Source organism: Ornithorhynchus anatinus, chromosome 3 (assembly GCF_004115215.2).
Source record: "Ornithorhynchus anatinus isolate Pmale09 chromosome 3, mOrnAna1.pri.v4, whole genome shotgun sequence".
Lineage (NCBI taxonomy): Eukaryota > Metazoa > Chordata > Mammalia > Monotremata > Ornithorhynchidae > Ornithorhynchus > Ornithorhynchus anatinus.
This window is the reverse complement of record NC_041730.1, coordinates 5,920,986-5,990,347: the sequence shown is the minus strand read 5'-3', so window position 1 is coordinate 5,990,347 and position 69,362 is coordinate 5,920,986. Positions and strand designations below refer to the sequence as shown.

Genomic DNA, 69,362 nt, shown 5'->3' with positions numbered 1-69,362 from the left:
TTCAAGTGGATCTAGGGCCCCCCACTCAACGTCCACGCTGCCGAAGGTCTCGGGAAAACGAAAAGCACGGGGGACTCGGGATCGACTGGAAGAAAAGTTTGGGGGGGGGGGGGGGGAGGCAGCCTAGAAGGGAAACCCAGAGCCGATTTCCAACGTCTGCTTTCAGCGTCCTGAAGGTTTCCGGGACACTTCTGGACCACGAGGCCGGGGGCCAAAAGGGGATGGGGCACTTACCCGCTTCTGCTGTTCCAAGAGCTCATGTTCCTTCATGGAGTGTTCTCCCTAAAAGAGAAAGGGAAGTGAGGCCCGGCGGAAAAAAGCACGGCCCGGGGAGTCAGGAAACCTGGGGGCGGGTCCCAGCTCTGCCACTGGCCTGCTGTGGGACTCTGGAAAGAACCTCTTAATCTCTCCGGGCTTCGGTTTCCTCATCGGTATAACGGGGACGAGACAGACGGTGGATCCCAGGAGGGGCGGGACATTTACCCCATCTGCCGGCCCCGTATCTACTTCCTACATCTCCTCCAAGAGGCCTTCCCTGATTAAGCCCTCCTTTCCTCTTCTCCCGCTCCCTTCTCCAGCCCCGACTCACTTCCTTCATTCATCCCCCTTCCAGCCCCACGCCACTTACGTCCGTATCTGCCACTTGTTTGTTTATTTCTACTAATGCCTGTCTCCCCCTCTAGACCGTAAGCACGTCGTGGGCAGAGAATACATCTGCCGGACTGTAAGCGCTCTTCCACGCGCTTAATTCGGTGCTTTGCTCCCAGTAAGTGCTCAGCGAGTACCAAATGAGTGCTGACTGTGAGCCCCAAGTGGGATCTGATGATCTTTATCTAACCCGGCGCTAAAAAGTGCTCGATACCCGGTAAGCACTTAGACACCATAATTACTATTATTGCCCTAGTGCTAAGTACCTATTAAATCCCATTATCGTTAACATTAGAGACTCGCCCCTTCACGGCTCTCTTTTGCCCCTCAACGTACACCGGTCATTCTGACCTGCTTCCGACCCTCTCGCACTTACGAACCCCCTCGGGGCTCAAATCTGAAGCCGCTGCTGAAGACACAACTCTCGGTCCAACAGACCAGCCCCCTCCGCCCGCCACGACCTTCTCCCGCTCCCTTCTGCGTCACCCTGAGTCGCTCCCTTTCTTCTTCCCCCGTCTCAGCCCCACGGCGCTCATGTCCGTCTCTGACATTTATTTATGTGTTCGGCTGTCCGTCTCCCACCTCTACACCGTAAACTCGTCGGGGGCAAGAAACGGATAGCGCCCGGGCTCTGGGAGCCAGACGTTCACGGGTTCTGTTCCCGGCTCTGCCATCTGTCTGATGTGTGACCTTGGGCAAGTCACTCAACCTCTCTACGCCTCAGTTAACTCAACTGTAAAACGAGCCCCATGTGGGACCGGGTCTGTGTTCAACCCAGTTTGCTCGTATCTACTCCAGTTCTTAGTACAGCACCCGGTACATAGTGAGTGTTTAGCAAACGCCATAATTACTACTATCATATTGTACTTTCCCAAGTGCTTAGTACAGTGCTCTCCACACAACAGGCACTCATGGCTCAGTGGAAAGAGCATGGGCTCGGGAGCCCGAGGTCACGGGTTCGAATCCCAGCTCCGCCACCTGTCAGCTGTGTGACTGTGGGCAAGTCGCTTCACTTCTCTGGGCCTCAGTTCCCTCATCTGTAAAACGGGAAGGAAGACCGGGAGCCTCACGTGGGACAACCTGATTATCCTGTATCTGCCCCAGTGCTTAGAACAGTGCTCTGCGCATAGTAAGCGCGTCACAAATACCAACGTTATTATTGAGAAGCAGCGTGGCTCCGTGGAAAGAGCAGGGGCTTGGGAGTTAGAGGTGGTGAGTTCGAATTCCGGCTCTGCCCCTTGTCAGCTGTGCGACCGTGGGCGAGTCGCTTCACTTCTCTGTGCCTCAGTTACCTCATCTGGAAAATGGGGATTGAGACTGAGCGCCCCACGGGGGGCAAACCCGATTCCCCTGTGTCTACCCCAGCGCTCAGAACAGTGCTCGGCACATAGTAAGCGCTTAACAGGTACCAACGTTGTTATTACTATTAATAACGACGGCCTACGTTAAGCGTTTACTACGTGCAAAGCGCCGTAATAAGCGCCGGAAAACAAATACCCCGTCACGGGCGGGGACCCCCTCCCCAGCCCCTCTACGACGGCAGCCCCTCGAGACCGGCCCCGACCCCGCAGTTCCTACCTGCTTGGCTCTCTCCTGCTTGGCTCGCTCCTCCTGCTGCATCAGCAACGCCGCCTGCTGCTGGGCCAGCTTCAGCCTGTCCTCCTCTGACAGGGCCACCGGATCCCCCACCCGAATGGGAGGCGGGGGCACCAGGCCGGGGGGCCGGGGCCCCACTCCCATGGGGAAACCGAGTCCGAGACCCGGAGGGGGCGGCGGGGGCGGCGGGGGCGGCTGCAGAGGGGGGAGCCCCATGGGGGGCGGGGGCAGAGGTATCCCAGAGAGCTGTAGGGAAGAGAGATCGGCAGAGAGAGACGGGAAGCAGCGGGGCCCAGTGGAACGAGCACGAGCCCGAGAGTCGGAGGACCCGGGTTCTGATCCCGGCTCTGCCATTTGGCTGCTGGCAGACCGGTCACTTCACTGAGCCTCAGTTCCCTCATCCGTAAAACGGGGATTAAAACCGAGGGCCCTACGCGGGACCGGGACGGCGTCCGTCCTGATTATCGCGCATCTACCCCAGCGCTTAGTACGGTGCCTGGCGCCTAGTGAGCGCTCAACAAATACCATCATCATCATCATCATCGCCATCAGAACACCGGGGCGACCGGCGCTTAGTCGGCCGGCAAGTCCCCCGGGGGAGAGAAGCAAACACCGAGCACCCGGGGTCGGGGATGATCCCGATCCTGAACTCAAGTCATCGCGCCACTACTCGTTCTGTGGTCTGTCTCCGCCTTCTAGACTGTGAGCCCGTCGTCGGGCAGGGATCGTCTCTGTTGCCGAACTGTCCATTCCAAGCGCTCAGTACAGCGCTCTGCACACGGTAAGCGCTCAATCGATACGACTGAATCATCATCATCGTCGTTACGATTATAAGCACCTCACGGCAGCCTCCAGGCCCACCCCGGGGCTCCCTCCCAGGGCGGTATTGGGGGGCGGGAGGGGGAAGCCCCCTAGCAGGAGCTTACCTGGGCAGCCATGGGGGGTGGTATGGCTTTGTCTCCATCCTCGCCCCTCAGGACCGGGCGGTTGAGCACGATGCCCGTCTGCGGTGGGGAGGGCCCCGGGTCAGGCCGCTGCGGCCGGACCCCGACCCCCCAACTCCCCCAGGCCCCCCCCGCCCGCCCGGAATCCGGCCGCCCTGCCGCCCGGCCCGTGGCTGACCTGTCGGGTGTAGCTCTGCAGCCTCTCCACCAGCTCCTCGCGGCTTCCTGGGGGGCACAGGGGAGGAGAGGTCAGAGTCCCGCGCCCCAGGTGCCCCCCACCCCCAAAGAAGGAGAAGCAGCATGGGGCAGTGGACAGATCGCAGGCCTGGGAGTCAGAAGGTCACGGGTCCTAATCCCGGGCTCCGCCCCTCCGTCTGCTGCGTGAACTCGGGTAAGTCATTTCCCTTCCTCTGGGCCTCAGTTCCCTCCTCTGGAAAACGGGGAGACCGTTGGGCCCCAGGTGGGACAGGGACCGTGTCCGAACTGATCTGCTTGGATCACGATAATAATAATGATGGTATCTGTTAAGTGCTATGTACCGAGCGCTGTTCTAAGTGCTGGGAAGGATACAAGGTGATCAGGTTGTCCCCCGTGGGGCTCCCAGTCTTCACCCCCATTTTCCAGGTGAGGGAACTGAGGCCCAGAAAAGAGACTCGCCCCAACAGGCACGGCTGACGAGGTGTGGGGGCGGAATTAGAACCCACGACCTCTGCCTCCCCAGCCCGGGCTCAGCGTGACTCAGTAGAAAGAGCCCGGGCTAGGGAGTCATTAGTCGTAGGTTCAAATCCCGCCTCCGCTGCTCGTCAGCTGGGTGGCTTTGGGCAAGCCACTTCACTGGGCCTCAATGACCTCACCTGTCAAATGGGGATGAGGACGGTGGGCCCCACACGGGACAACCTCATCACCTTGTATTTTCCCCCCCAGCGCTTAAAGAAGCAGCGTGGCTTAGTGGCAAGAGCCCGGGTTTGGGAGTTGGAGGTCATGAGTTCGAATCCCAATTCTGCCACTTGTCAGCTGCGCGACAGTGGGCAAGTCACTTCATTTCTCTGGGCCTCAGTGACCTCATCTGCAAAACGGGGACAATAATAATACTCCTTATGATCGCCGGGGCTTAGAACAGCGCTCTGCACATAGTAAGCGCTTAGCAAATACCAACATTAATGAGAACAGCGCTGTGCACAGAGTAAGCGCTTAGCAAATACCAACATTAATGAGAACAGCGCTTGGCAGAGTAAGCGCTGAACAGATACCGATATTAATGAGAACAGCGCTTGGCACAGAGTAAGCGCTTAACAGATACCAACATTAATGAGAACAGCACTGTGCACATAGTAAGCTCTTAACAAATACCAACATTAATGAGAACAGCACTGTGCACATAGTAAGCGCTTAACAAATACCAACATTAATGAGAACAGCGCTGTGCACAGAGTAAGCGCTTAGCAAATACCAACATTAATGAGAACAGCGCTTGGCACAGAGTAAGCGCTTAACAGATACCAATATTAATGAGAACAGCGCTTGGCACAGAGTAAGCGCTTAACAGATACCAACATTAATGAGAACAGCGCTCCGCACAGGGTAGGCGCTTAGCAAATAGCACCATTAACGAATGACAACGGCGCTGTGCACACGGTAAGCGCTTAACAACTACCAACATTAACGAGAACGGCGCTGGGCACAGGGTAAGCGCTTAGCAAATACGATCATTAATGAGAGCGGCGCTGTGCACAGGGGAAGCGCTTAGCAAACAGCCCCATTAATGAATGAGAGGCGGCGGGGGGGGGGGAGGGGGGAGGGGGGAGGGGAGGCGCGCACGCGGGCCCCGCGCCTCGGTCGCTTTACCCTGGACGGGCGCCCCGATGTCCGCGAGCTTGGCCTGCAGGTCGGGGACGGGCCAGGCGGCGTAGGGGGCGGGCGGGGGCGGCGGGGGCGGCGGCGGGGGCGGCGGCGGCGGCGGCAGCTGGAGCTCTCCCGCCTTGGGGGCCTCGGGGTGCTCGGTCGCCATCTTCGCGGCGGCTTCGGGAACCGCGGCCGCGCAGGCGCGCCGGACGCCCCGCCCACCTCCTTCCGGCCGGGCGGAGCCGGCCAATGACGGGCGGGCGCCGGCCGCGGGGCACGCCGGGAAATGTAGTTCCACGGCCCCCCCCCCCCCCGGGGCCCGACAGCGGCCTCTCGCGGCGGCGCCGGGGACCCGCCCCGACCCGTAGGCCCGCGCTTGGCCGAGAGTTCGTTCGTTCGTCCATCCGTCCGTCCGTCCATCCGTTCGTTCATCCATCCATCCATCCATCCATCCATCCATCCATCCATCCATCCATCCATCCATCCATTCATTCATTCATTCATTCAATAGTATTTATTGAGCGCTTGCCATGTGCAGAGCACTGTACTAAGCGCTTGGGATGAACAAGTCGGCAACAGATAGAGACTCCATCCATTCATCCATCCATCCATCCATCCGTCCATCCGTCCATCCGTCCATCCATCCGTCCATCCATCCATCCATCCCTCCCTCCGTCCGTCCGTCCATCCATCCATCCATCCATCCATTCATTGCTTAATATAACAATAATAATAATGTTAGTACTTGTTAAGCTGCGTGGCTCAGGGGAAGGAGCACGGGTTTGGGAGTCGGAGGTCATGGGTTCGAATCCCAGCTCTGCCACTTGTCAGCTGGGGGATTGGGTGCAAGTCACTTCTCTGGGCCTCAGTGATCTCATCTGTCAAATGGGGATGAAGACTGGGAGCCTCACGTGGGACAACCTGATTCCCTTCTATCTCCCCCAGTGCTTAACAAATACCAACATTATAATTATTATTATTATTATTAAGCGCTTACTATGTGCAGAGCACTGTTCTAAGCACTGAGGGAGATACAGGGTCATCGGGTTGTGCCACACAAGGCTCACAGACTTAATCCCCATTTTGCAGATGAGGTGACTGAAGCCCAGAGAAGTGAAGTGACTTGCCCACAGCCGCACAGCTGCCAAGTGGCAGAGCCGACATTCGAACCCATGACCTCTGACTCCCAAGCCCGGGCTCTTTCCACTGAGCCATGCTACTCTGTGCAGAGCACTGGACTAAGCGCTTGGAATGTACAATTCAGCAATGGATAGAGACAATAAGAAGTAGAATTTTGGTATTTGTTAAGCGCTTACTATGTGCCAAGCACTGTTCTAAGCACTGGGTGGATACAAGGCAATCAGGTTGTCCCTCATGGGACTCGCAATCTTAATCCCCGTTTTATTCATTCATTCATTCATTCATTCATTCATTCAATAATATTTATTGAGCGCGTACTATGTGCAGAGCACTGTACTAAGCGCTTGGAATATACAATTAGGCAACAGATAGAGACGACCATTGCCCAGTGATGGGCTCACAGTCTAATCGGGGGAGACAGATGGACAAAAACAAGACAGCATCATCACGATAATTTAACAAAAACCAAATAAACAAATATACAATATACAAATAAAATATACAAATAAAGATATATACAAATGAGCACAGTGTTGAGGGGAGGGGAAAGGAGAGGGGGAGGAGCAGAGGGAAAGGGGGTTCAGCTGAGGGGAGGTGAAGGGGGGGAGGGAGAGGGAGCGGAGGGGGAATAGATCTCTGTGCCTCAGTTACCTCATCTGTAAAATGGGGATTAAGACTGCGAGCCCCACGTGGGGCAACCTGATTCCCCTGTGTCTACCCCAGCGCTTAGAACAGTGCTCTGCACATAGTAAGCGCTTAACAAATACCAACATTATTATTATTATTGTTAATATTATTAAAAGGGGAAGCTCAGTCTGGAAGGCCTCTTGGAGGAGGTGAGGGAACTGAGGCACAGAGAAGTGAAGTGACTTGCCCAAAGTCACAGCTGATAAGTGGCTGAGCCGGGATTAGAACCCACGACCTCTGACTCCCAAGGACGTTGCTTCTCTGAAGCGCTTACTGCGTGCCAGGCACTGTTCTAAGCGCCGGGGTAGGTTACAAGCAAATCGGGTCGGACACAGTCCCCGTCCCATATAGGACTCACAGTTTTAATCCCCATTTTTACAGGTGAGGGAAGCGAGGCCCAGAGAAGTGAAATCACTTGCCCAAGGTCACACAGTGGTCAAGTGGGGGGCTGGGATTAGAACTCATGACCTTCTGACTCCCAGGCCCTAGCCGCAGCTCGTCGGCTGTCTGGCCTGAGGGCCCGGACCCGGAGTTTACGTACTCGAGCACTTAGTACAATGCTCTGCACACAGTAAGCGCTCGGTAAATATGATTGAATGAACAAGCCATCAAATTGAGACCGTGAGCCCCATGTGGGACAGGGACATGTGTCCAACCCCATATGCTTGTATCCACCCCAGCGCTTAGTACAGGGCCTGGCACATAGTAAGGACTTACAATACCATAATAATCATAATTATTATTTTTATTATTATTAAATAGGATTGGACACAGTCCCTGTCATTCATTCATTCAACCGTATTTATTGAGCACTTACTGTGTGCAGAATGGTACTCATGGTCTCCATCCCCATTTTACAGACGAGGTAGCTGAGGCCCAGAGAAAGAAAAAATGGTGGTGTTTGTTAAGCGCTTACCATGTGCAAAGCACTGTTCTAAGTGCTGGGGGATACAAGGTGATCAGGTTGTCCCACGCGGGGCTCACAGTTTTAATCCCCATTTTACAGATGAGGTAACTGAGGCACAGAGAAGTGAAGTGACTTGCCCAGAGTCACACAGCTGGCAAGCGGCGGAGCCGGGGTTCGAACCCATGAACTCTGACTCCCCAGCCCGGGCTCTTTCCACTGAAGCCACGCTGCCCAAGGTCACCCAGCAGACAAGTGGAGGAGCCAGGTTACCCTCCTAAGTGCTTTATACAGTGGTGCTCCATAAATAAATAAATAAATATAGGTGTCCGTTCATTGTTATAGTGTATTCATTCATTCATTCATTCATTCAATAGTATTTATTGAGCGCTTACTATGTGCAGAGCACTGTACTGAGCGCTTGGGATGAACAAGTCGGCAACAGATAGAGACAGTCCCTGCCGTGTGACGGGTTTACGGTCTAATCGGGGGAGACGGACAGACGAGAACGATGGCACTAAACAGCGTCAAGGGGAAGAACATCTCGTAAAAACCGATGGCGACTAAATAGAATCGAGGCGATGTACAATTCATTAACAAAATAAATAGGGTAACGAAAATATATACAGTTGAGCGGACAAGTACAGTGCTGTGGGGATGGGAAGGGAGAGGTGGAGGAGCAGAGGGAAAAGGGGAAAATGAGGCTTTAGCTGCGGAGAGGTAAAGGGGGGATGGCGGAGGGAGTAGAGGGGGAAGAGGAGCTCAGTCTGGAAACGCCTCTTGGAGGAGGTGATTTTTAAGTAAGGTTTTGAAGAGGGAAAGAGAATCGGTTTGGCGGAGGTGAGGAGGGAGGGCGTTCCGGGACCGTGGGAGGACGTGACCCGGGGGTCGACGGCGGGATGGGCGAGACCGAGGGACGGTGAGGAGGTGGGCGGCGGAGGAGCGGAGCGTGCGGGGTGGGCGGTAGAAAGAGAGAAGGGAGGAGAGGTAGGAAGGGGCGAGGTGATGGAGAGCCTCGAAGCCTAGAGTGAGGAGTTTTTGTTTGGAGCGGAGGTCGATGGGCAACCACTGGAGTTGTTTAAGAAGGGGAGTGACGTGCCCAGATCGTTTCTGCGGGAAGATGAGCCGGGCGGCGGAGTGAAGAATAGACCGGAGCGGGGCGAGAGAGGAGGAAGGGAGGTCAGAGAGAAGGCTGACACGGTAGTCTAGCTGGGATATAACGAGAGCCCGTAATAGTAAGGTAGCCGTTTGGGTGGAGAGGAAAGGGCGGATCTCGGCGATATTGTAGAGGTGAAACCGGCAGGTCTCGGTAACGGATAGGATGCGTGGGGTGAACGAGAGGGACGAGTCAAGGATGACACCGAGATTGCGGGCCTGCGGGACGGGAAGGACGGTCGTGCCATCCACAGTGATAGAGAAGTCTGGGAGCGGACCGGGTTTGGGAGGGAAGATGAGGAGCTCAGTCTTGCTCATGTTGAGTTTTAGGTGGCGGGCCGACATCCAGGTGGAGACGTCCCGGAGGCAGGAGGAGATGCGAGCCTGAAGGGAGGGGGAGAGGACGGGGCGGAGATGTAGATCTGCGTGTCATCTGCGTAGAGATGGTAGTCAAAGCCGTGAGAGCGGATGAGTTCACCGAGGGAGTGAGTGTAAATGGAGAACAGAAGAGGGCCAAGAACTGACCCTTGAGGAACTCCAACAGTTAAAGGATGGGAGGGGGAGGAGGCTCCAGAGTAGGAGACCGAGAATGATCGGCCAGAGAGGTAAGAGGAGAACCGGGAGAGGACAGAGTCCGTGAAGCCAAGGTGAGATAAGGTATGGCGGAGGAGGGGATGGTCGACAGTGTCAAAGGCAGCAGAGAGGTCAAGGAGGATCAGAATGGAGTAGGAGCCATTGGATTTGGCAAGAAGGAGGTCACGGGTGACCTTAGAGAGATCAGTCTCGGTAGAGCGGAGGGGACGGAAGCCAGATCGGAGGGGGTCTAGGAGAGAATGGGAGTTAAGAAATTCTAAGCATCGATTGTAGATGACTCGTTCTAGGATTTTGGAAAGGAAGGGTAGTAGGGAGATAGGACGATAACTGGAGGGGGAAGTGGGGTCGAGAGCGGGTTTTTTTAGGATGGGGGAGACGTGGGCGTGTTTGAAGGCAGAGGGGAAGGAGCCCTTGGAGATCGAGTGGTTAAAAATAGAAATTAAGGAAGGGAGGAGGGCAGGGGCGATGGTTTTAAGAAGGTGAGAGGGAATGGGGTCCGAGGCGCAGGCGGAGGGGGTGGCACTTGCGAGGAGGGAGGAGATCTCCTCTGAGGATACTGCAGGGAAGGATGGGAAAGTAGGGGAGGGGGTCGGTGGGGGGGAGGGGAGAGGCGGAAGGGTGACTTTGGGGAGCTCAGACCTGATCGTGTTGATTTTCGTGAGGAGATAGGTGGCCAGATCATTTGGGGTGAGAGATGGGGGAGGGGGAGGAACAGGGGGCCTAAGGAGAGAGTTAAAGGTCCGGAACAATCGGCGGGGGTGACGGGCGTGGGTGTCGATGAGGGAGGAGAAGAAGCTTTGCCTGGCGGAGGAGAGGGCAGAGTTAAGGCAGGAAAGGATAAATTTGAAGTGTGTGAGGTCGGCTCGGTGCTCGGACTTTCGCCAGCAGCGCTCGGCGGCTCGAGCATAGGAGCGTAGGAGGCGGACGGAGGAGGTGATCCGGGGCCGTGGGTTAGTGGAGCGAGAGCGGCGGAGGGAAAGGGGGGCGAGAGAGTCGAGATGAGTAGAGAGGGTGGAGTCGAGAGCGGAGACCCGCTCGTCGAGAGTGGGAAGAGAGGACAGGGCGGCGAGGTGAGGCGAGATGCTATTGGAAAGACGGATGGGATCGAGAGAGCGGAGGTCTCTGTGGGGCAGTAGCGAAGATTTGCAGGGGGAGGGAGTGTGAGAGATGAGGCAGGTGAGAAGGTTATGGTCAGAGAGAGGGATTTCAGAGTCGGTGAGGGAGGAGATAGTGCAGCGGTAGGAGATGACGAGATCGAGGGTGTGACCGAGTCGGTGAGCGGGCGCGGTATGGTGGAGGAGGAGGTCGGCAGAGTCGAGGAGGGATAGCAGGCGGGCGGCAGAGGAGTCGTCGGGTACATCCGTATGGATGTCGAAGTCTCCGAGGATCAGAGTGGGCAGAGAGAAGGAGAGAAGGAAGGTGAGAAAGGGGTCAAGGTGGTCGAAGAAGTCGGAGGTGGGACCGGGAGGGCGGTAGATGACGGCGACAAGTAACTGGAGTGGGTGGTAGAGGCGAATGATATGGGCTTCGATCTCTAGCGCTTAGTACAGTGCTCTGCACACAGTAAGCGCTCAGTGAGTTGAATGAATTGATGGAATGAACGAACGAATGCCTTTGGTAATGATGTTGGCCTCCTCCGTTCTGGGAATCTCCGTCCCCGTTCTTCCTTTTGCTCAATAAAATGAATGAATGGATTGATTAAATGAATGGATGAATGAATATATTGATATCTGTTCACTTGTATTGATGTCTGTCTCCCGCCTCCGTCCCCCCTCCCAAGACTGTGAGCTCACTGTGGGCAGGGATCGTCTCCCTTTATAATCGTATTGTTCTTTCCCAAGCGCTTACTACGGTGCTCTGCACACAGTAAGTGCCGCCCCTCAGTACTTACGTGCATAAATGTATTTATTTATAATTCTATTGATTTTATTAATGGTGTATAGCTCTCTAATTCTATTTATTTATATTGAGGCTATTGATTCCTGCTTATTTGTTTTGCTGTCTGTCTCCCCCCTTCTAGACCGTGAGCCCGTTGTGGGCAGGGACTGTCTCTCTTTGGTGCCAAACTGTATTTTCCAAGCGCTTAGTACAGTGGTCTGTACACAGTAAGCAGTGAGCCCGTTGTCTATCCCTGTTGATAGCAGGGATCGTCTATCTGCTGCTGAATTGTACTTTCCAAGCACGTAGTACAGTGCTCTGCGCACAGTAAGCGCTCAATAAATACGATTGATTGAATGAATGAATGAATGAATGTATAATGATGGTGTTTGTTAAGCCCTTACTATGTGCCAAGCCCCGTTCTGAGCACTGAGGTAGATAGAAGGTAATCAGGTGGTCCCACGTGGGGCTCAGAGTCTCCATCCCCATTTTACAGATGAAGTAACTGAGGCCCAGAGAAGTGAAGTGACTTGCCCAAAGTCACACAGCTGACAAGAGGTGAGGTTGGGATTAGAACCCACGACCTCTGACTCCCAAGCCCGAGTTCTCGCCACTGAGCCGAGCTACCCCCATGTAAATACGATTGGATAAATGAATTGAATGAATGAATGGATCAACAATATTAATAATGATGGCATTTGTTGACCATTTACTATGTGCCAAGCACGGTTCAAAACACTGGGGAGGTTACAAGGTGATCAGGTTGTCCCAGGTGGGGCTCACGGTCTTAATGCCCATTTTACAGAGAAGGTGAGGTGACTTGCCCGAAATCACCCAGCTGACAAGCGGCAGAGCCGGGGATTAGAACCCATGACCTCAGACTCCCCAGCCCGTGCTCTTTCCACTGAGCCACGCGACAAATACCGTTCGTGATGATGATGCCCCTCCTCCCCTCTGCGAATCTCCATCCCAGAGATTAAGCACTTAATAATTACGAATGAATGAATATGAATGAATGAGTCCTACTGAGAGCTCCCCTCCTCCAGGAGGCCTTCCCAGACTGAGCTCTCTCTTTCCCTCTGCCCCTCCTCCCCTCCCCATCCCCACTTCTCCCACCCTCTCCTCTTCCCCCTTCCCCTCCCCACAGCCTCGTGCATATTTGTGTATATTATTTATTACTCTATTTATTTTGTTAGTGATGTGTCTATATCTATGATTCTATTTATCTCCCCCGTTTAGACTGTGAGCCCGTCGTTGGGCAGGGATTGTCTCTCTCTGTTGCCGAATTGTCCATTCCAAGGGCTTAGTCCAGTGCTCTGCACATAGTAGGCGCTCAATAAATACGATCCAATGAGTGAAAGAATAGTTATCTATTTTGATGGTAGTGATGCCTGCCTTCTGGTTTTGGGTCGTTGTCTGTCTCCCCTCTTCTAGACTGTGAGACCGTCGTTGGACAGGGATTAGTCTCTCTCTCTTGCCGTATTGTACATTCCAAGGACTTAGTCCAGTGCTCTGCAGGCAGTAAGCGCTCAATAAATACGATTGATTGATTGAATGAACGAATAGTTATCTATTTTGATGGTAGCGATGCCTGTCTCCTTGTTTTTTGTTGTCTGTCTCCCCCCCCTTCTAGACTGTGAGCCCGTCGTTGGGCAGGGATTGTCTCTGTTGCTGAATTGTCCTCTCCCAAGGGCTCAGTCCAGTGCTCTGCACCCAGTAAGCGCTCAAGAAATACGAATGAATGATGGATGGATGGATGGATGGATGGATGGATGGATGGATGGATGGATGGATGGATGGATGGATGGATGGATGGATGGATGGATGGATGGATGGATGGACGGACGGACGGACGGATGGATGGAAGGATGGAAGGATGGACGGACTGATGGACTGATGGACGAACGAACGATTGAACGAACGAACGAACGAATGAATGAACGAATGAATGAATGAATGAATGAATGAATGAATGAATGAATGAAGCCGATGCGAGGCGACCCGCCGCTCCGTATTTATTTTGTTAATGAGGTGTCCATCCCCTCGATTCGATTTATGGTGATGATTAAGTTGTCTTGTTTCTGTCCGCCCGTCTCCCCCGATTAGACCGTGAGCCCGTCACCGGGCAGGGACGGTCTCTATCTGTTCCCGAATTGTCCATTCCAAGCGCTTAGTCCAGTGCTCTGCACACAGTAAGCGCTCAATAAATACTGTTGATTGAATGAATGAATGGAGCCGCGACTCTTTGACCCTAGCGCCCCCTAGCGAGACAGCGGAGGAAGCGCGCCCCGCTGCTCTCAACGGGACGAACGTCGCGGGCCCGGCCCGGAGGGGGCGGCCACTAATAAGAATAATAATAATTAATAATAATAATAATAATGGTATTTGTTAAGCGCTTACTACGTGTCGAGCGCTGTTCTAAGCGCTGGGGGAGACGCAGGGTAATCAAATTGTCCCCCTTGAGGCTCGCAGTCTTCATCCCCATTTTACAGATGAAGGAACTGAGGCCCATTCATTCAATAGTATTTATTGAGCACTTACTAGGTGCAGAGCACTGTACTAAGCGCTTGGAATGTACAAATAGGTAACAGATAGAGACAGTCCCTGCCTTTTGACGGGCTTACGGTCTAATCGGGGGAGACGGACAGACAAGAACAGTAGCAATAAATAGAATCAGGGGGATGAACATCTCAGTAAAACAATAGCAAATAAATAGAATCAAGGCCCAGAGAATAATCATTTTATAATCATTATTTTGGTATTTCTTAAGCGCTTACTATGTGCCAAGCACCGTTCTAAGCACTGGGTAAATACAAGGGAATCAGGTTGTCCCACGTGGGGCTCACAGTCTTAATCCCCATTTTACAGATGAGGTCACCGAGGCACAGAGAAGTGAAGTGACTTGCCCAAAGTCACACAGCTGACAGGTGGCAGAGCCGGGATTAGAACCCACGACCTCTGACTCCTAAACCCATGCTCTTTCCACTGAGGCACGCTGCTTCTCTGGCTCTCCGCCAACCTCTCGCTCCGCTCCAGATGAGCAAAACGTGCCACCCACTCCCTTCTGCGTCGCCCTGACTTGCTCCCTTTGCTCTTCCCCCCTCCCAGCCCCCAAACCCTTAGGTACATATAATAATAATAAGGGTGGTATTTGGATTAAGCGCTTACTATGTGCCAGACGGCGTACTAAGCGCCGACGTGGATACACGCAAATCGGGTTGGACTCAGTCCCTGTCCCACATGGGGCTCACAGTCTCAATCCCCATTTTGCAGATGAGGGAACTGAGGCCCAGAGAAGGGACGTGTCGGGCCCAAGGTCACACAGCAGACAAGCGGCGGAGCTGGGATTAGAACCCACGACCTCCTGACTCCCAGGTCCTTGCTCTATCCACTACCTCATGCAGCTTCTCTATCTGACATTTAATTAGGGAAGCAGTGTGGCTTAGTGGAAAGAGCCCGGGCTTGGGAGTCGGAGGTCGTGGGTTCTAATTCCAGTTCTGCCACTTGTCACCTGGGTGACCTTGGGCAAGTCGCTTAACTTCTCTGGGCCTCAGTTCCCTCATCTGTCAAATGGGGATCAAGACTGTGAGCCCCACGTGGGACAACCCGATCACCTTGTATCTATCCCACTGCTTAGAACAGTGCTTGGCACATTGTAAGCGCTTAACAAATTCCATCATCATTATTATTTATCCCTTTGCTCTTCCCCCCTCCCAGCCCCAAAGCAGTTTTTGTCTGCATGTCATTTTATTTATTTATATTAATGTCCGTCTCCCCCCACTAGACTGGGAGCTCCTTGTGGGCAGGGGATGTCACCGTTTACGGTTGCATTGTACTTTTCCCAAGCGCTTATTAGAGTGCTCTGCACCCAGTGAGCGCTCAATACATACGACTGAATGAATGAATGGATGAATCTGAGAGCTCCCCTCGGGATCCGACGCGTCATATGTCACCCCCGCGCTCTAGAACGTCATGGGTTCTAATCCCGGTTCCTCTACTTGTCTGTCATAGACCTTGGACAAGTCACTCTGCCTCTCTGGGCCTCGTTACCTCAGGCCCAGAGAAGCACCTGAGAAGCAGCGTGGTTCAGTGGAAAGAGCCCGGGCTCGGGAGTCAGAAATCATGGGATCGAATCCTGGCTCTGCCGCTTGTCAACTGTGTGACCGTGGGCCGGTCACTTCACTTCTCTGGGCCTCAGTCACCTCATCTGTCAAATGGGGATGAAGACGGTGAGCCTCACGTGGGCCGACCCGATGACCCCGTACCTCCCCCAGCGCTTAGAACGGTGCTCTGCACACAGTAAGCGCTTAACAGATACCAACATCATTATTATCTGTGAAACGGGGATTGAGACCGTGAGCCCCATATGGGGCAGGGACTGGGTCCAACTCCATTTCCTTGTATCCAACCCAGCGCTTAGTACAGTGCCTGGCACATAGCAAGCGCTGAACAAATATCATCATCATCTTCGAGTCCACTCCTCTAGGACCCGGGAGTCCGGCCTCCCTCTCCGGTGCCTGGCTCTTATCCCAGGATGGAGGGGCCAAGATGCCACAGTGCTGGGAAAAGCCAGGAAGGCTGGAGGGACGCGGGGAGGAGAGGGGGCGGGGGGAGGGATCCCTCTCCCGGGGTCAGAACAGAGTTAAGGGACCGAGACGAAAGGGAAGAGCCGGTGCCCGGGATCGAACAGTGTCCGATTGTCTGGGGGGGAAATTGTCTGCCTCTCCCTGGGTCCCGGGTCAAAGGGGCCTTTTGTGCCAACGAATTAATGAGCTGAAAGACGATAGCACATGGATTTGCTCCTATTATTCACCCCTCCCTCGGCCCCGCAGCAGCGCTTAACTGTAATTTCTTTCTTTATATTAATGTCGGTCTCCCCCTCTAGATTGTAATAGAATTAATAATCGTGATGGTATTTACTAAGCGCTCAAGCACCGTTCTGAGCCGTGGGATAGATAAGAAGTAATCAGGTTGGACGCAGTCCCTGTCCCGCGTGGGGTTCACAGTCTGAATCCCCGTTTTACAGATGAGGGAGCTGAGGCCCGGAGAAGTGAAGTGACCTGCCCAGGGTCACACAGCGGACAAGTGACGGAGCCGGAAGTAATAATAATAATAATTATAATGGCATTTGTTAACCGCTTACTATGTGCGAAGCACCGTTCGATGCGCTGGGGAGGATTCAAGGTGATCAGGTTGTCCCACGGGGGGGCTCACCGTTTTATGTGATAACTGTGTCCGTCTGGCTCCCAAGAACTGGGCTCTATCAACTAGATCTTGCCGCTTCCCTTCCTTTTAAACTCGTTGTGGGCAGGGAACGTGTCTACCAACACTGCTATATTGGACTCTCCCAAACATTCATTCATTCAATTGTATTTACTGAACGCTTACTGTGTGCAGAGCACTGCACTAAACACTCGGAAAGTCCAATTCAGCAATAAAGAGAGACAATCCCTGCCCACACCAAGCTTACAGTCTAGAAGGGGGGAGACAGGCATCAAAACAAGTAAAGAGGCATTCATTTAAATAAATAGAATTATAGAAAGTACGTAAATACACAAGTGCTGTGGGGAGGGGGTAAAGAGAGTGAGTCAGGGCCACGTGGAGGAGAGGGGGAGCTGAGGAAAAAGGGGGGCTTAGTCTGGGAAGGCCTCGTGGAGGAGGTGAGGCTTCAGTGGGGCTTTGAAGGGGGGAAGTGCGATCGTTTGGCGAATTCGAGACGGGAGGGCCTTCCAGGCCAGAGGAAGGACGTGGACCAGGGGTCCACGGCGGGAGAGGCGAGAACGAGGCCCGGTGAGAAGGTGAGCGGCACCAGAGGAGCGGAGTGTGCGGGCTGGGATGGAGAAGGAGAGAAGGGAGGTGAGGTAGGAAGGGGCGAGGCGACGGACAGCTCTGAAGCCAATAGTGAGGAGCTTTTGTTTGATACGGAGGTGGATGGGCAACCACTGGGGAGGAGGGGGGTGACATACCCGGAATGTTTCTGTAGAAAGATAATCCGGACAGCAGAGTGAAATATGGACTAAAGTGGAGGAAGGCAGGAGGCTGGGAGGTCAGAAAGGAGGCTGATGCAGTCATCCAGTTGGGATAGGATGAGTGACCGAGAATTTAGTCCAGTGCTGTGCGCACGGTAAGTGCTTAATAAGTACGACTGATTGATTGATAGAGCACTGGCCAGGGAAGAGGTCATGGCTTCTATCCCCAGCTCCGCCACTTGTCCGCTGTGTGGCCCTGGGTAAATCACTTCACTTCTCTGGGCCTCAGTTCCCTCTTCTGTAAAATGGAGATTGACATGGTGAGCCCCACACGAGACGGGGACTGTGTCCAACCCCATTTGCTTATATCCACCTCAGCGCTTAGGACAGTGCCTGGCACACAGTAAGCGTTTAACAAATACCACAGTCATCATTATTATTATGATTATGATGGGATCCAGACGTCATGGGAGTTGAGTCCACTCAGGTCTGTCAAGGAGGCCCTGAGGGGACGCATCTCTGCTCCCCAGTGAGCCAAGAGCTGCACTTTCACCCCTCCACTCTGCTTCACCCCCGAAGAAGCTGTGCTGATGGGTCACGCTGAACAGTGACCCTCTCTTCCCCTGGCCCCTTCCCCTTTCCTCTAGGCTAAGATGCACCTCCCCAGAGCCAGTTACCATTCGCGACCGGCGAGCCTTTTCCCATTCCGTCCAGATCCTCCGCCCCTCCAATCCCACCCCGGTCAATCAATTAAGGGTATTTATTGATCGGTTACTATTTGCAGAGCACTGTACCAAATGCTCGGGAGAGGAACCACGCAGCGGAATTCGCGGACACGTTCCCTGCCCATAATGAAGGTGAATGGAGAAGCAGCGTGGCTCAGTGGAAAGAGCACGGGCTTAGGAGTCAGAGGTCCTGGGTTCTAATCCCAGATCCGCCCCCTGTCAGCTCTGCGGGTTTGGGGAAGTCACGTAACTTCTCGGTGCCTCAGTTCCCTCATCTGTAAAATGGGGATTGACTGTGAGCCTCACGCGGGACAACCTGATGACCCTGTATCTCCCCCGGCGCTTAGAACGGTGCTCGGCACATAGTAAGCGCTTAACAAATAGCAGCATTATTTATTATTGAGTGTGGGGGGGAGACAGATGTTAATATAAATAAATAACTGATCTATAATATATAATTTAAAGATACGTACATAAGCGCTGAGGGGTTGGGAGGATTATCAAATGTCCAACGGTCAAAGATCCAAGGGCCAAGATCTAACTGTGCTATTTGTTAAGCCCTTACTAGGCCCCAGCCACTGTACTAGATACAAGGTAACTGAATTGGACACAGTCCCTGTCTCACATAAGGCTCACAGTCTTAATCCCCATTTTGCAGATGAGGTCGCTGAGGCCCAGAGAAGTGAAATGACTGCCCCAAGGTCACACAGCAGACAAGTGGTGGAACTGGGGTTAGAACCCAGATCCTTCTGACTCCCAGGCCCGTGTGTTATCCACTAAGCCACGCTGCTTCTCTTATGCCGCAACCCATCTCTGCCCACCCTTTATCCCCATGCCCCTCCAGCTCTCTATATTGGGGGGGGGGATGGAGACCCCCAGATAACTCTGCCACTCTTCCTAGCTCCACCCCCTCATGAAAGGCCTCGTTCTGCCTGGGTCATCGCCCCCCTCCCCGATGCAGGAGTCTTCCGGACCCAGAAGGTCCCCCCGCCCCCTCCCAGCCCCCTGCTCTCCCCTCCCAGCCGGCCCCAAAGCCTCGTGAGAACCGTCAACTCCAGTCTGTCAAGGCCAGGCTCAATTAATTAATTAATTAATTCATTCATTCATTCATTCAGTTGTATTTATTGAGTGCTTACCGTGTGCAGAGCACTGTATTCGTTCATTCATTCAATCGATCATATTTATTGAGCGCTTACTGTGTGCAAAGCCCTAAGCACTAAGCACTTGGAAAGTACAATTCAGCACCAAATAGAGACAATCCCTACCCGACAACGAGCTCACAGTCTAGAAGGGGGAGACGGACAACAAACAAGCAAACGGGCATCGATAGAAATAAATAGAATTATAGAGGTACAGATCCTCCTCCGTCAACAGCGGCATTTATTTGTTTATTAAAAATGGTATCTGTTACGTGCTTGCTATGTGCCGGGTGCGGTACTGGGGTAGGATAGAAGCAGCGTGGCCTAGTGGCAAGACCCCGGGCTTGGGAGTCAGAGGATGTGGGTTCCAATCCCTGCTCCGCCCCTCGTCTGCTGTGTGACCTCGGGCAGGTCACTTAACCTCCCTGTGCCTCAGTTACCTCATCTGTAAAGTGGGGACCGAGACTGTGAGCCCACTTGGGAAAGTACAATACAACCATAGAACGATAAACAGTGACATTCCCCGCCCACAACGAGCCCACAGTTTGGAGTGGGGGAGACAGAACTAAAAAAAAAAGTTTGGTATTTGTTAAGTGCTTACTATGTGCCAAACACTGTTCTAAGCATAGGGTAATCAGGTTATCCCACGTGGGGCTCACAGTCTTAATTCCCATTTTAACCAGATGAGGCCCAGAGAAGTTAAGTGACTTGTCCAAGGTCACACAGCAGACAAGTGGTGGAGCCAGAATTAGAACCCATTACCTTCCGATTCCCAAACCCGTGCCCTTTCCGCTAAGCCACGATGCTTCTCTAAGGAGGATAACACCCCTCCACCCCCCAACACAGCAATATTCTCCTGCTCGTCCCGAAGATTCCCCCTCTGGCAGGATATCCTAACCCAGAATTCCGTCCATCTCACCCGCTCATCTCTGCCCGGAGAATGGAGAGAGTAGGGGATGGAGATGGGCGACGGAAGGGGCTGAGGGGAAAATGGGGATGATAATAATAATAATAATAATAATAATAATGGCATTAAGCGCTTACTATGTGCCAGACACTGTACTAAGTGCTGGGGTGGATAGGAGCTTAACCGGTTGGACACAGTCCCCGTCCACATGGAACTCACAGTCTCAATCTCCATTTTCCAGAAGAGGTAACAAACAGCCTCCCTGCCGGACTGCTCTGAGAATAGATGCCAGGGGATGGCGGGTGGGGATGTTAGAGGGAAAGCGGTTTTTAAAAATTGTATTTATTATGGTATTTGTAAAATGCTCATTAGGTGTCAAACACTTGAAAATTATATTTTTCATTCAGTCATATTTATCGAGGACTTACTGTGTGCAGAGCACTGTACTAAGCGCTTAGGAGAGTACACTATAACAATAAACAGATACATTCCCTGCCCATGATGAGCTTAAGCGCTCACTATGTGCCAAATTCTGTACTAGCCACTTAGACCGTGAGCACCCTGAGGGACAGAGACTGTGACCAACCTGATAAAAAAATCTGTATCTACCCCAGCACTTAGAACAGTGCTCGATTAATAATAATAATTGTTAAGAGCTTACTATGTCCCAAGCACCTTACTAGATGTTCAAGTAGATCCTAGATCATCAGGTTCCTCATGGGGCTCGCAGTCTAAGTAGGAGAAAGGACAAGCATCGAATCCCCATTTTTTGCAGATGAGGGGACTGAGGCACCGAGAAGTGAAGTGACTTGCCCCAGGTCGCTGCCTCTCATAAGCACATAACACATAAACGTGTAGTAAGCACTTAACGAATACGATAAAAAGCACCGTTCTAAGCAATGGGATAGGTTTCTTACGTGTGTCGGGCACAGTGCTAAACGCTGGAATAGACACAAGCTGATCGGGTTGGACACAGTCCCTGTCCCGCATGGGCGGTCACAGTCTTCACCCCATTTGACAGATGAGGGAACTGAGGCCCAGAGAAGCGAAACGACTTGCCCGAGATCACACAGCAGACAAGTGGCGAAGTCAGGATTAGAACCCAGGTCCTCTGACAGCCAGGCCCTTGCTCTTTCCACCAGGCCACTCACTCAATAATATTTACTGAGGGCTTACTATGTGCAGAGCACTGTACTAAGTGCTTGGAATGCACAATTTGGCAACAGATGGAGAAAATCTCTGCCTAATGACGGGCTCAGAGTTAGAAGTCAGAGAAGCAGCGTGGAAAGAGCACGGGCTTAGGAGTCAGAGGTCATGGGTTCGACTCCCGGCTCTGCCCCCTGTCAGCTCTGCGGGTTTGGGGAAGTCACGTAACTTCTCGGTGCCTCAGTTCCCTCATCTGTAAAATGGGGATTGACTGTGAGCCTCACGTGGGGCAACCTGATGACCCTGTATCTCCCCCAGCGCTTAGAACAGTGCTCTGCACATAGTAAGCGCTTAACAAATCCCAACATTATTATTAGTGAAAAGAGCATGTGCTTGGGAGTGAGACACGCTGCTTCCCATAAGGAGATTCTGCTCTGTCCGGTTCTTTGAGGCCCTGATGTTCCCCAGGAACCTCCCCGGATATGGGCAGCCTCTTCTGAGGACTGCTTTCAGGTGAGGGTCCCAAATCCAGCTGGGGGGGGCGGGGGCATTGGAATGGGCATCATCAATACCCTCTGCCCCTCCCTAAAATAGGCTTAAGGCAGTTTGGCTCAGACAGGACTGGTTCTTTAAACTGAGACCGGTGCCCGCGCCCGGTAACCTGAGACTGAAGACTCCTGTCACCCTACATCCCGTTCCCTTCCCTAGCCCTTGAGGCCAGAGGAGGGAGGGGAAGCTGGAAAGAAGATGGGGGGGAGTCTCAGGGGAGAAAAAACCCCAGGCCTGGCAAAGGAGGTGCAGAAGAGAATAATAATTATAATGTTGGTATTTGTTAAGCACTTCCTATGTGCAGAGCACTGTTCTAAGCGCTGGGGTAGATACAGGGTCATCGGGTCGTCCCACGTGAGGCTCCCAGTCTTAATCCCCATTTTACAGTTGAGGTCACTGCGGCACAGAGAAGTGAAGTGACTTGCCCACAGTCCGACAGCTGGCAACTGGCAGAGGCGGGATTCGAACCCATGACCTCTGACTCCCAAGCCCGGGCTCTTTCCACTGAGCCACGCTGAAGAAGAAGCTGGGTGGCTCAGTGGAAAGAGCCCGGGCTTGGGAGCCGGAGGTGGTGGCTTCTAATGCCGACTCCGCCGCTCGTCAGCTGGGTGACTTTGGGCAAGTCGCTTCACTTCTCTGGGCCTCAGTTACCTCATCTGTCAAATGGGGATTAGGACTGTGAGCCCCACGTGGGACAACCTGATGACCTTCTATCTACCCTCTGGCTTAGAACAGTGCTTGGCACCTAGTAAGCGCTTCACGAATACGATCATCATCATTATCATCATTATTGTTATTATTAAGAAGAGAGGTCGCCAGGCTTCCCAGCCCCACTTCTCACATAAATATGGATCGAGTATCTTCACCTGTGTGACATCTAGTCCTTGGCACGCTTCCTTGGACTCAGGAATCCCAGGACTTCAGCCTCGACTTTTGTTACCTGATTCCAGTAGTGCCGGGCCGATGAAAATGCTGATAAATCGGAGGCGACGCTGGCCGGTGAAGGACAGGGAAGGGCAAATGACCCCCTCGGCTCCCCCTCCCCTCCCCTTCTTCAATATTCATCAGTATTTATTGAGCGCTTACTATGTGCAGAGCGCTGTACTAAGCTCTTGGAATGGCCAATTTGGCAACAGATAGAGACCGTCCCTGCCCATTGACAGGCTCACGGTCTAATCGGGGGACACAGACGGACAAAAACAAGACAACTTAATCACGCTCAATAGAATCAAGGGGAGGGACACCTCATTAGCAAAATAAATAGGGTAATAAAAATATAGACAGATGAGCAGAGTGCTGAGGGGAGGGGAAGAGAAGCGGGGAGGAGCCGAGGGAAAGGGGGTTTAGCTGAGGGGAGGTGAAGGAGGAGCAGAGAGGGAGCAGAGGGAAAAGGGGAAGCTCAGTCCGGGAAGGCCTCTAGGAGGAGGTGAGCGCTCAGTAGGATCTCTGTGACACACACACACACAGGCTGTGTGACTGTGGGCAAGTCACTTGACTTCTCGGTGCCTCAGTTCCCTCATCTGTAAAAAGGGGATGAAGACTGTGAGCCCCACGTGGGACAACCTGATTCCCCTGTGTCTACCCCAGCGCTTAGAGCAGTGCTCGGCACATAGTAAGCGCTTAACAAATACCAACATTATTATTATTATTATTATCTCTTCTCTGTGGAAGAGACCCTCCCTGACCCTGGGAGTTAATAATGCTTGCATCTGTTAAGCGCTTACTATGTGCCAAGCACTGTTCTAAGCTCTGGGGCAGATACAAAGTAATGGGGTTGTCCCACCACGGTTAACGGTGGGGAGAACTGAGGACCGTTTGGATGTTTTGACAACTTGACTTGTTTTGTTGTCTGTCTCCTCCCTTCTAATAATAATAATGATGGCATCTGTTAAACGCTTACTATGTGCAAAGTACTGTTCTAAGCGCTGAAGCGGAGAGAGAAGCAGCGTGGCTCAGTGGAAAGAGGCCGGGCTTGGGAGTCGGAGGTCATGGGTTCGAATCCCGGCTCTGCCACTTGTCGGCTGTGTGACAGTGGGCAGGTCACTTCACTTCTCTGGGCCTCAGTGACCTCCTCTGTAAAATGGAGATGAAGACTGTGAGCCTCACGTGGGACAATCTGATTACCCTGTATCTACCCCAGAGCTTAGAACAGTGCTCTGTACCAACAAATACCGACGTTATTATTATTATCACAAGGTAATCAGGTTGTCCCCCGTGGGGCTCACAGTCTTAACCCCCATTCTACAGATGAGGTAACTGAGGCACAGAGAAGTTAAGTGACTTGCCCCAAGTCACACAGCTGACAAGAGGCTGAGCCGGGATTTGAACCCACGACCTCTGACACCCAAGCCCCGGCTCTTTCCACGGAACCACCCTGCTGCTAGACTGTGAGCCCGTTGTGGGCAGAGATTGTCTCCCTTTGTGTCTGAATTGTACTTTTCGAGCGCTTAGTATAGTGCTCTGAAAGCAGTAAGCGCTCAATAAGTACGGTTGAGTGAGTGAGTGAGTGAATGAATGAATGAATGAATGAATGACTCGGGAGGAGGGGGTGGGGCAGAGAGGGAGGGGACCCAGAACCCTGAGAAAAGGGATAAAAAGGTGAGAAAAGGGATAAAAAGGTAAGAAAAGGTAAGTGCTAATGTGCGTGTGTGTGAGAGAACGAGAAAGAGAGAGATAAGGGGAGGTTCTTTCATGCAATCCATCGGATTTATTGAGTGCTAAGTGTGCAGAGCACTGTGCTAAATGCTTGGGAGAGAGGGTACAAAAGCACAATACGCAGACACATTCCCTGCCCACAACGAGCTTACAGCCTAGAGGGGGAGACGGACATGAATAGAAATCAATAAACGACAGACAGGGACACAAGGGCTGCGGGGCTGGGAGCGGGGGATGAATAAAATAGTGAATAAAATGAATAAAATTCACTTCGCTTCTCTGTGCCTCAGTTGCCTCATCCGTAAAATGGGGATTAAGACTGTGAGCCCCATGTGGGACAACCTGATCACCTCGTATCTCCCCCAGCGCTTAGAACAGTGCTCTTCACATAGTAAGTGCTTAACAAATACCATCATCGTTATTATTATTATTATTAAAGGGAACAAGTCAGAAGGGAGTGGGTGAAGAGGAAAGGAGGGTTTAGTCAGGAAAGGCCCCGAGGAGCAGCGTGGCTCAGTGGAAAGAGCCCGGGCTTGGGAGTCACGGGTCATGGGTGCGAATCCCGGATCTGCCACTTGTCAGCTGTGTGACTGGGCAAGTCACTTCACTTCTGTGGGCCTCTGTTCCCTCATCTGCAAAATGGGAATTAAGACTGTGAGCCTCACGTGATTACCCTGTATCTACCTCAGTGCTTAGAACAGTGATCAGACTGTAAACCCGTCAAACGGCAGGGACCGTCTCTATCTGTTGCCGACTTGTTCATTCCAAGCGCTTAGTACAGTGCTCTGCACATAGTAAGCGCTCAATAAATACTATTGAATGAATGAATGAATGAATGAACAGTGCTCTGCACATAGTAAGCGCTTAATAATGTTGGTATTTGTTAAGTGCTTACTACGCTAAGCGCTGGGGTAGATACAGGGCAATCAGGTTGTCCCACGTGAGGCTCACAGTTTTCATCCCCATTTTCCAGATGAGGTCACTGAGGCACAGAGAAGTGAAGCGACTCGCCCACAGTCACACAGCTGACAGGTGGCAGAGTCGGGATTAGAACCCATGACCTCTGACTCCCAAGCCCGGGCTCTTTCCACTAAACCACGCTCCCTTCCTCAGAACCCCTACCCAATTCTTGTTGGTAATAATGTCGGTAACAAATACCAACATTATTATTGTTATAATTATTCTCTGGGCCTCAGTTCCCTCATCTATAAAATGGGGATGATGACTGTGAGCCCCACGTGGAACAACCTGATGACCTGGTATCTGGCTTCGGAGTTTGAGGTCATGGGTTCGACTCCCGGCTCTGCCACTTGTCACCTGTGTGACTGTGGGCAAGTCACTTCACTTCTCTGTGCTGCGGTTACCTCATCTGAAAAGGGGGATTAACTGTGAACCTCCCGTGGGCCGACCCGATGACCCCGTATCTCCCCCAGCGCTTAGAACGGTGCTCTGCACATAGTAAGCGCTCAACAGATACCAACATTATTATTAACCCCAGCGCTTAGAACAGTGCTCGGCATAAAGTAAGAGCTTAACGAATACTAACATCATCATTATTATTATTATTAGTGGAGATGGGCCTTCAGTAAGGCTCTGAAGAGCGGGGAGAGTCATTGTCTGTGGGATGTGAGGAGGGAGGACGTTCCAGGCCAGAGGCAGGACGAGGGCCAGAGGTTGGCAGCAAGATAGAGGAGACGGAGGGTCAGTGAGGAGGTTGGCATTATTCATTCATTCAATAGTATTTAATGAGCGCTTACTATGTGCAGAGCACTGCACTAAGAGCTTGGAATGGACAATTGGGCAACAGATAGAGACAATCCTGTTCTTCCCCTCGACTCTATCTATCGCCGTCGTTCTCATCTGTCCGTCTCCCCCGATCAGACCGTGAGCCCGTCAAACGGCAGGGACCGTCTCTATCTGTTGCCGACTTGTTCATTCCAAGCGCTTAGTCCGGTGCTCTGCCCATAGTAAGTGCTCAATGGATACTATTGAATGAATGAACGAATCCCTGCCCGATGCCGGGCTCACGGTCTAATCGGCATTAGAGGAGCGGAGCGTGCGGGCCGGGTCGGAGAAGGAGAAAAGCGAGGTGAGGTAGGAGGGGGCGAGAAGGAGTGAGGGCTCTGAAGCCGATGGTGAGGGTGTGGAGTTTTAAATGGAGGGGGAGACTGCCTGTGGATTTGCATTATTATGGGGGACAGGGGTCAGGGTCCCTACAGAGCAGTCGTCTGTAGAGGAGGAAATGAAGAAGCGGGAGGGCCTCCCTCGAATTTCAGCGCTTAGAACAGCGCTCGACGCACAGTAGGCGCTTCGCAGGTACTATTTAAAGAATTGGGTAGGGGTTCTGAGGAAGGGAGCGTGACTTCGTGGAAAGAGCCCGGTCTTAGGAGTCAGAGGTCGTGGGTTCTAATCCCGGCTCCGCCGCTCGTCAGCTGTGTGACCGCGGGCGAGTCACTTCACTTCTCTGGGCCTCAGTTCCCTCCTCTGTCAAATGGGGATGAAGACTGTGAGCCTCACGTGGGACAACCTGATTACCCTGTATCTCCCCCAGCGCTGAGAACAGTGCTTGACACATGGTAAGCGCTTAATAAACACCAACATTATTATTATTATTACTATGGAGGGGGAGTTTATGAGGAGACAGGTTCACCCGGGGGAGAGGGGATGGGAGTAGGGGTGGAGATTTTTCGGGAGGAAGGACGCTGGGGCATCTAGGCATTGCGGGGCTTCTTTATTATTATTATGGCATTTGTTACGCTCTTACCATATGCCAAGCCCTGTTCAAAGCGCTGGGAAAAATACAGGGTAAATCAGGTCGTCCCACGTGGGGCTCACAGTCTTCATCCCCATTTTCCAGATGCGGTAACCGAGGCCCGGAAAAGTGAAGCGGCTTGGCCAAGGTCACACAGCAGACGAGTGGCGGAGCCGGGATTGGAACCCACGTCCTCTGGCTCCCGAGCCCGGGCTCTTGCCGCTGAGCCCCGCTGCTTCTGACACGCGGGATCACATACCTGCTAAATAAAAACTGTGCGTAAATGAATCTATATCTCGCTGTGTCTCTTCTGGGAACAGGAATGCAACGGCCTGTGTGTGTGTGTGTGTGTGTGTGTCCGTCCAGGACTGTCAGGCTGGGAGAACTCTCCCAAACGTTTAGTACAGTGCTTTGCTCCCGGCAAGCACTCAATAAAGACGATTAATAATAATAACAGACCAGGACGTCTCCCATGGCCCACGAGTGTGTGGGCGCGCGTGTGTATGTTCGTCCAGGACCGTCAGGCCGGGAGAACTCTCCCAAGCGCTCAGTACAGTGCTTTGCTTACAGTAAGTGTGCCCTAGAGACGATGGATAATAATAAGAGACCAGGACGACTCCCTGGGAGTACGAGTGTGTGTGTGTGTGTGTGTGTGTGTGTGTGTGTGTTCGTCCAGGACCGTCAGACCGGGAGAACTCTCCCAAGCGCTCAGTCCAGTGCTTTGCACACAGTCAACGCGCAATAGAGAGGATGAATAATAGTAACGGACCCGGACGTCTCCCTGGGAGCATGAGAGTGAGCGTCTGGGTGTGTGTGCGTGTCCCCGTCCAGGACCGTCGGGCCGGGAGAACTCTCCCGAGCGCTCAGTCCAGTGCCGTGCACACAGTAAGTGCGCAATAGAGGCGATGAATATTAGTAACGGGCCAGGGACGTCTCCCCGGGAGCACGAGTGTGTGTGTGCGTGTGTGTGTGCGCGTCCGTCCAGGACCGTCAGGCCGGGAGAACTCTCCCGAGCGCTCAGTCCAGTGCTCTGCACACAGTCAGTGTGCCATAGAGACGATGAATAATAATAACGGCCCCGGACGTGTCCCCGGGGAGCCCGATTTTGGGTGCGTGCGTGTGCGTGTCTGCCCCCAGGCCGGCGAGGCGGCGTGAACGCACCAGGACGTGTCCCCGGGAGGGTGGGGAGGGTGGGGAGGGTGGGCAGGGCGGGAGCCCCTCTGGCCGGCCCCTTCGCCCACCGTCTCTCCCTCCTCCGCCCGCCCCCCTCGCCCCGCCCGCCGGTGGGAGAGGCAGACTGGGGGGCGGGGGGCGACACACACGCACACACGGACACACGCAGAAGACACACACAGACCCGGAGGGAGGGGAGGGGGAGGCCGCCACCTGATCCCGCCGAGCTGAGCGCCTGGGCCCCCCAGCCCCTCGTGGCCTGGGCCCCCCGGCCCTCTTCCCCCAAGGACGGTGCGGGCGAGGAGGGGGCGGCTGCAGGCGGGGAGCCGGAGCCCCGGTCGGGGAGGGGTGAGTACCGCAGGATCCGGGGTGGGGGTGGGGGGCATCTGGGCCGCGGGCCCGGGGAGGGGGGGCACGGGACGAGGCCGGGGAGGGGGCGAGGGGCTCATCTGGGACCACTCCCCCGGACCCAGGAGGCCGGGCCCCAGCCGGGGGAGGGACCGGCCCGGGTGGGGGACTTCAAGGATACCGGGGGCCGGGGGGGTGGGGGGGGGGCGTCAGGAGGAGGGAAATCGAGGCACCGGTCGTCACGACGGCGGAACTGGGAGACGGGGAGGGTCCCGGGCAGACCCCCCCCCCCCACCCCGGGAACCCGCCCGCCGGCTTCGGGTACCTGCCCCTCTCCCCACCCCCATCCTCCATCCCCCCTTCAAACCCGCCCCCACGACGGCCCAGATGGGGAGATCTCCCGTTAAAGATGGTCCTTGCCCATCTCCGGATCCCGGGGGGGTGGGCGGGCTGGGGGAGGGGGCGGGAGGGAGCTCGGCCGGGAAGCCGGAGTCGGGGAGGGGAGCGTGAAGGATCCATCTTTTAAAGCTCACGTCCCCGCTCCGTTTCTGCCCGCCATCCCCAGAGAGAGAAAAGCCATCTGCGGATAGCGAGTGGGAGCCGAAGGTGAAGCGTCGTTCCTAAAATTAGCGTTCGGATTCATCCCGGGGTGGGGGAGATGGAAGGAGGGTCCAGAAGGGCCCGAGGATTCCTTGGGGGGGAGGACGGGGGGCCGTAACCCCACGCCTGGATTCTCACCTTCTCCTTCCCGCGGTCTGCCCCGACCCCGCTCTTCCTGCGAGAACCCCGGGCCCGTCCCCCTCTGTCCGGGCAGGGGCGCGGGCGAAGCTTGGGGGGGTCCGTGGGGGGAGGCCGGGGTCCACCCCGAGGCCTTGGTCCCCCTCGTAGGGGGAATCTGGGCGCCGGATCCCGGGAGGGCCGGGCCCCGGCAGGCGATCCCGTTCCGCGGGACGGGGACAGCTACCTTTTAATTACCTATGGAATTTATTTATAGCTAGACCCTAAGCTCCTCGAGGACAAGAGACGGGTCTTCCGATCGTAAGAACGACGACGGTACGCGTTAAGCGCTCGCTACGTGACCGGCACCGTAGCTGGGGCGGATGGGGGCGAACGGGGGTGGACGCGGTGCCTGTCCCAAGTGGGCTCGCCGTCTCGATCCCCATTCTTACAGACGAGGTCACCGAGGCCCAGAGAAGCGAAGCGACTTGCCCGGGGTCACGCGGCGGACGGGCGGTGGAGTCGGGATTAGAACCCGTTGACCTCCCGACTCCCCGGCCCGGGCTCTATCCGCCACGCCGTACGGCTCCCTCCCGCGCGCTCGGCGCGGCGGTCTGCATCTGAGCGTTCGACGGATACCGTGGGTCGATTGATTGATTGATCGATTGAGCACTTACTAGGAGTTAAACTGTCTGCTTACCTACCGCTGGGGTAAATTAAAGATCCTCAGATGGGACACGGGCCCTGTGCCACGAGTGGTAGGACCAGTAACTATCTGATCCTGACTTCATAGATGAGGGATCTGAGGCACAGAGAGGTCAAGTGACTTGCCCAAGGTCACACGGCAGGCTAGGAGCAGAGTTTACCTTGCAACCCGGGTCATCCGGCTCCCAGAACCGCATCTTCTCTCCCCCCGGGCCTTGCTGAAAATCCCTAATAAAAACGTTACTGTTTATTCAGCACCCACTCACCATTATGTCAAGCCCCGTGCTGAGCCCCGAGCCGCAGAGAAACTGATCTGAGCCGGTGCGTTCTTTGTCCCGAGGGCGCTTAGTACATAGTAAGTGCTTAACGGATACCGTGACGATGAGGATGACGACCGTGCGGGGCTCGGCCTAGGAGGGAGGGAGAGACGGATAGATCCCTGAATCCACCTTATTCCCATTTTACAGGTCAGGGAACTGAGGCCCAGAGAGGTTGCGACTTGTCCGAGGTCACCCGGCAGGTCAGTGGCAGGTCGGTGGCAGGGCCGGGGCTCGGAGCGGGGGCTCCTCCGGCTCCCGGTCTTACGCTCCTTCTTCTAGGCCCCTCCGCCTCCCCCTTCCCTCTTTCGCTTTAATTTCCTCCACAGACCTAGTTGGGGCGGCGTCTGACCGTTCTGCTCAAGAGACCCCCCCCCCCCCCCCAGTCCAGGGGCTCAGCAAGCCCCCAGACTGCCCCTTCTCGGGGGGAGGGGAAGGGATCTGGGCTGAGAAAAAGGAGAAGAAAGAGACAAAGAGGACTTGCCGCCTTCTGCCCTGTCCCTGGGGGGTAGAGGGAGTGGGGGGCGGCCACTCCACCCTCCAGCCGGCCGCATCTGCGCCTCGGAAACCCCAGAAGGGGCAACCGACGCCTTCTTCCCTCTCATCGCCCTTGGTTGCCCTCTGGGGTCAGACATTCTGCCTTTGCCCAGCCCCGGCTCTCGGCTCTCCGTAGAGCTCAGGGTTGTCTCCGAGGGCCGGCCGGACCTGAGCGGGGGAGGAGCGGGGGGCTGCGGTTGCGGGGGGGGGGGAGACAGTGATGGCAGGGGGGAGGGGCCCACGGAGCCACAGGACCGGGTTAAATAATCCGGGATTAATATTCCTGCTGCAGGTGGGGGGAAGGTCAGGAGCAGGAGCTGGAACGGAGGGTGGGGGAGGGGAGAAAGAGCCCCCCGCCTCTCCCCTCCTGCCCCCCACCCCTGGATTCGGGGGGCCTTTCGGGACCCTGGGGTGGGAGGGGGTCGGGGGGAGGTTTGCAGCCGGGCAGACGGGGAGCTAGGGGCAAAACGGTCAGGAGTCGCCAGCCGGGCGGGACGGAGGCTTTGGGCCCTTGGGGTCAGCTGATAGCCCCTCGCCCGCCCCTCCCCCCCCCCCAGGGAACGGGGGGCGCTAACCCCCAGGCGGGGGCTGACTTTCCACTGGTGCTGCCAAGGGGCCACGTTGCCCTTGAGCGAAGACGGCCGGGGCAGATCCCGGTTACGGCGAGGCCCCCAACCTCTCCCTGCCCTCCCCCTCCTCCTCCTCCTCTGAGAAGCCAGCCATCCAGCTGCCCCCCGCCCCCTCCACTTCTGGCATCCTCCCCCCCAGCTCCACTTCCCCAAGCCTTCCTCCGCAGACCCCACTTTCCCCAAACCCTTCGGGGGGGGGGGGGTGGAGAGGGGGACTGTTACCCCTCCCGCCCCCAGACTGTAAGATCATCGTGAGCAGGGAATGCATCTGTTTATCGTTGAATTGTACTCTCCCAAGCGCTCAGTACGGTGCTCTGCGCACAGTAAGCGCTCAGTAAATACGACTGAATTAATGAATTTAGCCTCTCTTCCCCTCATCCCAGGGAAAGAGGGATGGGTGAGTTTGGGCGTTGCCCCAACCCCAGTGCCCTGGGCTCAGTCCAGACCTCGAGGAGGGCAGCAGTCCCAGCCTCTCCCCACCCCAACTCGGAGCTCCCGGACTCAGGGACGGACCAGGGGGCTTGGGCGCAGGGTAGAGAGCGGAATGCAGCGGTTCTTTGGGAGCACAAATTGGATCCCCCCACCCGTAATTCGTTTTCTCTCCATCAGTAAGTCTTCTCTGAAGCGGCGTGGCCCGGTGGAAAGATCCCGGGATCGGGAATCAGAAAGACCTGGGTTCTAATCCCAGATGCGCCGCTTGTCTGCAGCGGGACCGGGCAAGTCGCTTCATTTCTCTGGGCCTCGGTTTCCTCATCCGCAAAATGAGGATTCGATCCCTGTTCTCCCTCCTACTTAGACCGTGAGCCCCGTGTGGCTCCTAGTGATCTTGCATCTACCCCAGTGCTGAGTCCGGTGCTTGGCGCACAGTAAGCGCTGCACGCCGACCACAGTAATTATGATGAACTCCAGCTAGCTCTACCGGAGGACACCTTCCTTAATAACAATAATATTGGGTATTTGTTAAGAGCTTACTGTAATAATAATGATAACTGTGGCATTCGTTAAGGGCTTATTATGTGCCAGGCACCGTTCTAAGCCCCGGGGTAGATACGAGGTAATCGGGCTGGACGCAGTCCCTGTCCCACATGGGGCTCCAGGTCTTCACCCCCATTTCATAGGTGAGACACCTGAGGTCCAGAGAAGCAAAGTGACTTGCTCGAGGTCACACAGCAGACAGGCGGCCTGAGCTGGCATTAGAACCTGTGTCCTTCCGACTCCCAGACCTCTATTCTAGCCACTATGCCATGCTGCTTCTACTAGGTGCCAAGCACTGGACTAAGCCCAAGGGTAGATGCAAGTTAATCAGGTCGGGGACAGTCCCCCGTCCCACACGGGGCTCACGCTCAATCCCCATTTTACAGATGGGGTAACTGAGACCCAGACTTGCCCAAGGTCACAGGGCAGTCAAGAGGCAGAGCCTGGAGTAGAACCCAGGTCCTTCTGACTCCCAGGCCTGTGCTCTAGCCACCGGGCCACGCTGCTTCCCCGACTCCCGTGCCCGCCGCACGGTCCCCCCGGCCCCCGGCCGCTCCCCGCTTCACCTCCCCACCCCCCACCCGGATCCTGTAATTCCACCCAAGAGAGGGTTATCTCGGCTCCCGGGGAGATATCGTCTCCGTAACCGATCCCCCGCAACGGACCGAAACCCGAGATCACCCCTCTCCTCTCTCAGCGGCGGCCGGGAGCGAGGGCCGCCGGCGTCCGGGGGTCGGGCTCCCGGGCGGGGGCCGGGCGGGGGTCGGGGAGACGGAGGATGCCGGGTTCCGCCCGCTCTCAACTTTCTCCCCTTTCCCTTGCAGATCCCCCTGAGGCTAACGCTGGCCCTGCTCCCCGAGCCCCAGGAACCCCCATGAGCGCGGGGCGGCCCGGGCCCCGGTAGCAGGGGGCGGAGGGTGGGGGCCCTCCTGCGCGACCGTCCGTCCACCATGGCGGCCGTCTGGCCCCACCTGCACCACGCCGCCAAGATGATGACCAAGAGGAAAGTCCTGCTCCTGGTGCTGGGCTGCAGCACCCTCAGCCTGCTCATCCATCAGGGGGCACAGCTCAGCTGGTATGGGGGGGACGGGGTCAGCAGAAGGGGTGGGCCCAATGCCCCGTGGGGCCGGGGGGCCGGGAATGGAGGTGGGATCGAACGACGGTATTGTTTTATTGGTATTTCTTAAGCGCTTATTCATTCATTCATTCATTCCTTCATTCATTCATTCCTTCATTCAATCGTATCTATTGAGTGCTTACTGAGTGCGACGTACTGTACTAAGTGCCTGGGAGAGTACAGAGCGACGCTGTTCTAAGCGCTGGGGCAGATACAAGCTAATCGGGTTGGACACAGGCCATGTCCAGCATAATAAAAATAATAATAATTATGGTACTTATTAAACGCTTTTCATGTGCCAAGCACTGTTCTAAACACCGGGGATGATACAGGTTCATCGGGTTAGACACAGTCCCTGTCCCGGCTCACGGTCTTAACCCCCAATTTACAGATGAGGGAACTGAGGCATAGAGAAGGGAAGTGACTTGCCCAAGGTCACAGTGCAGATAAGTGGTGGGGCCCGTTACTAGAACCCAGATCCTTCTGACTCCCAGGCCCAGGCTCGATCCACTCGGCCACGCTGCTTCTCTATTTATTGAACACTTACTGAGCACTGGACGAACTGCTTGGCAGAATATAATACAATGGAGTTGGTATTCATTCATCTATTCATTCAGTCATTGAGCACTTACTGTGTGCAGAGCACTGTACTAAGCACTTGGGAAAGTACAATATGATAGACTCTTTCCCTGCCCACAACGAGCTGACAGTCTAGAGGAGGAGACAGACATTAATAGAAATCAATAAATGACAGGTATGGACATAAGTGCTGTAGGCCTGGAAGCGGGGGATGAATAAAGGGAGCGGTTCAGGGCGACGCAGAAGGGAGTGGGAGAAGAGGAAAGGAGAGCGTAGTCAGGGAAGGCTTCTTGGAGGAGATGGGCCTTCAGTAAGTCTTTGAAAGTGGGGCGAGGGGATACGAAGAACCCACAAGAATCTGTGCTCCCAAAGAACCCCCAAGAACCCCCTCCCACCCTGCCCCCCGACAGAACAGCCAGAGAGCAAGAGTAATAATAATAATTATGGTATCTGTTAAGCACTTACTATGTGCTAGGCGCTGTACTAAGTGCTGGGGTGGATTCAAGCAAAGTGGGTTGGACACAGTCCCTGTCCCACGAGGGGCTCACGATCTTCACCCCCATTTTACAGATGAGGGAACTGAGGCCCGGATTTGAGGAGGGTGGGCACTCTAGGCCAGAGGCAGGACGCGGGCCAGGGGTCGATGGCGAGATAGACGAGATGGAGGCCCAGCGAGAAGGTTGGCATTAGAGGAGGGAAGCGCTCACGTCCCCTGCCCGTGACGAGCCTACCGGTCTAGAGGGGGAAGCCAGGCATTAATAGAAATGAATAACTCATAATCTTTCATTTATAATTGATAGGGGATTTGACAAGGCTAGAGCCCTGCTTTAGTGCTCTTAGATTTGAGGAACGGGCCCCGGCCGGTCCACCTCAGTGGAGCTCGGATCGAACCAACGGCCTGGACCAAAGGGGACGTCGGCTCAGAGCACCGATGGTTATAACCCCCGCCCGCCCGCCGGCCGCATCCAGCTGTCTGAAACATCCCACCTGCCTGGCGGCCGTTTGTCCCTGACACATCGACCTCAGAGCCCGACTCCCCACCTGGCACATCAATCGTTACGGCTCAGCCTGGCCGGGGATCTTCATGGCCTCTCCTTGCCCCATACCCCCGGCCCCCAGCCCACAAAGGCCTCGTCTCTGCCCCGCTGGGGGCAGGGGGCGGGGTGAGGGGGAGCCCCTTGCGGGGGTTGAGGAGCGACTGATGAGCTGGAGGGGGGTGGTGAGGGCGGCTAAAGGAAGAGAGGAAGCAGTGTGGCCTAGTGGCTAGGGCTCGGGCCTGGGAGTCAGAAGGACCTAGGTTCTAATTTCGGCTCCGCCGCTTGTCTGCTGCGTGACCTTGGGCAAGTCATATCACGTCTCTGTGCCTCAGTGACCTTATTTGTAAAATGGGGATGAAGACTGTGTGGGACAGGGACGGTGTCCAACCTGATTAGCTTGTATCTACCCCAGCGCTTAGAAGAGTTCTTGACAGTTAAGCGCTTAAGCGCTTGAGTTCTAAGCGCTTAAAAAATACCATTATTATTATTGCTATTATTATTACCGAAGTAGCCGGCTGCCAGAGGCCAGCCTCCTTCTTTCTTTTCCACCCCCACTCTGCTGGTGTTCAGTGCTCAAGAACCCCCTCCCACCCTGCCCCCCCGACAGAACAGCCAGAGAGCAAGAATTATAATAATAATAATTATGGTATTTGTTAAGCACTTACTATGCGCTAGGCACTGTACTAAGTGCTGGGGTGGAAGCAAGCAGAGTGGGATGGACGCGGTCCCTGTCCCATGAGGGGCTCAGGAACTTAACCCCCATTTTACAGATGAGGGAACTGAGGCCCAGAGAAGTAGAAGTGACTTGCCTAAAGTCATACAGCAGACAAGTGGCAGAGCCGGGATTAGAACCCACGATCTTCTGACTCCCGGGCCCGGGCTCGATCCACTACGCCGGGCTGCAATACTCACCCTGCCACCCTGCCAACCAACTCGCCTCCCCACAAGCTGCCAGCTTCATAGCCTAGTGGAACGAGCCCAGGCCGGGAATCAGAGGAAGTGGGTTCTAATCCCGGTTCTGCCCCTTGTCTGCTGTGTGACCTTGGGCTAGTCGCTTAACTTCTCTGGGCCTCAGTTACCTCCTCTGTAAAATGGGGATTAAGACTGGGAGCCCCACGTGGGAAAGGGACTATGCCCATTCTGATTACCTCACATCTACCTGAGGGCTTAGAAAAGGGCTTGGCACATAGTGACAAATACCATCATTATTATTAATTATTATTATATAAGGATGGGGAGAGGGGTGGTCTGTCAGATATGAAGCAGGAGGGAGTTTCTGGCCAGTCATCCTCTCCACTCCAAGGTCCCACTGAAAAACCACCTGGACCCATCCACCCTGAGCTAGATACAAGACTTTCAAGTTAGACCCGGTCCCTGTCCCGCTCACGGCCTAACTAGGAGGAAAAACAGGTATTTCATCCCCATTTTACAGATGAGTAACTGAGGCCCAGAGAAGCAAAGGGACTTGCCTAAAGTCACACAGCAGATAAGTGACGGAGCCAGGAGTAGAACCCAGGTCCTCCCTTGGGTTACTCACATGCCCTCCCTCTAACTATAATAACAGTAATCGTACTTGTTAAATGCTTACTCTTTACTGTTATATTGTACTCTCCCAAGCGCTTACTACAGTACTTTGAAAATAGTAAACACTCAATAAATATGATTGAATGAATCAATGTGCCAAGCACCGTTCTAAGCACTGGGGTAACTACAAGGTTATCAGATTGGATACAGTCCCTGACCCATGTGGGGCTTCCAATCTAGGTAGGAGGGGGTAGGACTTAATCCCCATTTCACAGATGAGGAAACCGAGGGCCAGAGAAGTGAAGTGACTTGCCAAAGGTCACCCAGCAGACAAGTGGCAGAGCTGAGATTAGGTCCTCTGACTCCCAGGCCCAAGCTCTTGCCACTAGGCCACGCTGCTTCCCTATAACTCATTCATTCAATAATATTTATTGAGCGCTTACTATGTGCAGAGCGCCGTACTAAGCACTTGGAATGGATGATTCGGCAACAGATAGAGACGATCCCTGTCCATCGACGGGCTTACAGTCTAATCGGGGGAGACAGACAAAAACAATAACAATAAATAGAAGCAAGGGAACGCACATCTCATTAACAAAATAAATAGGGTAATAAAAATATATACGAATGAGCGGACGAGCACAGTGCTGAGGGGAGGGGAAGGGAGAGGGGGAGGAGCAGAGGGAAAGGGGGGGAAGGGGGGCTTATCTGAGGGGAGGTGAAGGGTGGTGCGGAGAGGGAGCAGAGGGAAAAGGGGAAGCTGAGTCTGGGAGGGCCTCCTGGAGGAGGTGAGCTCTCAGTAGGGCTTTGAAGAGGGGAAGAGAGTTAGTTTGGCGGAGGTGAGGAGGGACCGCGGGAGGACGTGGCCCAGGCGTCGACGGCGGGATAGGCGAGAACGGGGGACGGTGAGGAGGCGGGCGGCAGAGGAATGGAGCCTACAGGGTGGGCAGTAGAAAGAGAGAAGGGAGGAGAGGTAGGAGAGGGCAAGGTGATGGACAGCATTGAAGCCCAGAGTGAGAAGTTTGTGTTTCGTGAGGAGGTCGATAGGCAACCACTGGAGGTTTTTAAGAAGGGGAGTGACATGCCCAGGGCGTTTCTGCAGGAAGATGAGCCGGGCAGGGGAATAAAGAATAGACTGGGGCGGGGAGAGACAGGAGGAAGGGAGATCAGAGAGAAGGCTGACACAATAATCCAGCCGGGATATTATCCAGGTAGAGACGTCCTGGAGGCAGGAGATATGAGCCTGAAGGGAGGGGGAGAGGACAGGGGCAGAGATGTAGATTTGTGTGTCATCTGCATAGAGATGATAATTGAAGCCGTGAGAGTGAATAAGTTCACCGAGGGAGTGAGTATAGATGGAGAACAGAAGAGGGCCAAGAACTGACCCTTGAGGAACCCCAACAGTTAGAGGATGGGGGCGGGGAGGAACCTGTGAAGGAGACCGAGAACGATCGGCCAGAGAGATGAGGAGAACCGGGAGAGGACGGAGTCCGTGAAGCCTGGGTGAGATAAGGTGTGAAGGAGAGGGGATGGTCTACAGTGTCAAAGGCAGCTGAGAGGTCGAGGAGGATTAGGATAGAGTAGGAGCCGTTGGATTTGGCAAGAAGGAGGGCATTGAGAGAGCAGTCTCGGTAGAGTGGAGGGGATGGAAGCCAGATTGGAGGGGCTCCAGGAAAGAATTGGAGTTAAGGAATTCTAGGCAGCGAGTGTAGCCGACTCGTTCTAGGAGCTTGGAAAGGAAGAGTAGAAGGGAGATAGGGTGATAACTGGAAAGGGAAGTGGGGTCGAGAGAGGGTTTTTTTAGGATGGGGGAGACATGGGCGTGTTTGAAGGCAGAGGGGAAGAAGCCATTCGAACGTGAGCGGTTAAAGATAGAAGTTAAGGAGGGGAGGAGGGAAGGGGAGATGGTTTTTATAAGGTGAGCGGGAATGGGGTCTGAAGCACAGATGGAGGAGGTGGCACTTGCGAAGAGGGGGGAGGCTCCCTCCAGGAGCCAAAAGAGAATAATTGGCTTAGGCCTTGTGGGGACTGGGAGTCTTAGTGGAAAAAGCCCGGACTTGGGGTCAGAGGTCGCGGGCTCTAATCCCCGCTCTGCCACTTGTCAGCTGTGTGATTCTGGGCAAGTCACTTCACTTCTCTGTACCTCAGTTCCCTCATCTGTAAAATGGGGATGAAGACTGTGAGCCTCACGTGGGACAACCTGATTACCTTGTATCTACCCCAGGGCTTAGAACAGTGCTCAGCACAGAGTAAGCGCTTAACAAATACCAACATTATTATTATAAAGACCAGAGGCCAGTCTGGAAAATTCCACTAAGCTCCAGAAAGATAAGGATGGGAAGGAGAGAAGAAGAGGAAAGGAAGAGAAGGAGGAGCCTGGGAAGGAAAAAATTGTGATTCCGGCAGGGCTGTTCCAGCCATTTCTGCAACGTCTCATGTTTTCTGGAAGGGAGAAGAGAAGAGAGTTACCATAATAGGCCTGTGAATCGGCTGTGTATTGTTATAACGGGATAGGGCTCTGTCAGGAAAGCTGTATGAAAACCCGCTATCAGTCCTTCATTAGCATTTCAAAGGGAACCAATTGCAAGTACAGTCACTCCTCAGGAACTGCAGAAAACTGCACTGCAGTATTTACACCAAGACTCATACTTCCTCTCCCCTGCCACACACACCCACGCACACAGACACTCACACACGGTATCTGTCCACAAGTAAGTGCTGCTAGAAGACGCCCAATTCCTCAACAAGACTCTAACCAAAGAATGTGTTACGGCAGAACAGATTTTAAGTAGTTGCAAATGGGTTCCACTTGACGTGCCGATGACCACTGGTAGGGGCCAATCACTCGATCGAGCAATCGCTGGTACTTATTGAGTGTTTCCAGGTGCAGAGCACTGTACCAAATGCTTGGGAGAGTACAATGCAAATAGAGTTGGGAGAGTCCCTGCCCTCAAGGACTTTAAAGTCTAGTGAGGGGAGCCAGACCTTAAAGTAAATTACAGAGAGGGATAGGGAAGAGTATCAGGCGTTGTAATAGTAATAATAGTATTTGTTAAGCGCTTACTAGGTGCAGAGCACTGTCTAAGCACTGGGGTAGACACAGGGTCACCAGATTGTCCCACGTGAGGCTCACAGTCTTCATCCCCATTTTACAGATGAGGTAACTGAGGACCGGAGAAGTGAAGTGACTTGCCCACAGTCACACAGCTGACAAGCGGCAGAGCCGGGATTAGAACCCATGACCGCTGACTCCCAAGCCCGTGCTTTTTCCACGGAGCCATGCTGCTTCTCACTTCTACATAGGTGTCAGATAAGCGTCTGAGAAACAAATTAAGTCTAGTGTTCAAACTTTGTAACACTTGTCAGTCTTCCACAGCCTTCTTGATTTTCACCCGATGTGACAGAAATCGTGACCTATTTCAACTGTCTGCAAACCATCTTCCCCCTCATTCCTTATCTTCCATCGAGGCAGTTGTCGACAGGACATGATTTTGGGGTACACGGAGGCTCGCAACAACACCGCTGCCAGGTTGACTGGGAAACGGCAGTACATCGGTTCTTTCGTAATCCGTTTTCACTGCACATTTTGGACAGCATGCTGTTGGGTTATAGGGAACGATCTTCCAGTAATGCCCATCTGTCTAGAGAAGGTGCAGTGCATTGTGGGAAGAAACGGCCATGTGTTGGTATTTGTTAAGCGCTTATTATGTGCTGAGCACTGTTCTAAGCGCTGGGGTAGGCCCCACATGAGGCTCACAGACTTAATCCCCATTTTACAGATAAGGTAACTGAGTCGCCGAGAAGTTAAGTGTCTTGCCCAAAGTCACACAGCTGACAAGTGGCAGAGCCGGGATTAGAACCCATGACCTCTGACTCCTAAGCCCGGGCTCTTTCCACTGAGCCACGCTGCTTCTCTATAATAATGGTGGTATTTGTTAAGCGCTTACTATGTGCAAAGCACGGTTCTAAGCCCTGGAGTAGATACAAGGTCATCAGGTTGTCCCATGTGGGGCTCACAGTTTTAATCCCCATTTTACAGATGAGGTCACCGAGGCACAGAGAAGTGAAGTGACTTGCCCAAAGTCACACAGCTGGCAAGCGGCAGAGCCGGGGTTAGAACCCATGACCTCTGACTCCCAAGCCGGGGCTTTTTGCACTGAGCCACGCCGCTTCTCTGTGAGGGGTGGTTTGGTCAGGGCTCATGCACTATCGATCGAGTTTTTGTTAACCCGGTGTTCATCGGGTACGTCGAGAGTGAAGTGTGTGGGCTGAATTGGAGGGGGAGAAGAGGGAGGTTAGGTAGTGGGTATCTGTGGGACGATCTGAGGTCTAAGGGAGTGGCGGCGTTGGCATGAGAACAGAAGAGGATCCAACCTTGGGGAGAGGAGGGAGGCAGAGGAAGAGCAAGAGAGGCCAGAGGAGGAAAACCTGCCTGGCACATAGTGTTTACCAAATACCACAAGTATTATTATTATTATTATTATTATTATTATTATTATTATTATTATCATCATTACAGTGCCTGGCACATAGTAAGTGCTCGCCACATACCACAAGTGTCATCGTAATAATTATATAATACAATGATAACAGTGACAAATACGATCGACCGATACAATACCACGGTGTCGGGAGACACGTCCCCGCCCACAGGGAGCTCAACGGAAAGAAACGACTTAGGGATAGAGACATAAGTGCGGCGGGGCGGGGGGGAGAACCGAATGGCCAGAGGTCACGGATTCAGGGGCCCGGACGACGACGGGGAAGGCCGAGGGGGCAGGGGGAGGGCGGGCTTCGTCGGGGGTAGGCCGACGGGGACCGTCCCTTCCCCCGCCGACCCGCCGCGAATGACCGCGTCCCCTTCTCGCCCCCGCAGGTCCCCCAAGGCCTTCCCCGCCGGCTGCCCCCCGCCCCGCGGCTCGCCCCCGCGACCCAAGCACACGGCGGTGGCCTTCCTCAAGACCCACAAGACGGCCGGGACCACCGTGCAGAACATCCTCTTCCGCTTCGCCGAGCGGCACAACCTGACGGTGGCCCTGCCCCACCCGAGCTGCGACCACCAGTTCTGCTACCCGCGCAACTTCTCCTCGCGCTTCGTCCACCCGGCCACCGTCCCGCCCCGGGTCCTGGCCAGCCACCTGCGCTTCAACCGGCCCGAGCTGCGCCGCCTCCTGCCCAACGACACGGTCTACGTGACCATCATGCGGGAGCCGGCCTCCATGTTCGAGTCGCTCTTCAGCTACTACAACCAGTACTGCCCGGCCTTCCGCCGGGTGCCCAACGCCTCCCTGGAGGCCTTCCTGCGGGACCCGGGGGCCTACTACCGGCCCGGGGAGCGCTACGCCATGTACGCCCACAACACGCTGGTCTACGACCTCGGGGGCGACAACGACAGGAGCCCCCGGGAGCCCGGCTATCTGGCGGGCCTGATCCGGGAGGTGGAGGAGGTGTTCTCGCTGGTGATGATCGCCGAGTACTTCGACGAGTCGCTGGTCCTCCTGCGCCGCCTGCTCGCCTGGGACCTGGAGGACGTGCTCTACGCCAAGCTCAACATGCGCAGCCCGGGCTCCCGGCTCAACGTGACCCCCGGGGCCCTGGCCGAGGCCGCCCGGGCCTGGAACGGGCTGGACGCGGGGCTCTACGACCACTTCAATGCCACCTTCTGGCGGCGGGTGGCCCGGGCCGGCCGGGGCTGCGTGGAGCGGGAGGCCCGCCAGCTGCGGGAGGCCCGCGAGCGGCTGCTGTGGCGCTGCTCCGGCGGCCGGCCCCGGCTCCGGCCCGCCGCCGAGATCCGCAACAAGGACCTGCGGCCCTGGCAGCCCAGCGGCAAGGTGGGCATCGTCGGCTACGACCTGCCCGGGGACGGCCTGGGGCCCGGCGGGGAGGGCTGCCTCAAGCTGGCCATGCCCGAGGTCCAGTACTCCCGCTACCTGCTGCGCAAGCAGAGCCTGCGGGGCCGGAGGCAGCGGCGGGGCGGCGGCGGGGCGGGGGCCGGCCGGCCCGGGCCGCCCCCGAGGGGGGACCCCCTGCCCCGGCCGGCCGGGGGCCCGCCCCGGCTCCCCGAGGGGGTCTGAGTCGCCCCGCCGCCCGGGTCCCCTCTCCCGCCGTCCTCCGCTCGGGGAGGGGGGACCGGACCGTCCAGGCCGCCGACGGGTCGGCGGGGAGGCGGCCACGCTGTCCTCCCCGTCTGTCCTTCCCGTGGAAAAGCCGCCCCCTCCCTCTCTTCCCCCCTCCCTCCACGGGGGCTCCACCCACACCCACCCACACCCACCCTCACGCTCACGGGGGGACCAGACCGTCCTGCCCCGTGACAGGGTAACGGGGATGTTGCCACGCTGTCCCCCCGTCTGTCCTTTTCACGGAAAAAACACCCCCTCCACCTCGGGGGGGGGGGCTCCACACTCACACAGACACCCCGCCCCCCACCCCCACACGCACACCAACTGTCTTCCGGGCTCTCCCCCCGCCTCCCAGTCTGCAGCTGCTCCAGAATTCACTCAGTGAAGATTTGCTGGGATTTTTTTGGGTTGATATTTTTAATAAAAAGGAATTTTAAAATGAGCGTGGGAGGGTTTGTGTCCGTTCGTTCATTCATTCAACCGTATCTGCTGTGTGGACTTGGGCAAATCGCTTAACTGCTCTGGGCCCCAGTTGCCTCATCTAGAAAAGGTGGGACTGGGACTGTGTCCGACTGATCTGTGAGCGAGGAACGTGTTCCCCTATTCTGTTATATTGCCGTACCGTACTCGCCCAAGTGCTTAGTACAGTACTCTGCATGTAGTAAGCGCTCCATAAATATGATTGATTGATTGATTAAAAGCGTGAGCCCCACGTGGGACAACCCGATTACCCTGTATCTACCCCAGTGCTTAGAACAGTGTCTGGCAGATAGTAAGCGCTTTACGATTATCGATATGATAGCTTATATCCACCCGGCACTCGGTACGGCGCCAGGCACAGAGTAAGTGCTTAAGAAAAACCATAAAAAAATAAATGAAGAAAAAACTCAAGCCCCAGAAAGGAGACCCCCGGTTTCAGTCTCTCTCCCTCGGGGCTGGGCTTGGGCAGGACGTTAGTCACCTCGGCTAGGCACCTCCGTAACCAGACAGCCCGGGCAGGGGAGGGGGCGGTGCTCGGGGCCGGGGGGCCGGGGGTGGCGGCTTGGGGAGGGTCAAGGAGCCCCCCGTGGGTCACCGGATTCTTTCCCACCAACAGAGGAAGGTGTGTAAAGACCTAGGAAGAGTCCACTTCCGTCTCCCTGTTTGGATCCAGAGGCCGCAGATAATAATAATAATAATAACTGTGGTATTTGTTAAGCGCTTACTAAGTGCTGGGGCAGATACAGGGTAATTGGGTTGGACACAGTCCCTTTCCCCCATAGGGCTCACAGCCTTAATCCCCACCTTCCCGATGAGGGAACTGAGGCCCAGAGAAGTGAAGTGACTCGGCCGAGGTCACGCAGCAGACAAGCGGCGGATCCGGGATTAGAACCCAGGTCCTTCTGACCCCTGGGCCCGGGCTCTGGATCTTGGCTTCCTTTCTTCCACTCCTTCCTCAGCCCTTAAGTCCATATCCATAATTTGTTTATTTGTATTAATGTCTGTCTCCACCTCTAGACTGTAAGTTCCTCGTGGACGGGGAGCAAGTCTAGCAACTCGGTTCTGTTGTCCTCTCCCTGGTGCTCAGTCCAGTGTTCTGCACGCAGTAAGCGCTCGATAACTATGATTGATTGATTGATTGATTGATGGTGACACTGCCGTCCAGTGGCTCCTCCCAGGGACCACTCCGATGTCCCGTCCTCTCAGCCGGGCTAGGGACGAGGCAGCGAGGCTGGGATTAGAACCCACGACCTCCGACTCCAAGCCCGGGCTCTTTCCACTGAGCCACGCTGCTCAGAATCTTGCATGCGGGAGTCTGAGCCCGGGGATCTGGACACTTAGATCTGAGTTTCTTGCTCTTAGTGATAATAATAAGAAGAATATGATAATGTTTTTTGTTAAGTGCTCACAATGTGCCAAGCGCTGTACCGAACACTGGGGTAACTGCAAGATAGTAATCAAGTCAGATAGAGTCCCTGTCCCACACGAGGCTCCCAGTCTAAGCGGGAGGGAGACTAGGTATCGAATCTCCATTTTACAGATGAGGAAACTGAGGCCCGGAGAAGAGGAATGATTAGCCCGAGGTCACAGCAGGCAAGCAGAGGAGTCAGGATTGGAACCCAGGTCCTCTGACTCCCGGGTCTGGGCTCTTTCTGCTAGGCCCTGCTGTTTGCTGCAGAGAGGTTACGCTCTGCTGGGAGGGGAAGGGGAGGGTCAAGGGCCCGTGCGGGCTCCCGAACGATAAACTCAGCTCCGTTTACGTGATGAGTGGCACCTGCTGGCGGACCAATCGATCAATCGGTGGTATTAATTAAGTGCTTCCTGTGTGCAGAGCACTGGGCCAAGCGTTTGGGAGACCACCGGCGTCACTTGCGGTTAAAGAATCGGGGGTGGGGTCGTGGGGGCTCCCGGCTCCCAGGACCGCTCCGCTCCCAGCCCACGGCAGGTCACCACCCGGGCCGATGGGGACAGCTAATAATTCTGACCCTTGTTAAGCCCTTACTATATGCCAAGCACTGTTCTAAGCACCGGGGTAGATACAAGTTCATCAGGTTGGACACGGTCCCCGTCCCACGTGGGGCGCACGGTCTCGATCCCCATTTTCCAGATGAGGGAACCGAGGCCCAGAGAAGTGAAGTGATCCGCCCAAGGTCACAGCAGGCAAGCGGCCGAGCCGGGATTAGAACCCAGGTCCTGCTGACCCCCAGATCCGGGCTCTAGCCGCTAAGCCGCTCTGACAACTGGACCGCGGGGGAGCCTGGGGAGGGGCTGTGGGGAACCCGGCTGTGACATCACAGGGGTCGGCAGGACCGGGGGCCGCTGCCATGGCAACGGTTCCATCCCCGGCCCCCACACCGGCCCAACCCCACTCATCCCCAGCAGCCCCAGTCCGGCGGGAGCAGGGGAAGGGGCAGGCGGGGAGTAGCCGCCCGGCTCCGGTCCCCGCCACGTGTCGGCCCAACCCCGGATTCCTCATGGATTACCTGACGGTACCGGACGCGGGGCCGCCCCGGGATGGGGAGCAGGCGGGCCTCAGCGCCGCCGCCTCCCAGAAACCCCAATCGCAGTCCTCCTTTGTGGGGGTCCACTCCGCGACCCCTCACCCCCCCGCCTACCGCCCGTCCCGCTCCCCCTCCGTCTTCTCCCGCTCCCAGTACGGCTTCCGCGGCAACAGGTCCGGCTCGCAGCCTACCCTCCTCATCCACTCCAGGCGGGTCGGGTCCAGAGACAACGGGGCCCCGAGCTACGTCTACCAGAGAGGTGAGCGCGACCCCGACCTCCACCCGGAACCCAACCTCGACCCCGATCCCCACCTAATCCAGAACCCGGCCCCATCTTCATCCGGGCCGGACCCTGATCCCAGACCGACCTCGACCCCGGCCTTGACCCCGATCCTGACCCCGGCCCGACGCTATCCCCTCTGGACTAAGCCCGCTGTGGGCAGGGACGGTCTCTCTTCGTTGCTGAACTGTACTTTCCGAGCGCTTAGCAGAGCGCCCTGCGCACAGCGAGCGCTCGATAAATACCATCGAACGAATGAATGAAAAACCCCGACCCATCCCCGATCTGAGCTCCATTAGAGTGCAAACCCCACCCCGCACCTCCGAGCCCAGCCCCGATCTGACCCAATTTCATTTCCATCATGGTATTTCTTAAGCGTGTGCTATGTGCAGGCCGCAGTGCTAGGCGCTGGGGTTGAATACGGGCAGATCGGGATGGATCCAGTCCCTGTCCCACCTGGGGCTCCCAGTCTCCGTCCCTATTTTACAGATGAGGCAACTGAGGCCCAGAGAAGTGAGGTGACTTGCCCAAGGACACACAGCAGTCAAGTGGCAGAGTCGGGATTAGAACCCATGACCTTCCGACTCCCAGACCCGGGCTCTATCCCCTACAAAGTCGAATCCAGCTCTGACCCAAAAGCCAGCCCCAACCCCGACTCCAGTCGGGACCCGACCCGTAATCCCGCCTCCGCTCGTGGACTCTCCCCCGGTAAGAAGCAGCGTGGTCTACTGGCTAGAACCCCGGCTTGGGAGTCAGAAGGACGTGGGTTCTAATCCAGGCTCCACCACTACCAGAGGAGCGGCGTGGCTCAGTGGAAAGACCACCGGCTTGGGAGTCAGAGGTCATGGGTTCTAATCCCGGCTCTGCCGCCTGTCGGCCGGGTGACTCTGGGTAAGTCACTTCACGTCTCTGGGCCTCAGTTCCCTCTTCTGGAAAATGGGGATTAAGACCGTGAGCCCCACGGGGGACAACCTGATGACCTTGTATCTACCCTAGCGCTTAGAACAGTGCTTCACACATAGTAAGCACCTAATAAATACCATCATCATCATCACCACTTGTCTGCTGTGTGGCCTCGGGCAAGTCGCCTCAGTTCCCTCCTCTGGAAAATGGGGATTGAGAGCGTGAGCCCCATATGGGACGGGGACTGCGTCCAACCTGGTTAACTTGCATCTACCCCAGGGCTTAGAACAGTGCTCGGCACGTAGTGAGCGCTTAACAAATACCATCGTCATTATCATTTTTAGGCCAGGACCCCTGGAGCCAGAAGAGGATGCTGCATAAGCTCCTGGCTTTAATGACGATGAAGTTGGATAAACTGAGGCAGCTCTTCAAGAAGCTGATCCAGTCTCCGTTCTTCGAGGCCTTCGTCCTCTCGGTGGTGTCCATCAACGCCATGGTGCTGGTGGCCCAGACCTTCGCCGAGGTGGAGATCCGGGGAGGTGAGAGAGCGCGGTTGTTTCCGCTTCCGGATTCAGCCTGTCCGGTGGCTGCTGACCCCAGAGGACCCCCTCCAGGGCGTCCGGGTCCTCGGGATTTGGACACAAATCCCGATTTGGCAGGGAATGTGTCCACCGACTCCGTTATACTGTCACACCGTCCTCTCCCAAGCGCTTAGAACGGTGCTCCGCACCCCGTAAGCACCGGCCCGGCGGATAGAGCACGGGCCTGAGAGTCAGAAGGACACGCGTTCTAATCCTGCTTCCCCAACCTTGGAAAGGTCACTTCACTTCTCGGTGTCTCAGTTTTCTCATCTGCGAAGTGAGGATTAAGGCTGGGAGCCTCGGGTGGGACATGGACCGCGTCCAACCTGATTAGCTTGGATCTACCCTGCTGCTTACAACGGTGCCCGGCACAAAGTCAGCGCTTAACAAATACCATTTAAAAAAAGAGTTGATTGACCGATTGATCCGAATCAATAACTGAGCCCCCAGGAATACAGGAAGGGCTAAGGAGGATGAAAGTGAGTCCATAAATGACAGAGTTTGACGGAAGGGGGGACGTGGCTGAGGGTGCTGGGAAATCATTAAGAGGAACAGCCGTGGCCTAGGGGAAAGAACCTCAGCTTGGGAGCCAAAGGACCTGGGTTCTAATCCCAGCCCTACCACCGGTCTGCTGTGTGGCCTTGGGCAGGTCACTTGCTAATAATAATAACTGTGGCATCTGTTAAGCGCTTACCGCGTGCCAGACATTGAACTAAGCGCTGGAGTGGATACAAGCAAATCGGGTTGGATGCAATTGGAGAAGCAGCGTGGCTCAGTGGAAAGAGCCCGGGCTTTGGAGTCAGAGGTCATGGGTTCGAATCCCGGCTCTGCCACTTGTCAGGCTGTGTGACTGTGGGCGAGTCACTTAACTTCTCCGTGCCTCAGTTCCCTCATCTGTAAAATGGGGATAAAGATAAACCTGATTCCCCTATGTCTAGCCCAGCGCTTAGAACGGTGCTCTGCACATAGTAAGCGCTTAACAAATACCAACATTATTAATCCCTTTCCCACATGAGGCTCACAGTCTCAATCCCCATTTTACAGATGAGGTAACTGAGGCCCAGAGAAGTCAGGTGGTTGGCCCAAGGTCACACAGACATAGGACGAGCGGCGGACCCGGGATTAGAACCCACGACCTTCTGACTCCTGGGGGCGGGCTTCACTTCTCTGGGCCTCCATTTCCTCAACTATAAAATGGGGATCCAATACCTATTTTCCCTTCTACTTAGATTGAGCCCAGTGTGGAACTGGGACTGTGTCTGACCCGATTTACTCATATCTACCCCAGTGCTCAGAACAGTGCTTGACACATAGTACATACTTAACCAATACTATTTTAACAAAAAAAGTCGATGGAAGATCTGGGTTCTTTGGATGGCTTTAAATCGGGCGGAGATGGGGTCTGTACGCACAATCAATCAATGGTTGTGTTGAGCCCTTACTGTGTGCAGAGCACTGTACTAAACGCTTGGGAGAGTACACTATAATATCATTGGTAGACACGTTCCCTGTCCACGAGGATTAGAGAAATGACGTGGCGTGGTGTAAAGAGCACAGGCCTGGGAACAAGAGAACCCGTGCTCTAATGCCTGCTCTGCCCCGTGACTACTGTGTGACCTTGGGAGAGTCACTTAACTTCTCTGTGCCTCAGTTACCTCATCTGTAAAATGGGGATTCAATCGTACTCCCTCCTACTTGGACTGTTAGCCCCTCTGCGGGACAGGGACTGGACCTGATTAGCTCATGTCCACCCCAGGGCTTAGAACGGTGCTCGGCACATAGTAAGGGCTAGTAAGGGTCACGCAAGTCCGCTGTGTGACCTTGAGCAAGTCACTTAACTTCTCCATGCCTCGGTTTCCTCATCTGTAAAACGGGGATTGAGACTCTGAGCCCCATATGGGACAGGGACGATGACCAATGTGACTAGCAGTAGGATGTTCATTCATTCAATAGTATTTATTGAGCGCTCACTATGTGCAGAGCACTGTACTAAGCCCTTGGAAGGTACAGTTCGGCAACAGATAGACACAATCCCTGCCCATTGACGGGCTTGACCTAGTAGATAGAGGCTGGACCCGGGAGTCAGAAGCGCTTGGGTTCTAATCCCGCCTCCGCCGCTTGTCTGTTGTATGACCTTGGGCAGGTCACTTCACTTCTCTGGGCCTCAGTGACCTCATCTGTCAAATGGGGATGAAGACTGTGAGCCCCCCGTGGGACAACCTAATTACCTTATATCTACTCCAGTGCTTAGAACAGTGCTTAGCACATAGTAAGTGCTTAACAAATACTATTATTATTATTATTATTAATAATAATCTTAATCCCTGCTCTGCCATTTGCTATGGGGAGACCTTGGGCAAATCACTTCACTTCTCTGAGCCTCAGTTCCCTCATCTGTAAAATGGGGATTGAGACTGGGAGCCCCACGTGAGACAGAGACCGTGTCCGGCCCGATTTGCTCGTATCCACCCCGGTGCAGGTCCTGGCATGGAGTAAGGGCTTAACGAAGACCACAGTTATTGTTATCCAGAGCCCGGGCTTGGGAGTCGGAAGGACTTGGGTTCTAATTCCGGCTCCGCCCCTCTGTCCACCCTGATTTACTTGTGTCCTCCCCAGCGCTTAGTACAGTACCTGGCACCTAGTAAGTGCTTAACAAATACCACGGTCATTATTATTATTATCTTGTATCTACTTCAGGGCTTAGAACAGGGCCTGACACATACTAAGCACTTAACTGATACTATAAAATAGTAATAAGGCTGGTATTTGTTAAGCGCTTACTATGTGCAGAGCGCTGTTCTAAGCGCTGGGGGAGATACAGGGTAACCAGGTTGTCCTACGTGAGGCTCACAGTCAATCCCCATTTTCCAGATGAGGTAACTGAGGCACAGAGAAGTGAAGTGACTTGCCCACAGTCAAACAGCTGACAAGTGGCAGAGCCGGGATTCGAACCCGTGACCTAACCAGTTTTACCATTAAGGAATACCATTTAAAAAACAAAGGAGGAAAAGAAGACGAGGAAGAGGAAGGGCCTCTTCGTCCTCCCCGTCGACCCCTTCGTCTTCCTCCTCTTCCTCCTCCTCGCTCCCTCCTCCTCACCTGTGCTCAGAGTGGTACTTCACGGCCGCGGACTCGGTCTTCCTCAGCATCTACCTCCTGGAGGCGGCCCTCAAGCTCATCGCGCTAGGATCCAGCTACTTCCACAACTACTGGAACAATCTCGGTGCGTGGGGCGGCCCCCTCCGGGGCCGGGGGACAAGAGATGGGCAGGAAGGGGGTAGGGGTCGATGGTGGTGGGGTCAGTGGGGTCTCTCACCCCTGACTCCGGGGACCGGGATAGGGGCCGAGAGACGGTCAGGTGCCGGGGGAGGTTGGCGGAGGGTCCGGGGGGCCGCTTGGCGGTTCTGGGCTGGGGAGGACTTGCCCCCCACCCCGAAGACCTCCCCTCTGCGGGGCCCAGGCTAAGCTAACCAGATTCTCAAGGCGGGGAATTCCCGAAAGCGGGATGAAGGTGGGGTGGGGCCAGAGAGAGGGACGAGGAGCGGAGAGAAGGAAAAAGATGGCACCGGAGAGAAAGCGATGGGAAGAGACTGGGACGGTGGCTCTGAGTCCCGAGGAGACTGAAACTCTGCTCCTCTAGCCGTTGTACCCTTCTGATCGGGAAGCAGCGTGGCTCAGTGGAAAGAGCCCGGGCTTGGGAGTCAGAGGTCATGGGTTCGAATGCCGCCTCCGCCACTTGTCAGCTTTGTGACCTTGGGCAAGTCATTTCACTTCCCTGGCCCTCAGTTACCTCATCTGTAAATTGGGGATGAAGACTGGGAGCTCCACATGGGACATCCTGATGACCTTGTATCTACCCCAGCACTTAGAGTGCTTAGCACATAGTTAGCGCTTAACAAATACCAACATGATTATTATTATTATCTTCACTTTTGTTATCATTTTATTTCATTATCTTCTCATTTTGTTTCATTTCTCCTTACACATTTATCACCAGTCCCCTTTCCCCTTTTTAGATTTAGATCGTGAGAGCCCCTCGAGGGACAGGGAACTACCCCACCCGTGCATTCTCTCCCAGCACTCACTTCAGTGCTTATCAAGCAAAAACTCCTCATTCTTGGCTTCAAAGCTCCCCATCCCCTCGCCCCCTCCTACCTCACCTTCCTCCTGTCCTCCTCCAGCCCAACCCGCACGCTCCGCTCCTCTGGTGCCGCTCACCTCCTCACAGTCCCTCCTTCTCGCCCGTCCCGCCGTCGACCCCCGGCCCACGTCCTCCCGCTGTCCCGGAACGCCCTCCCTCCTCACCTCCGCCAAACTAACTCTCTTCCCCTTTTCAAAGCCCTACTGAGAGCTCACCTCCTCCGGGAGGCCTTTCCAGACTGAGCCCCCCCTTTCCCTCTGCTCCTCCTCCCCTCCCCATCGCCCTGACTCCCTTCCGCTGCTCCACCCTCCCTCCTCTCCCCACAGCACTTATGTATATATGTGTATTTATTCTATTTATTTTATTAACAGTGCGTATATATCTATAATTCTATTTATTTCTATTGATGTTATCGATGCCTGTCTACTTGTTTTGTTGTCTGTCTCCCCCCATCGAGACTGTGAGCCTGTTGTTGGGTAGGGATTGTCTCTATCTCTTGCCCAATTGTACTTTCCAAGCGCTTCGTACTGCGCTCTGCACACATTTAGCACTCGGTAAATACGAATGAATGAATGAATGAATGAATGAATGAATGAATTGGCACACAGAAAGCTGTTAATAACTACTGTTATTACTAGTATTCTAACTATTCCTGCTACTATTATTCCTGCTATTACTACTACTATTAGAGCTAGGAGCTGGGAGAAGAGGACAGAGCTGCCTTACAGGATAAACCGGTTCTCCCGGAGCCCTCTTTGGAAGTTTCCAGTGCAGCTGGTTTGATGTTTCTGGCTGACTGGACACTCCAGCAGCCGGGAAAGGGACAGATTGGCTGAGGGGGTGGCAGAGGATGGAGAGGAGGAAGAGGAGGAGGAAAAGAGAATGAGGAAAAGGAAGGTATTTTCCTCATCTTCCTCCTCCTTTCTTTCCTCTTCTTCCTCCATCTTTTTCTCTTTTCTTCTTCCTCCTTCCCTTCTTCCTTCACCTCCTCTTTGTTTACTTATGCCTTTCTTTCCTCTTCTTCCTCCTTCTCTGTCATCCTTTCCTCTTCCTCCTCTTCCTCTTCCTTCATCTTCTTTATCCTCCTCTTCCTACTCCTTTCTTTCCCCTTCTTCTTTTTTCTCCTTACCTCCTCAATCTTTTCCTCTTCCTTCTCCTTTCCCTCTTGCTCCCCCTCCTCCTCCTCTTCCTACTCTTTCTTTCCCCTTCTTCCTCCTCCACTTTCTCCTCCTCCTCCTCCTCCTCCTTCTTTCCCTCTTGCTCCCTCTCCTGCCCTTGCTCCTCTTCCTGGCTTCCTCTGAGGGTGCCACTGCTATGGCAGCCATGGCCCGAAAGCAAAATCCCCCAACGTGCCCTCCCGGGGGCTTTTCCGGGCGGCGGGACGGACTCCAAAATTTGTGACAGGCCGACTGCAGTGACGTGCCGAATCGTCCATTCCAAGCGCTTAGTACGGTGCTCTGCACATAGTAAGCGCTCAATAAATACTATTGAATGAATGAACCTCCCCCGCCCCCCGCCCACCCCGCCGCAGCTCAGAGGAGGGGGCCGAGTTCAGGAGGCGAGTCCGTGGCTTATGATATCCTAAGTTCTGACACGGGCCCCCTCCCCTTCCTCCTCCACCAGACTTCTTCATCACGATCATGGCCCTGCTGGACTTCGTGCTGCCACAGATCTACAACGCCATGACCATTCGCCACGCCGGCACTAACACCTTCCGGGTCCTCAAAGTCTTCAAGGGCGTCCGAGCCCTGAGGACCTTCTGGGTGCTGCGGAGACTCCGGTCAGACCCCGGGCCCCGGAGCCACCGACTGCCCCCAGCCCGCCCCTGCAAGCCCTCTTGCCCCGGAGCGGAGGGTCGGGTGCACCTGCTCCCCTTCCTTCTCACTCCCTTCGCACCCCCTTCCCATCACCTCTGAGAGGCCTTCCCTGACTAAGCCCTCCTTTCCTCTTCTCCCACTCCCATCTGCGTCACCTTTCCTTGCTTCCTTTATTCATTCCCCCCTCCCAGCCCCACAGCACTCATGTCCCTAACTACCATTTCTTTCTTTCTATTCATGTCTGTCTCCCCCTCTGGACTGTAAGCTCACTGTGGGCGGGGAATGTGCCCGTTATATTGAATCCTCCCAAGCGCTCGGTAGAGTGCTCTGCGCACAGTAGACGCTCAATAAATGTGACCGACCGACTGACTGACTGGATGCCCCGCTGCCCTGACCCCCGCCTACCATTTCCCAGCTTCCTGAACAGCCTGCAGGAAGTGACGGGGACCCTGGCTCGCTCCTTGGCATCTATCGGAGCCATCCTGGTGCTTATGTTCATCTGCCTCTGTATCCTGCCCCGGGCCGGAGGGGAGGGAAGGAGGGGGCTGGAGGGAAAGCAGCTGGGCTGGCCGGAGGGGCCGGGGCCGAGGAGAGAGGGTGAAGCCAACGCCTGAGGGTGGGGTCAACGGAGGGTGGCCATCCGGTGAGAAACCAGGGTTAGGGAGAGGGGTAGGATCAGTGAGGGGGTGGGACCAGTGAGAGGGGAAGGATGATAACGATAATATTAATAATAATAATAATAATGGCAATGGTTATGCGCTTTCTAAGTGCCAAGCACGGGACCAAGCCCTGGGGAGAGAAGCCGCGTGGCTCCGTGGAAAGAGCGCGGGCTTGGGAGTCAGAGGTCGTGGGCTCTAATCCCGGCTCCGCCACTTGTCTGCTGTGTGACTTTGAGCAAGTCACTTCACTTCTCTGGGCCTCAGTGACCTCATCTGTAAAATGGGGACTAAGACTCTGAGCCCCACTGGGGGCAACCTGATCACCTTGTATCCCCCCCGCAGCGCTTAGAACAGTGCTTGGCACATAGTAAGCGCATCACGGATTTCATCGTTATTATTATTACACGAGCAAATCAAGTTGGACCCGGTCCCTGTCCTACGTGGGGTTCAAAGTCTCGATCGCCCTCGGTGAGGGGGCAGGGCCGAGGTGGGGATAGGTCCTGGCCAGCACAGAAGGGTCCGGGTGGGCCAGGAAGGAGTTGGCGAGGTAGGGCCAGGCCGGGCGGAGCTCCGAGAACCCGGCCATGGGAGCCGGGGCCGGGCCGGGCGGGAGGCGTGGACGGGCGGGTCTGAGTCCCTCCCGGTTCCTGAGCGGCCCCAGTCCTGTTCTCGGTGATCCTGCGGGCCCTGTTCCGCAACACGGACCCCAAGCGGTTCCAGAGCTTGTTCACCACGCTGTTCACCCTCTTCACCATGCTCACCCTCGACGACTGGTCCCTCATCTACATGGACAGCCGGGCCAAGGGTGAGGGTCGGGCCTGACCCGGGCCTGGCGGGAGTGGGGGCGCGGGGGCAGCTCCGGGACCGAGGGGAAAGTCCAGGGCCGGGGGGAGGGACGTGGCGGGTGGCGGGGGGGGGCCGGGACCCGGCCGGGTCGGGCTGGGGTGGGCGGTGGGGTGGATTTGGAGCGGGTTCTGTGGGTCCCGGAGGCAGCGACTGGGGGACTGACCCCTTGGCCCTCCTCAGGGGCCTGGTTCATCGTGCCGATCCTCATGGTGTACATCATCATCCAGTATTTCATCTTCCTGAAGTAAGAGCCCCGACCCCATCTCCCACTCCCCCAGGCCTCCAGCCCCTCCGGCCCCCCACCTCCCCGTCTCCAAGAGACCCCTGGCCTCCCCACTAGAGCACCAGAGGCCCCCTCTGGCCTCCACCGCGTCCTGTCCACCCTGGGGCTCCCCCTCAGCCCCAGCCCACTGGGGCTCTGCTTCCCCGCAGCCTGGTGGTGGCCGTGCTGGTGGACAACTTCCAGATGGAGCTGCTCAAGGGGTTGGAGAAGGAGAAGCAAGAGGTAGAGAGGGGGTGGGGTGGGGTGGGGGTGAGGGGAAGCTACCTGACCCGGAGGGTGGGGGGAGAGGAGGAGGAGGAGGGGGAAGAGGAGGAAGGAGGAAAAAGGGAGGAGAAGAAGCTTGGAGGAAATGGGGAAGCGGGAAGGAGAGGGGGAAGAGCAGGGGGAAGGCGAGAGAGAAGATGAGAGGGATGAGGAGGGGAGGGGCAGGGAGACGAGGAGGGGGAAGAGGAGAAGGAGCAGGGAGAGGGAAAAGGAAGAGAAAGATGAGGGGGAAGATGGGGGGAAGTTGAGAGGAGGGGGAGGGGGAGGAAGAGAGAGAAGAGGTGGAGGAAAAGGAGGGGGAGGAAGAGGAGAGGGAATAGGAGAGGGACTAGGAAGGGATAAGGAAGGGAAAGATGAGGGGGAAGAGGAGGGGAAAGAGGGGAAGAGAAGGAGGAAGGGGGGGAGGAGGAGGAAGAAGAGGAGGAGGAGGGCAGAACTGCAGGGGAGATGGACCTTTAGAATCCGCTGGAGGTGGCAGGCAGGGGCCGGCTCGGGCCTGGGCTCTGCTGGTCTCTGGTCCCCGGGTCCCGTCTGCGGGAGTTGAGGAGTTGGGTGGGCAGAGGGCACTGCCCTCCCCGTCTCTAGCCCGTGAGCGTCCCGGGCCGGACCAGGGCACAGGGTGCAGAGCGCAGGGGGAAGGCAGGAAGGGCTGTGCCCTGTGGCCATGCCGGTGCCAGAGCCCCGAGGCCGGAGCGTGGGTGGGCGGGGGGCTGGCAGGGGCGGGAGGGGGACCTCCCTGGCACCCTGGCACCCTGGCACCCCCGGGACCGGACGGGCTGAGTCACCTCTGGCCACCCACCCCCTTCTCCAGAAAGCAGCCCGACTCCAGGAGAAGCTCCTGGAGGATTCTCTGACAAAGCTCAAGGAGACAGGTACCGTCCCCTGGGGCCGGCAGGCATCCCCCGCCCCGTCGGCCCCCCGGCCCCCGGCCCCCGGCCTGGCCTCTGTCCCCACGCCTCCCCTACCCCATCCTTCCTCTGCCCCTGCCCCGGACCCCACCCCTTCAGCCTCTTCCTCTGCGCCAGGCCCCGGGCTCCCCACGAAGTTCTTACGCCAAGTCTCCCCTGCCTTGGACCTCGATTGCCCTTCTCTTGCAAACTGCCTTTTACCCGGCCTTTTCGCCCCCAGAATCCCCTAGCCGAAACGGCGTGGCATATTGGCTAGAGCCCGGGCCTGGAAGTCAGAAGGTCACGGGTTCTAATCCCGGCTCTGCCCCTTGTCTGCTGTGTGACCGTGGGCAAGTCACTTAACTTCTCTGGGCCTTAGTGACCTCATCTGGAAAATGGGGATCGAGACGACGAGCCCCATGGGGGACAGGGACTGCATCCAGCCCAATTTGCCTGCGTTCACACCGGTGCTTAGAACAGTGCCTGACACAGAGTAAGCGCTTAACAAATACCATTATCATTATTATCATCATTATCTTCATTGGGGTTGACTGAGCACTCACTGTGTGCAGAACACTGGACTAAGCGCTTGGGAGAGTAGTTATGACCAGAGTTGGTAGACGGTTCCCTGTCCACAACAAGCTTATAGTCTAGAGAGGGAGACAGACATTGATAGAAAGAAATAATTTATAATATATAACGTATAGAGAGGTAGAGGTTGGAGAGTGCCTGGGGATGGAGGGCAGGGAACTATTATTATTATCATTGTTATGGTATTTGTTAAGCACTTACTACGTGCCGAGCACTGTTCTAAGCTCTGGGGTAGATACAGGGTATTCAGGTCGTTCCACGTGGGGCTCACAGCTTTTATCCCCATTTTCCAGATGAGGTGACTGAGGCACACAGAAGTGGCTTGCCCAAGGTCACACAGCCGACTAGACTGTAAGCTTGTTGTGGGCAGGCCATGTGGGCAGGCCAGAGAAGCAGCGTGGCTCAATGGAAAGAGCACGGGCTTTGGAGTCAGAGGTCATGAGTTTGAATCCCAGCTCTGCCACTTGTCAGCTGTGTGACTGTGGGCGAGTCACTTAACTTCTCTGGGCCTCAGTTCCCTCATCTGTAAAATGGGGATTAAGACTGTGAGCCCCACGTGGGACATCCTGATTCCCCTGTGTCTACCCCAGCGCTTAGAACAGTGCTCGGCACATAGTAAGCGCTTAACAAATACCAACATTATTATTATTATTATGTGTCTCTTTATCGTTCTATTGTACTCTCCCAAACACTTAGTACAGTGCTCTGCACAGAGTAAGCGCTCAATAAATACCATTGAATGAATGAATGAACAGAGGGCTTAATCAGGGAAGGATCCCTAGCCCTCAACTTCTCCTCCCCTTTCCCTCTCTTAATGTCTCCAAACCTCAGTTTCCTCCTCGGTACAATGGGGATAAAGCACCTGCTTTTTTTATGATACTTGTTAAGTATTTACTATGGGCCAGGCACTGGACTAAACGCTGGGGTAGATACAAGCTAATAATAATAATATTAATGTTGGTATTTAAGCGCTTACTATGTGCAGAGCACTGTTCTAAGCGCTGGGGGAGATACAGGGTAATCAGGTTGTCCCACGTGAGGCTCACAGTTAATCCCCATTTTACAGATTAGGGAACTGAGGCACAGAGAAGTTAAGTGACTTGCCCACAGTCTAGCCACTAGGCCACACTGCTTCTCCTGTTCTCTCTCCCTCTTAGTCTGTGAGCCCCGTGTGGGGCAGGGACCGTGCCCCATCCGACTATCGTGGCGTAATGCTGGGCACATAATAGACGCTCAACAATTACTACAATTATTATTATTGTCGTCGTCGTTATAATTTTTACCTCCCCTCCAGACAAACAGGAGGAGATGCACAAGATCACGGTTCAAGACCAAATAGAGAAGGAGATGAAGGGTCTAACGGAGAGGTGAGGAGGAGACGGTGGGGAGTTGGGGGCGGGAGGATGGAGCAGGACAACCAAGTTTGCGAAAGAGAGAGATCTGTGACAGCTCTAGAAGATTTTCTCGGGTCTCCAGACGGGAGAACTAGAACCCGGGACCGACCCATCAACCGATGGGATTTATTGGCAGCGTCCTGCGTGCGGAGCGCTGTACTAAGCGCTTGGGAGATCGCAACGCAGTGGACTCCATCGCTGCCCTCAAGGGCCAGGGAGCTGTACTAAACACCGGGGAGAGCACGACGTGGAGTTGTAGACATAATCCCTTCCCTCCGTTGAGTGCAGAGCACTGTTCTAAGCACTAGGGAGAGGATAATAGAGTTAGTAGACTAGATCCTTGCCCTCAAGGAGCTTATAGAGTGATGTGTGCAGAGCACGGCACTGAACACTGAGGAGAGTACAATGCCAGGGAGTTGGTAGACACGATCTTTACCCTCAAGGAGCAAACAGTGACTTCATCTGCAAGATGGGGATTGAGACTGTGAGCCCCACACGGGACGGGGACCGTGTCCAACCCGATTTACTTGTATCCACCCCAGCGCTTAGTACGGTGCTTGGCACATAGTAAGCGCATAACAAATACTGCAAATACAATTATTATTATTATTATTAATACACTGCCTGGCACATAGTAAGGACTGAACAGATACCGTTTAAAAAAATAAATCAAAACACAGTGTCAGAATTTGCAGGGTTGAAATAGTTGGACGATCCCTTCCTAATGAGGGCTGGGAGGTGGGGTGCCTGGGGTTACAGCACAGTGCTCGGCACATAGTAAGCGTTCAATAAATACTATTGAATGAATGGGTTCTGGACCGGGAGGAGCCCAGAGAGAGAGGTCACAGGCTGTGGAGGGAGAGAGGACCAAGCCGGCCACCGTTTGGGGTCTAGACAGATTCCCTCCCCACAGCTTAAGCATTTTAGTCGATCCGTGGCCTAATGGCTAGAGCCCGGGCTTGGGAGTCAGAAGGGCCTGGGTTCTGATCCCGGCTCTGCCACTTGTCTGCTATGTGACCTTGGGCAAGCCACTTAACTTCTCTGTGCCTCAGTTACCTCATCTGTAAAATGGAGATTAAGACCTTGAACCCTACCTGGGACAACCTGATTACCTTGTATTTACCCCAGTGCTTAGAACAGTGCTTGGTAAGCGCTTAACAAATAACATAATAATTAATTAATTCTAATCCCGGCTCCGCCACAGACAAGTCACTTCTCTGGCCCTCAGTTCCCTCATCTGTAAAATGGGGATTAAGACTGTGAGCTCCATGTGGGACAGGGACCGTGTTCAACCCAACACCTGGTATCTACCCCAGCGCTTAGTACAGTGCCTGGCACATAGTAAGCGCTTAACGAATACCATTATTATCGAGTGCTTACCGGGTGCAGAACACTGTACTAAGCACTGGGGAAAGTATGGTACAACAGAGTTGGTAGACGGTTTCCCCGCCCACAACGAGCGGGGACAGTCTGGAGGCCGAGCTTACAGTCCAGAGCCTCGTGATCCGCACACGGTAAGCGCTCGAGAAATACGACCGATGGATGGATGGGATGGACGGACGGACGGATGGACGGAGGGACGGATGGCTTGGTTCTTCCCCATATAGGCAGCAGCAGCTCCACTTGATGTTCCTGCAGCTGATCGCTGGAGTGGAGGTCCAGCAGCAACAGTTCCGCTCCCAGACGGCCATCACCGATGAGATCGTGGACACGGTTTTCGAGGTGCCCGCCGGGAGGCCGGAGGGACGAGGGGGACGGGGCCGCAGCCGGGGCGGAGGGAGGCCGCAGAATGGGTGCCCGAGAGGAACCAGGAATAGCAATAATAATGATGATGATGACGGTATTTGTTAAGCGCTTACTACGTGTCAAGGACTGCTCTAAGCACTGGGGGAGATACAAGATAATCAGGTTGGACACGGTCCCTGTCCCACAGGGGACTCGGGGTCGTGATCCCCTTTGGAGAGATGAGGGAACTGAGGCCCGGAGAAATGAAGCGACTCGCCCAAGGTCCCGCAGCGGCCAAGCGGCAGAGCTGGGATTAGAACCCAGGTCATTCTGTCTCCCGGGCCCGGGCTTCACCCGCTAGACCATGCTGACTAGTAAGTTTTGGGTTAATCCACTGGCTGTGCAGAGCACTGGGTTAAGCGCCGGAAAAGAACATACAATTGTGAATTAGACGATCCCTGTCCCCCGGGGGCGTGGGGGATCAGCGTGGCTCAGTGGAGAGAGCCCGGGCTTGGGAGTCAGAGGTCATGGGTTCTAATCCCAGCTCCGCCACTTATCAGCTGTGTGACTTTGGGCAAATCACTTCTCTGGGCCTCAGTGACCCCATCTGTAAAATGGGCATTAAGACCCTGAACCCCATGTGGGAGAACCTGATGACCCTGCATCTACCCCGGCGCTTAGAACAGTGCTTGGCATGGAGTAAGCGCTTAACAAATACCATAATTATCATTATTAATGTAAGGAGTGGGGGTGAGGCTGGGGTCCCGGCGGGGGATGTCTTTCAGGAGAGATGCCAGACCCAGGTAAGGGAAAGTCACAGGATCAGTCATTCATTCATTTAACTGTATTTATTGAGTGCTCACTGTGTACAGTGCACTGTATTGAACGGTTAGGAGAGTACAGTATAACAATAAGCGGACACGTTCCCTGCCCACAACGAGTTTAGAGTCTAGAGGGGGCAAATGTACGCAGCAGAAGTGGGATGTCCTCCGGGGGTGGAGGGAGGGGCCTTGACAGGGAGAGGAGGGGGGTGAGGAGAAATTAAAGCTCCGAGGGCCAGTCTGTAGGACAAGAGTTGGAGGATGAAGCCTTCCTCTAAGTCAGACTGGATCCCCAATCGATAATATTAACTGAGCACCCAACCGTATGCGGAGCATTGTACAAATCAATCAGTCGTACTCACTGAGCGCTTACTTTGTGCAGAGCACTGGACTGAACGCTTGGGAGAGGACAATATGGACACGTTCCCTGTCCAAGGTCTAGAGGGGAAGAAAGACATGAATATAAATAAATAGGTTACGGACACGGACGTTGGGTGCCGGGGGCGGGGGGGGATAAAGGGAGGGAATCAGGGCGACGAAGAAGAAGTAGGAAAAGAGGGAATGAGAGCTCAGTCAAGAAAGGCCTCACGGAGATGAGCCTTCAGTAAGGGTTTGAAGGTGGGGTGAGCGGTCGTCTGTCGGATAGGAAGAGGGAGGGCGCTCCTGGCCAGAGGCGAGATGTGGGCGAGAGGTCGGGGGCGAGATAGACGAGATCGGGATACAGGTTGGCGTGAGAGGAACCAAGTCTGCGGGCCGGGTTGTCGTAGGAGAGTACCGAGGTGAGGAAGGAGGGGGTGAGGGGGTCAAAGGGCTCTAAAAGTGGTTGGTGAAGAGTTTCTTTTTGAGGCGGAGGTGGATGGGCAACCACTGGAGGGTCTTGAGGAGAGGGGAGTCGTGGACTGAACGTTTTTGTAGAAAAACGATCCGAGCAACAGAGTAAAGTAAGGACTGGAGTGGGGAAAGGCAGGAGGCAGGGAGGTCGGCAAGGAGGCTGATACGGTAATCAAGGCGGGAGAGGTTAAGTGTTTGGTTTAACAGGGTAACAGTTTGGTGAGGAAAGGGCAGATCTTACGTGACGTCGCGAAGGTTGAACTGACGGGATTTAGAGATACACTGAATATGTGGGTTGAATGAAATAGATGAGCCGAGGATAACGTCAAGGTTGCCGCCCTGTGAGACGGGAAGGGTGGTGGTGCATCTGGAAGAGTCCAATACTGTTAGGAGACACGTGATCCCCGCCTAGCAGACTAATAATAATAATAATAATGTTGGTATTTGTTAAGCGCTTACTATGTGCCGAGCACTGTTCTAAGCGCTGGGGTAGACACAGGGGAATCTGGTTGCCCCACGTGGGGCTCACAGTCTTAATCCCCATTTTACAGATGAGGGAACTGAGGCACCGAGAAGTGAAATGACTTGCCCAAAGTCACACAGCTGACAAGTGGCCGAGCTGGGATTTGAACCCGTGACCTCTGACTCCAAAGCCCGTGCTCTTTCCACTGAGCCACGCTGCTTCTCAAAACTAAGCAAAAGCAGAATAGTGCCGGGATTTGTTAAGCACCTACTAGGTGCCAAGCGTTGTATTAAGCATTGGGGCCGATATACCATCAGGTCAGTCAGAGATCCCGTCCCGTGTGGAACCTACAGTCTCGGGGTTTGGAGGGAAGAACAGGAATTTGATCTCCACTGATCCACCGCCCGCGATTCCCTCGAGGTAGGGGGTCCAGGAGCGCGTTCTGAGTACCCCCTCCTCCCACCCCCTAACCCCCGCAGGCTGGAGAAGAGGACCTCAAAAGGTGAAGCCCACCCGACACCGGACACCGGAAAAAGCCACGGACTTCTCACGGTCCGAGGGGGTGGGGCTCCCCCGGGATTGCTAATTCAGATGTTCTTGACAGACACCACGGTTTCTCCGTTTGGTTATTGCGTCTGCCACGGGGCCGGGAGAGGCCGAAGCCTCTGAGGAGGACGCCCTCACCGGCTCTGCCACGCTCAGCCGCCGCGCCACCCCCGGCCCATCTGCCACGCTCGGCCCCGAGCCCTCGGCCGCTCCGACCCCCTTGGCCGCTCCGCCACTCTTAGCCACTCTTCCACCCTCGGCCTCGCGCCATCGGCCGCTCTGCTCGCCTCAGCCATTTTGCCACCCTCGGCCACTCCACCGACCTCGACCTCGAGCTCTCGGCCTCTCTGCCGCCCTCGGCCTCGAGCCCTCGGCGTGAGAGGGCCGCGCGGGTAGGGGGGTGTTACGGAAGAGCGAGACCGAGCTCCTGCCCATGGAAACGGGGGAGACGCCACAGAGACACCGAGAGGAAGTGGCACCAACAAAGAGTAAAAGAAAGGAGAAGCACTGTGGTTTAGTGGCAAGAGCCCGGGCTTAGGAGTCAGAGGACCTGGATTCCAATCCCGGCTCCGCCACTTGTCTGCTGGGTGACCTTGGGCAAATCGTTTCGCTTCTCTGAGTTCTCTGAGTTCCCTCATCTGTAAAATGGGGATCAGGACTGTGAGTCCCACGTGGGACGACATGATTACCTTATATCTCCCCCAGCGCTTAGAACTGTGCTTGGCACATAGTAAGCCCTTAACAAATACCATCATTATTAAATGACCACGTCAGGACATAAACATAGCAGCCGTCCAAGCGCCGCGTTGACCACAGGCATACGCGAGTACTCACGGGTCACCGGACAAACAGATGAAGTAATCCCGGGGCAGCTTCAGATATCGAGCCTCCCAGGGATATGTCACAGCTCACGTGGGACATCGTGAGCACAGGGGAATATAATGACTTCATACCAACCTCCTGTCTCTCCCCGCTTCAGTCTATTTCACTCCGCTGCCCAGATTATCTTCGCTCTGGGCACGTCACCCTTCTCCTCAAAAACCTCCAGTGGTTGCCTATCAACCTTCGCATGAAGCAAAAACTCCTCACTCTTGGCTTCGAAGCCCCCCATCCCCTGGCCCTCTCCTACCTCACCTCCCTTCTCTCCCGGTCCAGCCCAGCCCGCGCGCTCCGCTCCTCTGTCGCCGATCACCTCCTCACCGGGCCTCCTTCTCGCCCGTCCCGCCGTCGACCCCCGGTCCACGTCCTCCCGCTGTCCTGAAACGCCCTCCCTCCTCACGTCCGCCAAACTAGCTCTCTTCCCCTCTTCGAAGCCCTATTGAGCGCTCACCTCCTCCAGGAGGCCTTCCCACACTGAGCCCCCCCCTTTCCCTCTCCTCCTCCTCCCCTCCCCATCGCCCCAACTCCCTCTGCTCCACCCTCCCCGCCCCCACAGCACTTGTGTATACTTGTACATATTTACTATATTTATTTTATTAATGATGTGTATACATCTAGAATTCTATTTATCTTCTGATGGTAGTGATGTCTGTCTACTTGTTTTGTTGTCCTTCTCCCCCTTGTAGAGTGCGAGCCCGTCATTGAGTAGGGATTGTCTCTATCTGTTGCCGAATTGGACTTTCCAAGCGCTTCGTACAGTGCTCTGCACACAGAAAGCGCTCAATAAATACGACTGAATGAATGAATGCACGAGTCTGCCCCCTCACAAATGGAGAGCGTTTCTGCCCGTCAGTACCGCTTACTGTACTAACCGCTTGGGAAAATTCAGCACAACAATAATCAGACCCATTTCCTGCTCACGACGAGCTCACAGTCTAGAGGGGGACCCTGATCCCTCTCGAGTTTCTCTGGGGGACCCTCGACCCTCACCCCTGCTCCAGAGTCAGGCGTTCTTCTCCGACCGGCACGGCCGCCGTTCCCGGCACCCGACGGCTCGAGCTGATGGGTCAAGTCCCGTGGCGACCTCCGCCTCGGCTCCCCCCGGCCTGGCTGAGCCTGAGACTCCTCTTGCTACCAGCCCGACAGCCCCCGGCCATCTCCCCGCAGGGATTCCGACCCCCTCGGGCCTCTCCGGAGCCATCCGCGGGCTGGATGACGGATACAGAGGTGTCCGTCCATACCCATGCTCCAGATGGGGGGGGGTGTTGTCTGCTGTGTGGCCCTGGGCAAGTCATTTTACTTCTCTGGGCCTCAGTTCCCTCCTCTGTAAAATGAGGATTAAGACGGTGAGCCCGACGTGGGACGGGGACCGTGTCCGACCCACTGTACGTCTCCATCTTCTTCCTCCCTCCATTACAGACCGGGGTCAGTCCGATCTGGGTCCTTCAAGCAATCCTGCTTCTTCATTCATTCACCGTATTTATTGAGCGCTTACTATATGCAGAGCACTGTACTAAGCGCTTGGGAGAGTACAATAGAACGATTAACAGACACATTTCCCGCCCACAAAGCGCTTACAGTCTAGAGGATGTGGATTCCTCTCTTGAGTAATCATAAAGGTGTGGGTATTAAGCGTTCACTGTGTGCTAAGCATTGAGGCACAAGCAGGATACTCAGATTGGACAGTCCCCGTCCCACAGGGGGCTCATAGTTCAAGGAGGAAGGAGAGCAAATATTTCCGACCCAATTTACAGATGAGAAAACTGAGGTCCAGAGACATTAGGTGACTCGGCCAAGGTCACACATCGGGCAAAGGGCAGAGCCGGGATTAGAACTCAGGTCTCTTGAGCTCTGAGAAGCAGAAGCAGTGTGGCTCAGCGGAAAGAGCCCGGGCTTGGGAGTCAGAGGGCATGGGTTCTCATCCCGGCTCCGCCGCTCGTCAGCTGTGTGACTTTGGGCCAGTCACTTAACTTCTCTGTGCCTCAGTTACCTCATCTGTAAAATGGGGATTAAGACTGTGAGCCCCACAAGGGACAACCTGATCACCCTGCATTCCCCCCAGCACTTAGAACAGTGCTCCGCGCATAGTAAGCACTTAACAAATGCCATTATTATTATTATTATTGCTATTATTATTGAGTCCTAGGCCTGAGCTCTTTCCACTGGGTGGCACCCAACTCTCTGACTGGCTGCCTACGGGGATGGGCGATGGATTAATCACTTTTTCCTCACTCCTTGGGAGTGTCTGTTGATATGTGGCGGTGAGTACCTGGGGAAATGCGTGAATACCTGTATATCTCTTGGACGACGTGTGCGTGTGTGTTGTGAGCACACGCACGGCTGTGGCACTTGTGATGTTGTCAGTCTCGGTCGCAGATGCGATGCATTTTGCACCACTCTTCATCTCAGGCTCGGGTTCTGGAGGCGAGGCTGAGGCGCCCCTGGGGAGGGGGACCGCGGCCCCCCACTCAGCCCCCAAGACGGGCGGGAGAGCGGAGGATCAGGCCCTGGGGAGAGGCTGGAGGTCAGCCCTCGGGGTGACCTGCCGAGCGGACCCCCGCGGACTCTGGGGGGTCACGAACGCACACGGACAGCGGAGGCTGGCAAAGCGGGGTGTTTATTGAGCCGGAGAAGGCCTGCCCACGTCAACACCTGTACCCCAAGGAGATTCCCATTCTACATCTCCCTCCCAGAAAGACCCTCCACCATGGCCGCCCCGCGGTCCCCGCCCTCGCAGCTTCCGCGACCTCCTGCCGGAGGAGGAGCCGGAGCGGGGGCGGAGAAGGAGGGCTCACTGAGGGACTGGAGCACAGTTCTGCTTCAGCAGGTGCATCTCTTGCTTCCAAGGGACCACCAGGACCTCAAAGTCACACTGCAGTTTCTGGGGAGACAGACGTCGAGGGGATGGGAGGGTTGAGGAGGGGGTTTCTCTATTCCCTCCCCTTGGGGGCTCCTTCTCCCCAGTGCCAGGGCTCCCCTCCTCCCGGTTCTCCCTCAGCCCCCACCCCCGCTGGCTTCTCTAACCCCGGCCCTCTGTCTGGGACCAGGTGCACACTGGGGATGGGGAGGTGCGGGGAGCTCACAACGGGCTCTTGTTTGCTAGGGGGACGGGAGAAAAAAAAATCAGGCCATTTTCTCTTTGAATGAATGTTTCAGCGGCAGCGACGAGCCCTCCCCAGCCTCCTCGGCCTGGCCGTGCCTGAAGGCAGCCCGCCACCAGCCCTACGGCTCCAGGACGTCTCCCCACGGGGAGTCCGCCCACCTCGGGAATTTCCGGATCCATCCGGGGACCGGAGGAAGGATGGAGATGCGCCCGCCCGTACCCATCCCGCCGCCCCCTCACCTTTCCGAGACACGCAATCCTGCGGCCACCCGCCCCACCTCTCGACACAAGACGCGGGGCTGAGTCAGAATCCCGACCGCCTTCCCGCCCGGGCTCTCGGACCGGCCCTGCCTCACCCACTCCCGGCCAACCAGCCAGCCCGGCCGGTTCTGACTTCACCCTGTCACGGGGGAACCCCAGAGGACAGGATGAAGACCGGGGTTCTGGGCCAGTGTAGCCTCCGCCTCAGGTCAGGACGGAGCCCGTGACACAGGTATTCCATTCAGAGACCGCCCCCTCAGACTGTCCCCTTCCCTCCCGGGATCTCGGCTGTTGTCCAACCTCCCGGCTGAGCGGTAGGGATGGGGTCCGGTGAGGGAAGGGGATGAGCTCACCGGGAGCATCCTCATAATAAGAGTGGTATCCGTTAAGCGCTTACTATGTGCCAAGCACCGTTCTAAGCGTTGGGGTAGATCCGAGGTAATGGGGTTGGACACAGTCCCTGCCCCATAAGGGGCTCACTGTCTCAATCCCCATTTTACAGTCGAGGTAACTGAGGCACAGGGAAGTGAAGCGACTTGCTCAAGGTCTCACGACAGACGTGTGGCAGAACTGGGATTAGAAATCACGTCCTCTGACTCCCAGGCCCGGAGAGATGGACGTCCACGGCCTCCTCTTACCGGCCAGGTTTGAGGCCCTGGAGCAACCGTCCCTCCACCGGGCATCGTGACAGACGGGCCTCTTGCCACGGCCTCGGCAGAGTGGCCCTTACCCGAGAGTTTTGGGGTGAACCCCGGATTTCCCCCAACTGAGGGTTCACATTAAGACCCCGAGGCTCGGGGCCCCCAGGGAAGGTTCAGCTAAAGGGCCGGCGGGACGGGAAACCCGCTCGTCGGACTTGGCCGATCCAGGATTCCAGCGGGTGGTTACAATTATCGGGAAGGTGGAGTTACGGGGCCCAACCGTAAGCGCTCGGTACGGTGCTCGGCACACGGCAGGCGCTCGGTGTAGACCGGGGATTGGTAAAGGGCCTGTTTCTACCGCGGGCGCTGCCCGTTCCTCATCAGGTGAGGTTAGAGTCTCTTCAGGGGTCGGTTTCCCGCTTGGTCGCTTACCTCCTGGTCTGAGCCCACGGCCAAGGGACAGGTGGTGAGATCCACATTGTTATCAAAGACCTGGTTCTTCAGACAGGACGTGTTCCCCAGCTCCACGGTCAGGTAGTATTTGACGCCGGCCACCAGCTAGACACACGGCAGAATTGGGGCCCGTCTCTCGCAGCTTGTCGTCCTTTCCTCACCCCCTCCCCCTCCGCCCCGGTTTCCCGCTTCCAACCGCCCCCCCCATCCCTCCAGGGTGTCCTGGTCTCCTGCCCCAGGCGGGCTTTCCCAATCCCGAGGTTGGAATTTCATTAAACTCTCCGCCTACACTCAGATTGGTTAAGCCAGAGCGACTAGGAGGGAAACAACAATAATAACAATAGGAGTCGCGGTATTGGTTGAGCGCTTACTATGTGCCAGGCACCGCACTAAGCGCCGGGGTGGAGCCGAGCGAATCGGGCTGGACACGGTCCCCGTCCCCGTGGGGCTCACAGTCTCAGTCCCCATTTAACAGATGAGGGAACTGAGGCCCAGAGAAGTGAAATGACTTGCCCGAGGTCACGCGGCGGGGAAGCCGGGATTAGAACCCATGACTTCATGACTCCCAGGCCCTTGCTCCGGCCACTACGCCGGGGTCACAGCAGCGAAGTGGCGGAGGTGGGATCAGAACCCAGGTCCCCTGATCCCCGGGCCCCGGCTCGGTCCAGTAGGCCCCGAAAGGCTCCATCAGCTCTGAAGGTAGGCAGACCGACCGCCCCCGCTCCTGCTGTAGGTCGAGACCCACGGGTCCCCGTCCCCGACCCCAAGATTTAGGAGACATCAACATTCCTGGCGGGTGGTCAGAGCTGGCAGTGGGAGGCTCGCTCGTCTGGGTCCGTTCCCGGCTTCTCCCACCTCTCCGCCGCCGCCCCTCCGCCCCGGGTCTGGGGTCTGTCCTCGGACCCCCAGGAGGCCTCCGGGCCCCTTCTCTCCCGCCGTCTGGTCCAACGCTCACCCCTCGCCCCCCGAGGATCCGTCCCCCCCTCCCCCAGGCTGCGAGGTCTT

The 69,362-nt window shown here is 55.5% G+C and overlaps 4 protein-coding genes across 4 annotated transcripts in view; 2 read left to right on the top strand and 2 right to left on the bottom strand.

Moving 5' to 3' along the window:
- Positions 1-5,229, bottom strand: part of SF3B2 (splicing factor 3b subunit 2) — a 20,170-nt gene extending 14,941 nt beyond the window's left edge. Inside the window, exons 1-5 of the mRNA XM_029060160.2 lie at positions 5,034-5,229; positions 3,367-3,413; positions 3,171-3,248; positions 2,227-2,490; positions 235-282 (exon numbers count right to left, since the gene is read on the bottom strand). Coding sequence (XP_028915993.1) covers positions 235-282; positions 2,227-2,490; positions 3,171-3,248; positions 3,367-3,413; positions 5,034-5,196 — 600 coding nt within the window. The 5' untranslated portion in view covers positions 5,197-5,229. The remainder of the gene's footprint in view (positions 1-234; positions 283-2,226; positions 2,491-3,170; positions 3,249-3,366; positions 3,414-5,033) is intronic.
- A 23,321-nt stretch (positions 5,230-28,550) lies between these two features.
- On the top strand, positions 28,551-42,875 carry GAL3ST3 (galactose-3-O-sulfotransferase 3; the record flags this gene model as incomplete). The annotated part of the gene is made up of 3 exons (XM_029061637.1): positions 28,551-28,751; positions 33,456-33,706; positions 41,765-42,875. Coding segments are annotated over exons 2-3 (1,236 nt in total), but the record flags the coding sequence as incomplete, so codon positions are not given.
- A 2,966-nt stretch (positions 42,876-45,841) lies between these two features.
- Positions 45,842-63,081, top strand: CATSPER1 (cation channel sperm associated 1). The gene is made up of 12 exons (XM_029059534.1): positions 45,842-46,247; positions 47,516-47,710; positions 50,862-50,975; positions 53,517-53,673; positions 54,126-54,217; positions 55,031-55,174; positions 55,396-55,459; positions 55,648-55,720; positions 56,574-56,634; positions 58,535-58,607; positions 60,242-60,356; positions 62,954-63,081. Exons 1-12 carry the CDS (start codon positions 45,962-45,964, stop codon positions 62,978-62,980), a joined length of 1,401 nt encoding a protein of 466 aa, XP_028915367.1. The 5' UTR covers positions 45,842-45,961; the 3' UTR covers positions 62,981-63,081.
- A 3,416-nt stretch (positions 63,082-66,497) lies between these two features.
- CST6 (cystatin E/M) overlaps positions 66,498-69,362 on the bottom strand; it is a 3,359-nt gene continuing 494 nt past the window's right edge. Inside the window, exons 2-3 of the mRNA XM_029060949.2 lie at positions 68,337-68,462; positions 66,498-66,780 (exon numbers count right to left, since the gene is read on the bottom strand). Of these exons, the coding sequence (XP_028916782.1) occupies positions 66,691-66,780; positions 68,337-68,462 (216 nt within the window). The 3' untranslated portion in view covers positions 66,498-66,690. The remainder of the gene's footprint in view (positions 66,781-68,336; positions 68,463-69,362) is intronic.

Bases quoted from the DNA above. Each gene is read 5' to 3' on its own strand.
- CATSPER1 (XM_029059534.1), top strand. From the start codon at position 45,962: ATGGATTACCTGACGGTACCGGACGCGGGGCCGCCCCGGGATGGGGAG. The intron at 50,976-53,516 runs GTGCGTGGGGCG...CTCCTCCACCAG, and splicing joins CAACTACTGGAACAATCTCG to ACTTCTTCATCACGATCATG. The intron at 55,460-55,647 runs GTAAGAGCCCCG...GCTTCCCCGCAG, and splicing joins CAGTATTTCATCTTCCTGAA to CCTGGTGGTGGCCGTGCTGG.